Here is a 54,732-nt window from a genome sequence, read left to right as displayed (position 1 = left end):
TACATTATTATTAGACAATAAGATACCAACTTCCATAAGTTGGAATGGTTTTATCAGCTCATTCATTGCATATTCATTACAACATCCATCATCCTGAAGACGGACAGTCAACCTGTCCGAAACGTCGAGTCTCTCTACTACTCATCATCTCTACTCGCCGACTCAAGCCAGCATCTCCTCATTAGCTCTACTACTCAAGCTGTTCTCAACTCATCAATCTTTCCTGGTTTACAGTCCTTTTCAGGACTACTTTCAAGAAAGAATACTCTACTCTCAAATCTCCACTTTCTCGCCTATCCATTTCTTCTCTTCTTCTATCCACTGTTTCTATAACACTTCACATGGTGTACCGTAAACCACATCAGCGATTTAACATCCATCATGTCCATGCAACAGTCTCTTTGCCTATCTCATCTATTTTAAAAATCCTGGAGCCACCACTGTTTAACAATACATAACCTCCGTTATTCCGTTTTTCATCAAATTTCTTTAAATTATTATCTTAATGATTTGCTTCTTATTTGTTATTAGAGTTTAAGGCCGAACTAACCAAGGCTTTTAGGCCTTATTTTATATATCGAACCTGATGGCTTATCAAGTAAGCCCTAAACATAAGTGGTTATTATACGACTCTCCTGTCACTTTCGTGGAAATGACATTCGCGGTGCAATACAGAAACATTCCAAGTGCAATACATACATGTATCCACTTGTTGTTGTTTTTTACCTTATTTGGTGTAAAAAGAGAAGACTTCATTTGGAAAATAGAAACATACCTTCACCCACACCCACTCCAAGAAGATTAAATTGATCGTCTGCTGGAAAGGAGTTAGTCAGTTTCGTCATCACGGTGGTGTCAAAGTAGTTGGAAACTTCTTGAAGAACGACATCTTTCTTAGCAATTTTAGAAAAACCATTGAGGTAAACATCTCTATAACGGTCGAAATCAGCATCTAAAATCTTCAGACCAGACATAATTACTTTCCAAGTTTTGACGTATTTGAAGACTGATCGTGTTACAGCTTTTGGTGCTGGTCGCAGACTTTGGGCGTGAATATGATATCATTTAGATAGCCTATATAGGCGAAACAGACAAAAACATGTCTAAGAATGTGCTTTTATGCTGAATGCTCCACCGACTTTTATTCTACCATAACAAGGACGATTAGGTGCGTGGAACTTATTCTACCAACACCTCACCTGGACTGATCTTATACTGGGGACAAATCAATGGGGCCCTATGGCCATTGGTGGTGACGAAGGTGATGGGACTTGCCCCCCCCCCCCCCCCGCCTGATTTTCAAATTGTGTACAAGTGCGTAGATGTGAGAAGGTAGTCTCCCCCCCCCCACATGATCAAAATTGCAAAAATTCACGAAATCGCCACCTATGCCAAGTGCACATGGGTAGGGGAGTAAAACTCAAGCCCAAATACCCCTTCGCCAAAAAAAAAGAAAAAGAAAGACAGCATAATAATTACAAAGAGCAAATGCCCCTTTTTGTTTCGTGGTCAGCAATATTGTGGAAATTTTCCTGCGCTGTCACGTAACCTATGGACGAATGGATGGACAATGTGGAGTGAGAGAGACTATCGTCTTGGTTGGCCAATTGTCCGTAAAAGAAGAGGTGATATCATGCATAAAATTAGTGACTAACTTATAGCACGTAAAAAAAGATGACACTACGTATGGCCGTTGAAGAGGGCCGCATTTGTGACATAACAGTGTGAGATCCTCGGCGAGGAGCTAAGCGACGGAGTGGATCAAGGTGTGGATCCAGAGTTCGCCCGAGGGGGTGGGTAAATATATTTTCATGCACATTTTCCCCCATTGGCCGCTAAAAGCTGACTTTTTGGTGTTGTGGTTTTTTTTAAGCCTTTGAGGAGCAGTTGCTCCCCCCCATCCCACCCCAGCCGCGTATCCAGCATCAAATTTCATGGGCCAATTGTCTGGGGACAATAGTGACTCTATTATTCTTGTGCATGGGCCCATACATATCTTTGTCATAGTTGGTGCTAGATACGCTAGTACCCCCCCCCCCCCCCCCCCGAAATTTAGAAAATGGAAAATATGTACAGTAAATGTTATCATCAGGATTCTACCCAAGCTGTAAAGTGCTCAAAAACAGCATTTTTACTCTTCAATTTTTTAAAATTTTCTCATACAGTCATTAGCTCCCATCAATATTAGTCACTAAAGCCTGGGCCTGGGTTACACCAAAACCGAATTCCGCCGAATAAATTCGTACTGATTCTGCCCTAATAGGGCTTGATTCTGATGAAATCGGTGTATTCGGAACCTATTCGTCTCTTATCCCCGAATCAAATAAGGAGGATTCGGGAGTATTCTGTTCAGTGGTGTAAATCCAGCCCGAGCAGTCGGGGATGATAGCAATATATTGACCTGAAAATTCAAAATTTTTGGGACATCGCCATACTAAGGGCTACATGTATTTATACTGAGGTATATAATAACCATGTACATAATACTACCATCTTTTAGTGTTTTTTTTTTCATTTTTACCGTTGGCTACAAAGTAATAAATTGCAGTCAATATCAATATGCGAGCTAGCAAATTTACAAAAGATGGGAGACAAAAAGGTGTCCAAAATCCTCTTTCAAGTGGTGTGTAATTATGACATCACGGACAATGTATACGAAGGCATATACTGTAAATATCTATGTTCAGTTAAAAGCCTGTAATGAATTACAGTTTATTTTAATATGCGAGTGAGCGAAGCGAGCGAGCAAATTTTCAGTAGTTGGAAGACAAAATGATGTCCAAAACCTCAATCAAGAGTGGTGTGTACACATTACAGGCAATGTATACGTATGTATATACTGTAAATGTGTACATTATTCTACCATCTTTCAGTTCAAGGCCTATCATTATTTTTTTTCCGATTACTATTTTGTAATGGATTTGTTGGGATATAAAGCAATGAATTACAGTAAATATCAATATGCGAGCGAGTGAAGAGAGCGAGAAAAATGTCAATAGTTGGAAGACAGAATGCTGACCTTGAAAAAAGTCGCTTCACTGTCGTTTAAAATGATGTGCATATAATTACAGAGGATGATAAAAATAGACTTTAGAAGAAAGGGAAAACGAAATATGAGTAGTAGATGATTATTAAACAGTCCATATTTTGTTCAAATAAAAGAAACCCAATTGTTCATTGGTTAAAGGTGAGATGACAATGAAAACAATAATCATTATTATCGGGATTAGGTGTGCTTTATGAAATGATTATAGGTCATCACATGCAACAATATGAACTTGCGAAAAAGCGGATATAGCATACATGCACAATGATGCAAATAAAAAGAAAAATATTGCAGAAAAGAAAGATTTTGAATAATCTTTAAGATTATACACTCTATATTGGGAGATGATGCAACATTCAAAATTTTGAATAAAAGTCATATTTGAAAATTTTCATTAGATTGTTATGGAATTAATGTGATTCAAAGTCTCCTATAAACGAAAAAAATTGTAAAATATGTGGGAAATATTTCTGTCCTAACTTGTCTCTGTGTTTCATTAACAGCCTTGATCTGGTCAATGGTCAATGTTATTAGTAACTCATCGTATACTTAAAGGAGAATGAAACTCTTGGAGCAAGTTAGCTTTTTTGAAAGCAGAAAAATAAAAGAATAAGATCAACAAAAGTTTGAGTAAAATAGGACTAGCAATAGAAGAGTTATGAGCATTTGAATGTCGAGATCACTAATGCTATGGCGATCCTCCAATTGGCAATGCGACCAAGATCTATGGTGTCACAGATGAACAACTCTCCCCTTTTGGACACTGAAAATATACCCCAAAACATCTCTTTTTGCTCATTCTAATCATATGACAAACGATTCATCAATGATATAATATTGTGAAACCTCTGTACTTGTCCTCTGCATAAAGAGAACACCTCACCTTGTGATAGACTCTATAAAAGTGAGAATATAAGTGAAATAAGTACTAAAGTAATGAGGGAGTTGTACGTGTGTGACATCACAGATCTTGGTTGCATTGCCAATGGGAGGATTTACATGGCATTAGTGATCTCAATATTCAAATGCTCATAACTTTCTTATTATTCATTCAATCTTCCTCAAACTTTCAACAATATGTTTCTTTGATTTGTCTCTTTGATATGGATTCAGCTGGTTTCAAGGGTTTCATTCTCCTTTAACTTGAAGTATAGATAATGCCTATATTTTTGTACAAAATAATTATTCCCAGCTTCCACAAAGATGCTAGGATAGTTTTCCCACCCCCCCCCCCCCCCCACATACACGCCAGTGTACTTAAAGGTTGTTTTGATTAGTTTATGATCAAATTAGTTAACCATATTCAAAAGTCATTGGACGTATAATAACCATACTTTCATGATGCAGGGGATATATGTGCAATATGCCAAACAAATTAGTCATGGCCAAAATCTTGTAAGATTAGATTGAGCGCGGGAGCGGAGTGACCGCGCTAGAAATTTTGCATTTTAAGAATGCAAAAATGGCACTTTGACCGCATTTCAACATGAATTCATGCATTAATAGTAGTATTGATCATTTGATGATTAAAAAATATCGTTTCTGTCTTTAAAGGTGTGGGCGATGATTATACATGCTGTCCCCCCTCTCCAAAAAGTGTGTGGGGGGGATATATCCCCCACTCCCCCGGGATTTACGCTCGTGATTATGTTCTTCCTCGCCGAATGCGAGAAAAAGGGGGGGGGGGTTAGGGAACATTCGTGGAGGGATTCGGCTCGTTTTGAAATGTTAAAAAAGCGAAGCAACAGTGCTGAATTTAGCCATATAGTTCTGGTTATTCTGCCTGCAAAATTTAGGATTTTATTTCATTTTGTTTAATTCTATTTCCAAGCGAAAGGAACTCGCGTGAACCGATCGCTTTGTCATTCATATTACTAACATAATCAAAGAATACTTCGATCGTAGTTCAATAGGAAAGAAACATCCGTGAAAACACGTGATTTTACATTCAATCAGGTTTAAAAAAAACATGGACCTATCCTTGAAAAAACTATATTATAACTGTTGGCCAGGGGTGGTGCCAGTGTACTTTGATTGATAGGGATCGAGGGGTGGGGCCAGACCACTGAACTAGAGATGCGTGGAATACGTGTCCCTATTCCCAACGTACACAAAGCCGTGCGGCAACGAAGAGCATCGGACTTCACGCTCGACTGAGCGCGCCGCCATTTTGCTAGGTCAATACTGGCTAGTCGACAAATGCTGCGTGAAGGCAGATGGGAGAAAGGACCGCAAAGAAAGTGTTCCTTGTGCTGTTTAAAGTTTTAGTTTGCTTTGTTACATCATGAAATATATGTTATTGAATACTTTCATAACTGAAAATGTTGATTCAGTCACATTTTTGTATTAAAGGGGAGTAAATATGTGACAGACATGAAATCATAAAAACTCGACCTTTTTCACGCGCACACTATGACAAAGAAAGGCCCAACAACAACTCTCTCTTATTTCTCCCCTTTATATCATCTCGATCTCCCTCTTTATTATTTTTCCTTTCTCTTTGGCTTCTTTCTCTCTGATTTTCCTCTTCTTTCTCATCTTTCTCTCTCTTAACTTCCCTTTCTATATATCCCCCTTATATCTCTCTTTTATTTCCCAATCTCCCTTATATCAAGCCCTCTTATCTCCCTCTCGTCTCGCCTTTCTCTCCTCACCTCTTTCTCATTCCTCGTCATTTCCCCCTTTCTCTCCCTCTCTCTCTTTGATCTTCCTCTTCTTTCCATCTCTTCTCGTTGATCGTCTGTTTCTTTTTTTCTCTCCAGCTGCATCTTTACCATTTTGCCTTTCTCATTTCAACTTTCTCTATGTAAATTTTGAGTAAATATTCCCTTCGACCTCCCTCTCATACTGTTCAATCACACATTTAGGGTGAAAAATTTGATAGAAGTTTGAGGACAAGAAGGTTGTTACTTTTAATGAGCCTTCAAAGTTGGACCTTCGTGTGCTCAGCCATGAAATATCTACTAAGTACAGTGTATATAAAAATGGGCACAATATAATTTGAATTCTTATGAACTTTAATTTGGAAGAGCATGGATGTTGCACGACATGTGCTTATACATCAATACACCTTTACATAAAGGAAGGGGTGATGGATAAACAAATTCAACTCTAACAAGTTTACTAATTAGAGCACAGATCAGAAAAACATCGCAATGGTAATTCCATTTAAAAAGTTGTGGCACTAAATTTCGCTTATTTTCACATACCAGATAATTATATGCATATCCTGGTCAGTATTTATGAAATATTCCACATGTCAAAAATTGCACAAAAAGGCCACTACCTCTTGTCAAATATTTCCAGGGTGACCAGACGTCCCGTATTTCCCGGGATCGTCCCGTATTTTGCTCCTTTGTCCCGGCGTCCCGACAAACCCTTTCCGGGACACCTATCTGTCCCGTATTTTTAGAATATTTAACAAAATGTAGTTGATACATTTAAAAGTGACGAATTTTCATCAAATAACCTAACAGAATGACGAAGCAGAGACAACAATAAATCGATAACTAAACTTTTGCAAAGTTTTGCGGGTGATTTTTATCCTAACCCAATAGGCCTACATTGCAAACGAGCTGGCTTCCTGCCTGTGTTTGGCAGGCTCTATGCATGTAGGATCGGAGCAGATTCTCAATGGTGCAAACAATCTCACATGATAAACAGTTTTTCCACCAAAATAATCGCAAAATCGGCGGGAAATTTTTATGATCATATATTATAGATTCTCAGATTACTGATTTAATAGGAGGAACAAGTTTTTTAATTTTCATAACTGGATCTACATGTAGTTGTTTTAGCTTTCGTTTTGAGTCTTGTTGTGTAGGATGCCGGCGCTGTTTCCTCTAATTTGTAAGTTGACAATGTTTCACTTTGAAATTTTATTCATTTCTAAACCACTTAGTTTTTCAAAATTTTAAAGATAAAAAACACCAAATATATCATTGTTATTTCTGTTGGATGATTGGATTGCTTTTGTTTGTTTGAAGTTTGAACTTTTTCCTCTTTCATTTTTATTCTTCATCCTTCTATCCTTCCTGCTTGCTTTTTTTGTTCCACCTATCTTTTAATATTTCCTACCTTTCTTTCCTGATCCAGTCTGTGTGTTAATTTTCTTTCTTTCCTTCTTTCTCTTATCTGCCCTTTTTATCTACTTCCTTCTCCCTTCCTCACCTTTAATTTCTTTTCGTTTTTTCTCTCCTTCCATTATTTTTTTTTCATTCTCTCATCCCTCCAATCTTTCCTCCCTCTCTTTCATTCTTTCTTTCATTCTTTATTCTATTTTTCCTTCTAATTCTTTCTTTCTTTCTTTCCCTCCCTCCCTTCCTTCCTTCCCCCTTCATGTTTTCTTCTTTCTTCGTTTCTTTCTTTCAAAGAATGAAAACATTTTTCTTTCCGGCATTCTTTGTTTTCCTTCTTTTTCTTACTTTTTCTTTCTCACCTTTATTTTGTCTGTCACACATCTTCCCTTTCTTTCTTTTTCTTTCTTTCTATATTCAATGAATTCAACGAATGACGGAAACCTTTTTTTCTCTTTTATTCTTTCTTTCATCGTCTTTTTAATTATTCTAACTTTCTTTCATGTTTTCCCCTTCATTTTTTCTTTCTTCTTTCTCATTTCATTTCTTTTCTTTCTCTCCTTCATTCTTTCGTTCACCCTCCCTTCCAATTCTTTATATTTTTTTTCACAAGTATAATACTGTGTAGCCTTCTTTGATTATCTTTTGTTTATGGATTGTCCCGCACGTATTTCATTTTTTGAAATCTGGTCACCCTGATTTAAACCCTTTTTTTAAACTACATGAATTACCAGGTCCCAGTACATTGTGCATATAGAAATATGTTTGTACATGATTGGCTTAATGACATTAAAATACACTTTGCCACACTAAGTAGTACATCAGTATTAATCTTATATTTATAGAGAAAACATATTGCATCTTGCACATACTTTCAATTGCCTTCTACGGCGCGTTCTCGAACAATTGACCTAGCAAAATGGCGGCGGTCACGTGACTTATCGAGTTTGCCGGCGATGTTTTGCTTGGGTGAACACGACTTCCACGTATCTCTAGTTCAGTGGGCCAGACGTACTTATGTAAAGAGGTTTCTCTTCTTATTTTTCATCTTTTATCTCTTCGTTTTAACCACTTTAAAATCATATAGGGGTGACCCTCCCACCTGTGTCCCTGTTGTCGACCAAATCATTGAATCAAGTTCTATCGGGGATTGATTGGAAAATATTTGAATTATTCCCTTATGAGCTAATGCTAATGAATGGACTGCAACATTCGGAATCTAATTGATTTAAAAGTACATGTCTGGCGAGTCTTCGGCAATCTCCCAGAATAATGTGTATATGGAATTAAGCAGGGGCGGCAACATGTTTTTATGATAGGGAGGAAGATGGCTTTTTTTCTCTTTATCTAATTAAGGAGTGATGTAGCGTTACAAGACCGATATCTCTTTAGTTGTTAGCTCTTCTTTCTTCTCTCATCCATTGTCTTCCTCTTTTCGTCCTTCTTTTCTCCCTTTTTTCGCCACTTCTTGACAAATCACAGGGTTCCACTCCTTACCGTCCTGTAGCGCCGCCCGTGTTGCATTCCTAATTAACGTATATTGTGTGACCATTACTTGGTGATGCATGCATGGTACCCTGATACTATAGGCACGCATCGTTTCTCTCTCATTCACTCATTTCCCTGTGCAATAGCTTGATCAACTTCATTTACCCTAGTGAACATCTTTCTTATACGAGCTTGCTTTCAACCTCAATCTTGTACCAGTGATACCATACGATACTTGATTATATTGGACGATTTTGGCGGGAATTCCAACGATGGCACGTACCAAGCAGACGGCACGAAAATCAACTGGCGGGAAAGCACCAAGAAAACAACTTGCAACGAAAGCGGCTAGAAAGAGTGCTCCCGCAACGGGTGGAGTGAAGAAGCCTCATCGATTTAGACCAGGTTAGAACACCAATAATTAAATCAAGTGATTTATTATTGTTCATTGAAATAGATTTAAAGTTATCAAATGAATTTATTCGTTCATGGTCGGTTTTGGTTTTTCTGCAAAATTATGTCTTTCTATTGAAATTTGCGATGATTTTACTAAACTTCGAGTCACCCTTTTCTTCACTTTTTTCCAGTATGTGTATTCCATGTCACTTAATTAATTTTGATATGTAATAAAAACTCATCCGTACCCTCTATAAACGAAAATTTGGATGATCGTCTAACTTCATACTAATAGACAAAAATAAAGGCATATAAAATTTTGGGAAGAGTTGCGTGTTGCTTTTTGCGACAGCCACCATTTTGACCAAACAAGTGAGTTTCATAATTTCGTGAAACATATTCAAACATTCCACCAACTTCCAACAGTTAATGCCTTTTGACAACAAAAAAGAACTTGAACAACAAATTATGGAATCTTGAAAGTGCTACCCAGATGTTCATATGTCTCTACATCTTTGAGTAAAAATGATCAAATGACGAGATCTCTGATCTCGTCATGTCGGCATCCTCTAAAATGGATGATCAGATGATGAGATCCCAGATCTCGTCATGTCGACATCCTTTGGCAGAAATGATATGCCATGATCTTGGATCTCACAATCATGCTTGTATTGTGATTTCTGGCGTTTGTGGCCAGGGCCCCCGGAACGATTTTATTCCGGGGGGGGGGGGTGCTGATGTAAATTTGAAAAGAGAAGAAAAAAAATCTCTACAAAATGGAGGTCAATTTGGTAACGACAGATTTGAAAAGCAAAAAAAAATCGAAATATATATAATTATCTAAATATATATATATATATATGTATAAACATACACACATATTATATATAATGTATGTGTGTGTGTGTGTGTATATATATATATATGAGGGTGTGTATGTATGTGTGTGTGTATATATATATGTGTATATATATATATGTATGTATATGTATATATATATATTCAGTCTGTGGGAGAGATGAGATAGCAAGATCTTGGATCCATGATCTTGTAATATCATCTTTTTTAAAAGATGAAAACCTTGCGAAATCCAAGATCGTGTCATCTGATCAGTTAAATGTAGACATGACAAGATCAAAGATGGTAGGTCTATCTGATCGTCTCTTTTAAAAGATGTGCACATGACTATATCTGAGATCAGGGTCCCGTTTCACAAAGAGTTACAACCAGTGGCGTACCTAGGATTTTCCACAGGGGGTAAATTCGTCCGGCAAAAAATTCGACAAGCAAAAAAAAGTCTTCAAACACAAATAAAGGATCTCGTCCGCCAAAATAAATTGACAAGCAAAAAAAAGTCTTCAAGACTCGTCAGGGGGACAGGGATATGTCCCTTGCATGGTTTGTGACTCGTCAGGGGGCAGTCTGCCCCCTCTGCTCCCCCCCCCCCGTAGGTACGCTAGTGGTTACAACTGATGTAACTTTGCCATTATGGCAACTACCATGGTAACCTTGATTTTGATTGGCTGCCGAGTCCTGTTGCCATGGTAGTTGTTATAATGGCAAAGTTATGAAACGGGGCCCTGGCCATCTCACCTCTCCCATGGGATGTCAACATGACGAGATTAAAGATCACATCATCTGGTCATCCCTTTTACAGCTAGATGCAGACATGACGAGATAAGGAGATCTCGTTATCTGATCATTGTTCCAAATCGATGTAGACATAGAGATGATTATCTGAACACCTGGGTGGCACTTTAAGCTTCCATATTATTACCATTGTTTTATATGCTACAGGAACCGTTGCCTTACGAGAGATCCGTCGCTATCAGAAGAGCACAGAACTGCTCATCCGTAAGCTCCCATTCCAGCGACTCATCCGTGAGATCGCTCAAGACTTCAAGACCGAGCTCCGCTTTCAGAGTTCTGCCGTTCTGGCGCTTCAAGAAGCCAGCGAAGCCTACCTCGTCGGTCTCTTCGAGGACACCAACCTGTGCGCCATCCACGCAAAGCGTGTCACCATCATGCCCAAGGACATCCAGCTTGCCCGACGTATCCGTGGCGAGAGAGCATAGCTGCTATGTAGTTTCTAGAATGCCCAGGGTTGTACATAGTTTTATAAGAACTTCTCTGATAATTATTGTAATTTGATTTAATGTCTGTATTTGGGCCGCCAGTTTCCAATCCAAATCTTGATTGAGCCTCTTGTGAATGTGTTTGAAACCCTCTATTTGGCTTCATTCTTTATTGTGTAGGCTTTTGTTTTGATAAGATTTTATGTACTTTTAAATAGATCATCATTTGGATTCTTTTCTCCAGTCTTCATTGTGTATCTTTATTGTTCTAAAAAGATTTCATATAATTTTGAAGCAATTGCTTGTTGAAGAAAAAAATAACTCTAGTATATTACAATTTCGAAAAAGGAAATACATGTAAGCAATTTTCAATTTCAAAGACCATCATGAAGATTATAGCCAAGTTGTGGGGGCAGTAGGTTTATGTGACCCTGTGAGAAATTAATTCTTTGCCTCTAGAATCTTGAAATGATAATTAACCCTTGGAAATTTATGTCATTTATTTGATATAAATAATATACCATTGCCATGTAGGTAAGGAATAAAAGAAATTTGAGCAGACTGGGATGATTTGTGTCCATGAGGCTCTCAAAACTTTATGAAGACTCCCAAGTTTTTGTGCTGACTGAGAAAAAAAAATCGATGTTCAGTATATTAATACATATCAATGAGGTGCCAAAAAAGATGGTAATGCTGGATCAATCACATCAATGGATTAGGAAACTTGAAGGCATTTTCCCCTCTTGATTGATGGGTAGCATTGTGTGTTGTGGTTTTGTTTTATTTTTGTAACCAATAAAATTGTGATGATGAAAATGCAATTTTACCATTTTTATGTTTCTCATTAGTTTTCAAAACACTACTTGGAGAGGGCGAGAGAGCAGAAAAGGAGAGGGAGGGGGAGAAAAGAGAGGCAAAAGATGGAGGAAAGGAGAGGTAGGATGGAGTTAGGAAGGAGAGTAGGGTGGAGACAGGAAGGATTAAAGGATGGTGACAGAGAGGAGTCGAGTGGAGACGGGGGAGGTAGGAAGGAGGGTAGGTGGAGATAAAGGGTAAAAGAATAGAAGCATGGGGGCGGAGGAGAGAGGTACAAAGGAGACTCGGGAGGAATAGGGTGGGGAAAGAAAGAGAGTGGGGTGAAGATATAAAAAAAGAGAAGGATGGAGACAGACACAAAGGAGACTAGGGTGGAAAGGAGAGTGGGTTGGAGATCAAGAGTGAAAAAAATAAGGATGGAGGTGGTACAAAGGTAGGATAGTAGGGAGGAAATGGGAAGAATAGAAGAGGAGGGAGTTAGGAAGGAAGGAGGTAGGGCCAAGATGGGGAGGTAGGAAAGAGAAGTAGGGTGGAGACAGGGTGGTATATAAGGAGAGAATGGAGACTAAGAGGGAGAGAGGAATAAGTGTAGGGTGGAGACTGAGGGAGGTAGGAAGGAGAGGTATGTTGGAGACAGAAAAGAGTGTAGACATGGAAATATGAAGAAGGGGGAGTAGGAAGGGAACAGAGGTATTAATGAGGTTGAGTATGGGATGAAAAGGCACATCAACATTTAAGAAATGTCAAAATCACAAAATCTTTTACTTTTTTCTGTTTTATTCCTACTGAAACTGTACAAGACATGCATTCTTCAAAATGTTAGAATTATGTACATCACATTCTCTCTTTCAACATGAACTTCATCAACTTTGTCCAAAAACTCATGGTTTGCAAAATAACAAAATATCATATTACTCTGCGTAGGTATGAACAAGGAGTTTTCAAATTCCCCTAAATATTTGATCAACTTTGATGACCAATGTATGGAACTTTGTTGATATCATGGTTGCTTAAATAATTTGTTAGTTATACCATTCTTAGCCTATCTCAACAATTTGAATAAAACAAAGTTATACGAAGATTAGAAACCTGATTCCCCATTTCACAGATTTTAAACATGCATTATTCAGGAGAGCAGAGTATAGTATATCAATTATCAGTGCCCATTCTTAATCTTACCATATTTCCCAAGAAATTATACTACACACATTCACATTGTGCTCATAAATACATTAAAAAATATTTTCATGAACATTTTTGGACATCCCACTGCTTATTAATGTGAGATCATCATTAGTATATAAATATCTTGTGCTCCTTGGTGCTAAAACATGACTTAAACTCACACTTGTTTCGAATGAAACAGCCCTATGAATGTACATGTCCACTCAAAATGTTCTCTAAATAGATCAAACACTTGTCCACATGACAATGTTTTGACCAATTACGCGAGTGTTTCACCAAACAAATAGTGGTTTTCTCTGAAAAATATTACAAGCTCCTGGAATTCACTGCATCTGATTGGCTGAGAGCAGATTAATCAGAGAAATCACTGACAAAGCTCTTCATGGAATTCACCCTAGATTGCTTTGTTTTAAAAGGGAAAGTGTACACTTTTTAGATGATGGATTACGGTGGATTTTTTTGAAATGGGATTTTTTTTTGTCACAAAATGTTTAAACCATTCTTGCAGACAGATATGCTTCCAGTGTAATTTTCTCAGAGTAATCTACGTACACTGTAATTTCAACCTACATTTAAGTACACTCTAAAATTCCTCTTTGAACAATTTCTGACCAATGGTCATAGAGTCACAGCACTTTCTTTTAAATAAATATATGTGCATAAAAACTGTCAACACTGGAAATAATGAATGGAATGGTTAAAATTAAAAGTATGGTTGAGAGTAATACGTGAATAACTGACAGGGTACCAAGTTAGAAGGTATAGATAAATCTGACTTTCACACTATAACTTTTGGTGGCCATAACTGGGGCACTTCCAAAGAAGAACAAAAATCACTTCCAATTGATTATGCAATGAGTTGGGGTGCACTGGCATGTTAGTGCATAAATGATCTTTGGTTAGGCATACTTGAAGCCCCCCAGTTAGGAATTACCATAAAAACAGCACACGACAACACTTTTTTAAGGTACAGGGAACTCTGCCATGTCAAATCTCCTGTGAACACAGAAAGTTGTTCAACTCAGAAGGCTAATAACATGTCTAGCATAATCTGGTTTAAAATATTGCGTTCGACTTCAGAAATCATTTGACTTACAGAAGGTCGACTTGGGTAGAGTTGACTGTACTACAGTACTTATCTGACTGATTGATGTCAGCTATCCTGCTTAAAGGGGAATCCAACACAAATAAATATTTGTTTTTAGAGGGAAAAAAAAAATCAGACAGGTAGAAAGTTTGAACATACCTGATATATTTTTCTCCTCTCTCACACAACAATTTACGGCCAAGTTTGGATTCCCCTTTAATTGACAGAAATATTTAACTTCAAGTAAGTAATCACTTATACATGCATTTATATGTGAAGGAAGAGTGACAATGACAGAAGAAGTCGGGAAAAGGGAGTTTCCCAAGTTCATGTACTTACTGTTGATTCATGTAAAGGCAAAACAGATGAAGAAATATTGAATAAAACAAGTATAAAAAAGACAATTTACCTAATTATGTGCAAATATTTTATTGCATGTTGTGGTTTGAATCCTGTTTTGGGTTGGGTTTATTTTTGGGGGGAGGGGTGTGAGGGGTGATGAAACAGATGTTTTAAAACATGTTTTTTTTTTTATTATTGTGACAACCCTTCACTGAAACAATTTAAAATCATTCAACTCTTCATGAAAGTTATTGTAATGGTAACTTTGCTTTACATGGTAACAATGCTCAATGACCATTCGTATTCAAGCACTCCTTGAAAGTTAGTAAAAAACAAAATAAGTAACGGGGGCCAGGGTAGATAATTGTACGTATTTCATCGAGCTGAGCAAGAGTCAGTCAGCGATCATGTCTGTCATGATGATATTGCTAATTCCACTAATAAATCAAACTTCATTTTTAATGGATTTGCAGTGAATTCAGTTTGTTACAAAAATATACCTTTCATAATCATTTTTATCAATTTTCACAAGAAATAAACATTGTGTGACTTTAAAAAATTTCACTGATTTTCCCAGAGTTCTCCGACTCTGACGAACCATGTGAGATATGTGCTTATACAAGAAATAGCATCATGCATTGAAAAATAGATATGCTCAACCTTTCCATGTACACTTGTTGTAAAAAGACGGTGCAGGAAATGTTATGAGGCAAAATTTTAATATCAACACACTATGCTACCTCTAAAGGCGACCGCACACCTTACGACTGGTCTGCGACCAGATTTCAGAATAAAATGTAGTAGAATTTGATGCTAATATTAAGAATTGGAATATCTTACTGTGTAATGTTCTAAATCATCGTACGAATACCTATGATCAAATTTGTCAATATGCTATCATCCTTCTTAGAATAAAAGCGTATTTAATATCTAGTCGTAATGACGTCACAGCAGTCGTACGATTGGCTACGATTTGAAACTAATTTGGCCTTTACTCCAAAATAAGGGATGCAAATCTTTCAAAATAGTTATAATATTATTATTTCAATTAATTTTAACCTCAAATAAAATTATATGTTCCATTCACATCTTCAGAAAATGAGCAAAATGCGATTTGTTCCAAAATCGGATCGCGAACAGTCATAAGGTGTGCGGTGGCCTTTAGAAGTACAAATGAAAAGGGATTTGGCAATTAATATTAACCCATAAGTTTTACTATTAGACTCCAATGTTGATTTAGTTTCAACATCAAACAGATATCCTTGTTCACCCCTCAGGCCAGGCCTTTGTGTTACAATATAGTGGAAGGGCAGTTTCCGCCCACCCCCCCCCCCCCTCCCCCATACTGGCGATATTTCAGCTTGCACAGTACATTGCAAGTCTTTAGATTTTAACCAGTAATTTCATATTTAAAAAAATTAAATCAAATCTTGCTGGTCAATACAACCAAAGAAAATGAGACCATCTTAATGTAAATGTTCATATTTATGGCAAGTTCCAAATAATATTTCTTCATAATTCAGCATTTCATCACTTCTTGACAGAATCGCTTATCAAAGGACCATGTTTTAGGGGCGAATCGAGTTGTAGCACCATGATATTATCTCAGTCATCTAGAACAACAATGTCTTCATCTTGCTCCAGTTCCTGACTGGTTGTTTTAGCTTTCTTTATAACAGGCGTTTCCTCTCCAGTGGTAGACACAATATCTTCTGACAACTTACGTTTCCTGGAGTCGCCATCGTCACTAACCTCCATCTTCTTCTCCTCAACAACTTCTTCTACTTCCTCCTCATCATCCAGTATCATGAAATCATCATCATCATCTACATCGTTTGGACCCTCTGAGAAATGAATGAATAATGACCCAGAGTGAGAGTTAAAATTCATCTTTATGATTAATGATAAACTTGAGTAAAGGAAACTACCACCATGAGCGTACCTGCCTGGACAGTGTGTGATCTATATTACCGTCTTTATCAATAATTCAAACTAAATTTAAAGCATCCTAAAGCATGAACTACAACTAAATTATACCAAACATATTCATGATTATTTCCTGTACAAGGCATTTTAGCAACTTAATAAAAGTCATATAAAAATCATAATTTGATGCTAATATTAAGAATTGGAATATCTTACTGTGTAATGTTCTAAATCATCGTACGAATACCTATGATCAAATTTGTCAATATGCTATCATCCTTCTTAGAATAAAAGCGTATTTAATATCTAGTCGTAATGACGTCACAGCAGTCGTACGATTGGCTACGATTTGAAACTAATTTGGCCTTTACTCCAAAATAAGGGATGCAAATCTTTCAAAATAGTTATAATATTATTATTTCAATTAATTTTAACCTCAAATAAAATTATATGTTCCATTCACATCTTCAGAAAATGAGCAAAATGCGATTTGTTCCAAAATCGGATCGCGAACAGTCATAAGGTGTGCGGTGGCCTTTAGAAGTACAAATGAAAAGGGATTTGGCAATTAATATTAACCCATAAGTTTTACTATTAGACTCCAATGTTGATTTAGTTTCAACATCAAACAGATATCCTTGTTCACCCCTCAGGCCAGGCCTTTGTGTTACAATATAGTGGAAGGGCAGTTTCCGCCCACCCCCCCCCCCCTCCCCCATACTGGCGATATTTCAGCTTGCACAGTACATTGCAAGTCTTTAGATTTTAACCAGTAATTTCATATTTAAAAAAATTAAATCAAATCTTGCTGGTCAATACAACCAAAGAAAATGAGACCATCTTAATGTAAATGTTCATATTTATGGCAAGTTCCAAATAATATTTCTTCATAATTCAGCATTTCATCACTTCTTGACAGAATCGCTTATCAAAGGACCATGTTTTAGGGGCGAATCGAGTTGTAGCACCATGATATTATCTCAGTCATCTAGAACAACAATGTCTTCATCTTGCTCCAGTTCCTGACTGGTTGTTTTAGCTTTCTTTATAACAGGCGTTTCCTCTCCAGTGGTAGACACAATATCTTCTGACAACTTACGTTTCCTGGAGTCGCCATCGTCACTAACCTCCATCTTCTTCTCCTCAACAACTTCTTCTACTTCCTCCTCATCATCCAGTATCATGAAATCATCATCATCATCTACATCGTTTGGACCCTCTGAGAAATGAATGAGTAATGACCCAGAGTGAGAGTTAAAATTCATCTTTATGATTAATGATAAACTTGAGTAAAGGAAACTACCACCATGAGCGTACCTGCCTGGACAGTGTGTGATCTATATTACCGTCTTTATCAATAATTCAAACTAAATTTAAAGCATCCTAAAGCATGAACTACAACTAAATTATACCAAACATATTCATGATTATTTCCTGTACAAGGCATTTTAGCAACTTAATAAAAGTCATATTTTGCACGCTAGTTTCAATCCGAGACCAAAGTGGTAAACATTTGCTACGTTGCCCTCTTCCGGATTTTTGCCCATTGGAATATTGTACAATTTTTTTTTTTTTTTTTGGGGGGGGGGGGGAACATTTGCTATATTTCTGCTGGTGTGCTTGCGCAGAAGGAGCCTATATTTAATTGCTAATTTCAGTATTTGCAAAATCTGGTTGAAACCAGTTTGTGAACCTATGCATTGATAATGCGCAGCGCAGCCAGTGCATACACATTCCCAGCTGATCAACCCAAGCGCAAGATTTTTAGGCGTTCAGTGTATGTGCGCGCCATGCATGATGCGTGATTGCTTGGTAACAATTTACGTCAAAATAGCTTAGCAGGGATTACTTCGCCAAAATCATGAATAACCTGGCATCAGAAGTAGTGATAAGCAAACAGGCATAAAATTGTTCCAAATAATACCTTGAATTAAACATTATACAGCTGTAGGTAATGATAATATTGATTGGCTCTTCTTTTGGTAAACATCAAATATACTGCCCTTAAAAGAATCATATTGCTCTCGTCTGAAGTCTCGGGCCAATATGATTCTGTTGCACGAAACATATATGATTTTCCTGTCAAGGCCAGTCAATATTATATAAATATGAAGTCATAAAAAACAGCTTACAAAATAACCACTCAAATCTGCAGTAGGTTAACTGTACTATTATTCATCAAATATGAAAAAGAGTGTATACAATAGTTTACAATACATCATCAAAAACTACATTTCAGTAGCTTTCCAATTTCCTGTTCTTTGTAAGTGGCTCTTCATGAAAAACGTAAAGAAATGGGATGGCATTCACCTTGGGAGGGGCCAGCCACATCTCCATTCCCATTGGTTGATGAGACCTGGTCATGTGACTCAGCCTGTGTTGTTGATTGGTTATCCTTCTGATCTGACTTAGCTTCAGCCTCCTTGTGGACGACTGGTAGTTTGCCAACAACCTCAAACTCAGCCTCCTCCTCAAGGGTTTCTCTGTGCAGATAGATAGGAAAGAAATCAGGTACAGTATATGTGAGGACAAGCTTTTGTTACCTTTGCCCCATTCAAGGTCAAGTTAGTCTGCAGACACAGACTCTATGCGACACTTAAATTCACTAATTGGTGTTGAGCATAGTCTAACTTGATTGGCCAGAAAATAATTAAAACAGGTGGAAAGCCTCTGGCAGTCTCGCCTGTATTATGTCTTTCAATATAGCAGCAATGCTGACTTTGAAAACAACTATCAAATAATTATTCACATCCAACACCATTCATATGATAATAAAATACTATGTTCATTGATCCTAAATTACCTTTGACCTTGATCATGTGATTAAGACTCGTGCAAAACGATCAGTGATACTTGATAACCCTAATGTCCACGTCTCATGAAACTTCCATAAACTTTCAAAGTTATGATGGCAATTCACCAAATACCCCCAACATGGCCAGAGTTCATTGACATTAAATTACCTTTCACCTCAGTCATGTGACCTGAAACCGAAGCAAAATCTTCAATTATACTTGATTACTCTCATGTCTTAGTTTCAAGAACTAGATCCATAACCTTTCAAAGTTATGATGGAATTTCAACAAATACCCCCAACATGGCCAGAATTCATTGACATTAAATGACCTTTCACCTCAGTCATGTGACCTGAAACCCAAGCAAAATCTTCAATCATACTTATACTTCAAATTTGCACAGCATATTCAGTGATACTTGATTGCTCTTATGTCCAATTTTCATGAAGTAGATCCATAAAATTTTTAAGTTAAGACCTCATTTCAAATTTTGATGTTGATTCCCCAAACATTGTATAAGTTCATTGACCCAAAATGACCTTTGACCTTGGTCATGTGACCTGAACCTCCGGCAGGATGCTCAGTAATTCTTGATTACTCTTGAGTCCAAGTAAGTCCATATACTTTCTAAGTTATGATAAAATTTCAAAATCTCAACCTCAGTTAAGATTTAAATGTTGACGCCGCCGTCGGAAAACTTGCGCCTTTAGTCTCGCTCTGCTATGCAGGCAAGACAGACAAAAACAATCAGTGATTTGTGATGGGCAGTCTGACTCGATCTTATGGAGTTGCGCTTAAAGCATTGCTGGCAAATTTCATGTACAATTTTCTTTGGTTAAAATACAAAATATTAAGTAATCACAGGTGTAAACATTTACAAATTAATGTCCAAAGCCTTTTTGGTGCCCTCTTTTCTTTTTATTCACTGGTGCATTAGGCATCCACACACTATAAAGTTGCACCAAACTCAAAGGAGTATCTAAGCTCTACAATTGTGGATCACTAATCAATCAAATTTGGATTGAGGTGATAGAATGATGATAATTCTCTTTAAAAAATCTGGGATCCACTGTATAATGGAAAAAAAACTCACTCGTATTGGATGTTGATGACGAGCTCAAAATTCTGAAGAAAATCATCTGCTTTCAGACGGCTTCCACCAATTATGTTGAATTCACTTAGCATTCTAGGCATGTTTTCTGTCAGACAAAAATAGAGATCAACATACATTATAAACAATATATATAAAGTTTCCCCACTAATCATTTGTACACTACACAGTAACAAAACTATAGGAGGAGATGAATTGTGCTGGAAATGTAGAATTCCTGAAATGGCTTTCATAATATCGAATGAATTGCATACAATATAAAAAAGGAAAGTGTAGCCTGTTTTTTTCACCATGTGGACATTTATTGTGATCAGCCGGTCATGCATGTCTGATTATGAATCACTAAATGAGACAAAGCAGATTTTCAGACTCTTCTGTGATTGCTGAAGCATAACACACAATTCTACAATGATTAAGATTTTTTCTGAGATATGAGATGGCATCCTCTTTGATATAAAATTCAGATACTTTTCCTTGGTTTATTCATTTTAAAAAGTAAAACAATAATATTTATTCTTAGATAGGTCTTCTTTGAGTTTTGGATTGGGAATATGTATCAAAGTCTATAACATTCACTTGATGAAAGCATATGACAATATAAGATGTTTCTTGTTGGCTTTCACACCTCACTATTTAGAAAAGCAGTTGTAAATAGCTTTACTTACCTAATGTTTCTTCTTCATCACTAGAAATAAGAATGGTTCCTGAAAAATAAAAATAAGAGTTATTTACTTTTCTTAATACCATGGATATGGTATTAAGATATGGACAAGAAAGAAAAACAGAATTCAGGAACACAGTTACCTCGCAGAAAACTTTACAAAATTGTATTCATGGATAGTAAAGCAACAAAATCATGAAAATCAAAGCAAAGTCCCTTAAAAAAACACTGTGCATTAATGGAAATCTTACAATCAGCATGTTTTCAGCAAAAGAAAATTGATGTTTTACTAAGATATTCACTTTCTACAACTGCATTATCACAAGTCACTGAAAAAGATCATGGTATTTGATGTTTAGAACAGCAAAACACAGAATTATTTTTTTTGGAAAACAAAAAAGTGGGGACTTTCAATACTCTTCTGCTATTTGATGAAAAACATTTTTATCAACTACACTATTCTGTTTCAGATGCCTCTCTCTGCTGCTATACAATTGAAAAATCAGTTAAAACATTCTAACATATTAGATTAAAAATAATGAAAGAAAAAAGGATGCTTTTCATGTACAAAATTAAATAGACCAAACTCACAGCGATAGTCCATAACCCCTTGTCCACTTTGTACAATTCAGTGCATCCTTGATCCTCAACCCAATCTTCTCCCCCCCAACCCACCACCTGCATCTTCTATGTCTTACAGGGCATAGCAAGAAACTTTATACGTTCAATTGCATATCAAGTGTAAGTCTCAAAATGAAGTGTAATGACGGTATTGTAAGAAAGTCAAGTTACAATTGACCGAATCCAACAAATTTTATTTTAATAATTTTTCATTTTTTCCTTTTATTTTATTTCCACATCAAGATAAAACATTTCATACATATAATCTACAATCAAGTTAATACATATACCTCTGGTGGGAGGATCATGAAAAGCACTTAGATGGCTTGTAAGAAATGATCCTCAAAGGATTTTGGGACTTGTGCTTCATTTGAGATCGAACTTAAGTTTCATGCAACAAACCATATATACATATATTACATATAAATGTTGAACTTCTTTTTTTAACCCGCTGTTATTTCATACCTTTGCCATCTTGAATTTCAACATCAGGGGCAATCATTCCTAAGGCAGATTTCAATATCTGGATGAAGAAACGCAAAAACAAAGATATTCACTTCATAATCTAAAATTTATACAGACAGTTTATCATGATTCAAAGCCCACCCAGTTTTAAAAGTATGAATAGGAACGAAACCCAAACCATTTGTAAATTTATGTATGTTCATTGAGTAAAACAAAATATTTTAAAACAAGATCCAAAACATTGTTTAGGATAAATTTCCTTTGTTAATTCAAGCCATGAAGCTTGTGCACTTCATAATGATCTTCAAAAAGTACACGGATTTCAATTATAGATGAAAATTGTTATCAATCTTTCAATAAGATATGATCAAAAAGCGGTATTTGAAAGCCCTTCTTTAGTTTGGTAGATTTCCTGGAAGTTTTATGTTATTATTCTGATTCATTGATAAGTATAACCCAAGCTGTTAAATGAATGAAAAACAAAATTGCACCTGGAAATCTTTATTCAATGCTTCAAAAAAGCAAAAATGTACAAGTGACCAGAAACAAATATCCCATATACTATGTGTATTACAATCATTCTTCCAAACAGAAAAATTCAGTGATTATTTTTTAGTTACAGATATTTTGAAAAAAAAAGTATGCATGAATTTTTTTTTCTTCCTGTTTTTTTTTATTCTACTACATACAGACATAGCAAAGTTCATGATTATTTTCAACATGATTTCTGTTATGTTTTATAAACAATGTTTTTAACTATGAATAATTGAGATAAAGAGAATCACTTACCTTATCCTGTAACATTCTGATGGATGTCGTATTTGTGTTCAGCTTAATAGTCACCTGATAAAGACAATCGTAAAATATCAGTGAAAATAGACACTAGAGTATCATGAGAAATTCTATAAAACAACAGATTACATCTCACTTTACATATAAAAACATGTCACACTACGAACTTAAACTCTCATTGCATTTCCCATCCACCCCATGGGTTAACCCTAACTACATAGGGCAGGGATGGCGGGGGGATCCTGCGGAAACCACCCCCTCCCACACACACAGACTATGTGTATGTTATTGATATGGTATGACTGATGTAAAAATGGCAACATCTTGAATATATTCTGATCAACCATCACTATATTTGATGGCCAATGTAATCCTACAAGTAGATTAAAATAGGAGAAAATCAAATACTAGTATGCATTACACTAAAAATAAAAAATAACAAATCTTATAAATCTGTTTCAAAATAAATCAGAATAGGGTAGGTGTCACTGTTCACAGTGAATGCAAAAGTTCTTTTCAACTCGCCATGTGTAATATTTCAATCTGTATTTTCAAACAAGTTCTCACAATCAACAATTCATGGGTGAATAAATACTGAAGCGAACTGAAAATGAATGGATATACCTACAATGCACTTAATGATGCATATCATCAGAATCTACCTCATGGGCCATTCCTTGTCACGTGTGTGACCAAAATTATGACAAATCTTAGAGATTTAGTAATTCAAAGGTTAAATAACTTTAATTTCATTTTGAATTTCACAGGAATTTCAAAATAAAATTAAACTTTCAAAATCATGCTTCTGTTTGTAATGACGCACGTGACCCACTTCGTATGACCTCTGGGGTCCGTTGCAGAAAGAGTTGCGTTTAAACGCAAGTCAAAAAATCAATTGCAAGTCCCAAATGCGCGCTGTTGATTGGTTGAAAATCAAGATGCACATGATTTTTAGAGTTGCGATTGATTGCAACTCTTTCTGCAACAGGCCCCTGACCTTGAACCTGCACATTGGAGACAGCAAAAAAAATTCCAAATGATAGCTGACTGAACATGTTAATATCATGTAACCTTTGAATTACTAAATCTCTAGAATTGTTATTTTATAACTAATTAAAGTCAAGATTTGTCATAATTTCGGTCACACACGTGACCAAGAATGGCCCCTCAGATCCTACTGACTGGAGACTAGGAGTTCCAAGTCATTAAGTCAGTGATATCATATCTCCAGAAGGAAGTAAATTATTAATCAGTCTACACCTGCTATGACTACTTTCTATTAGGTTTCATCCCATGTGGTCCAATCCCAGTTGGTCTACAATCAGTTTGTCTACCCCATATCTGCAATCTAGTCCATTACACATTTTGTCTAGAATTCAATGTAGTTTATATCCATTTCACTTAATATCCACTTGTTCAAACACCATCTCGTCTACATGGTTAGATGAGCTGTTCATGACTCAAATAAACAAAATGAGAATAGATCTTGGGTGGTTGTGTAGTGTAGACCAAACAGCAATAAGACCAAATGGGTTTAGCCCATGTGGTATCAAAGCAATATTAACTGGCCTTGGGGCGATACGACATATATCGCCAATACTCTATTTATATCACCCGAGTCGTAGACAAGGATAATATCAATATAGTGAGGGCGATATATGTCCTTTTTCCCCCAGGCCAGTCAATATTGCTATTATTAACCAAATCAGACATCTAGAGCAAAAATCATGTGAATATTTAGATATTTTACAGTTTAAGAATGGAAATCTATGTTGTCATGTTAAGCAGACTGGGCCACTGAACTTCACCATTGTGACGTAATTGACACGATGCGTCCCTGGCCTGGGGACGCAGTATCCAGCATTGTCTCAACTTGACGTACAGCACTGTGCGGTTCAAGGACGCGTACAAAAGCGCGTAGAATACCTGGATGTTAGCTCTGCCTTTATATTGCCCGCTACATTTCCACACATTTTCTCATAGACTTTCCTGAGCAGGCAATAAATTTGTCCGTGGTTAAACAAATGCAAACTCATGACCGACCACATGATCCCAGTCTTAAGCAGGCAATAATGTATTAAAGTTGCCCTGCTCAGATGTCCGATACGGTTAATAATATACTATGCGAGAGGTAGACCAACTGCTTGTTGGCGAAGTGAATATGAATTTCTCAAGGCATACTTAGTACACATGATATTGGGAGTAATCTTACCTCCGGTCTGTCAGCACATACATAGCAGTTGGGATTCGGTGGTATCAGTACACATGGGACTAACAGCTTCTTCCTAGAATTAGGAAACCGTGTCATGTACACCTAACAGTGGAAAATCATATGAATAATAATTATAACAGTGTGACTTATAACATGTTGAATCTACTCTATAGCTTCCTCAGTGTGCATAAAGGGCATAAAAATCAAGTAAAAAGGTTTTGAGAAAAAGCCTTGGCATGGAAACCTATAAGCCCAAATTCACACAGGTGGATTAGAATCTGTGACCTAAACCATAGTTTATGCAGATTTCACGTACTAATAGTCATTAATTTACTGTACATATTGAGAGAGAGTCCAGTAATTGTTTCATGCTTTTGTCACAGCACACTAAAGTCACACATGTTACCAAGGATACAACATTAAAGAGCGCACTGCATATAAATAATTCGCATTCACAGAGGGCTTATTAAAGTGGTTTCAAACCACATTTCTTTACATCATTCAACCACTTTTAAATACAGTAGATTCTGTATAAGTTGAATAATCACCTAACTGCAGACCACAGACCAGAATATATAAAATAGTTATTTACATTTAATATGTCGAATTACACTTATAAAGTTGAATAAATTTCTGTGGCCCTAAGAGATTGGGCCTATGCAGAATAACCTGCACATGTATAAAATGTTGATACATGCATTAAATCTGGATTAACCATTACAGCTATCTTCATGAAATTTATAAAAAGAAAAGAGGAATTTGAAAGAAATAAAATAATACTTCATGGCAACAAAAAACCTCTTCAATTACATGACATCCAAAATACATCATTGATAGATTATGGTTCGTTTTATACTTTATTCAGAGGTTATTGGCCACTTACCGTTTTACATTTTTCCATGTTGTTTGCAAGAACTTTAAGTGCTTCGATGACAATAAGGCCTGCGATGACGGCATTGGTTGTAGCTATAGCTGGAATGATGTTACCTGCCATTGCTGTAGAATTAATATATGAAAGACTAATAAAAAATGTGATCTCCGGCTATCCTAAAACTTGCAAATGTATAGTTTCAATATATGACAGTAATCCAAGAGGGAAATATTGTATAATACAAATGCAAATGTCACCATCATTATCATCACCTTCATCATCATCATTCCCTTTACCTCAATCACCATCAATCATAATCAGCAAACCACCATCAAAATCCATATCTTCATCATCATCATCACCATTACCATGAACATCAACAATTATCATTATCATCATCATCTTATAAACCTCAAACACCATCAATCATCATCGGGAAAATCAACATCATCATCATAACCATAGCCATGTACATTGTCATCATTATTATCATGACCATCAACAATCATCATCATCATCAATGGTGACACGAAATATGCTCCTGCAACATTTGCTCTGGTATTAATATCTCAGACGGCATAGGGTTAGAGTTAGAATTTGGTTCAAAATAATGTAAAGATTAGGATTAGGGTTTAAGTTTAGGGAGCCTAAGTTTTATGTTTGGCTTAACATGAAGATTTTTCATCAGAGCAATCGTCGCCGGAGCAAATGTCATGGAACCTCATTATCATCGTCAGCAGTTTTTTTTTATCATAATATCAACAGTATCAATGAAATCAAAATGGGATCGCATGAAAAAAGAATCATCATCAACATTACCACTGTCATTTTTTCCCAATCATCACCTTAAAAATGTTCAACAGCACTTAATCAACTATGAGTGCAAAATGACTTACATTTGATATCAAATCTTGTTTTCATAGGAATACCAAATATATGTGACCTGATGTTAGCAGTACAGGCTACAAAGTCCATCGCTGCTTGGTCATCCTATGAAAAAAATGCAAAGTTGTCATCGATGTGTACATGCAATCAAAAGAGAATGAAACCCTGGGGCTATTAAACATGGCTCATGTGAAAACAGCAAAATTAAAGAAACAATTGAATGAAAGTCTAAGTTAAATAATGCGCGATGTATGTATCCACCTGTGTGCAGGATGTATGACTGCACGTATCAATGATTGTAACTGCACGCTAGCCAGACTTAATCCAGATAGGCGACTGACTTATATTCAAGCGAAATAGTTGGCAAATATATACAATTGAATACCAAAGTATTTTTATTATTATACAGCAGAATACCGAGCAAAATGATAATATACCAAGTAGATATTAGATGAAATGGGTATAGCCTAGCTGACCAATTAGACTGATGGTAGATGGGCTAAATGGCAAGTACAGTAAATGGGGAGACAAACTGGTTTTAGATGAAGGATTAGACCATGTGGGATGAAACATAATGGAAACCACTACTAGACAAAGCTGGTGTAAACCATGCAAAAAATTAGTTGTTTATTTTCGGGGACTACTTTTCCCAACCCTTTGCCAAATTTGCTCATTGGATAAGCTTCAACATTGCAGTAAATGGGGATTTTCCAGGGCTCTTGTTCAATTTCCAGGGATGTTTTGAGCATTTCGAAGGTGAAATAGTTGGAGCCCCCCGTGTAATTTCCCCCTGGTATAGACCAATCAGAAATACATCTATACATACCTTGTCCCATGCCAGTTCTCCTCTATCTTTACTTTGAATGTGTAGACTAGCAAGACTCTCATCAAATACCCTCACACAATCCTTGATATTCCACTGTCTTTGGTCCCTCAGTAAGTTACCCTTGTCGTTGCTCACTTCTACAACAGAAAAAAATAAAAGAACAGGATATGTTATAGCTGGCTTACACTTTGGGAAATCCAGCTATACACTGATATAGTTTAATTTCTTTACTAATTACTTTGCACTTTTGTAAAGAAATTTTCGGCATTACTCCTATGTGTTCTTTGCACTTACCTATGAGTGATTATTGGACACAGTACAATGAATTTTGATCTCAAATAGTACACAGTACACCTGTGTTTGATCAGTAAAACAACAATTTCATTATCTGGTTAACTTTTCACTATTAAAATCAACAGCAAATTTTTCAATATGGACCATAATGAATATCTTATTATTCCCCTGTGATTGGTTGAAAGGGCTTCACGTGATTATAGGTATTTTCAACTATTTCAGAATGTTGGTATGATTGACATTCCATGGTATACTATTTGGGAAATGATGTCACGGTAGATTAGTTATGAACAGTGACTCCATGAAAATGTTAGTACATTCAGCGGCCGTAAGAGAGCTAGAGTGCCTACCATGGGGAACTCTTGCAGAGTCACAGATACTGACTGGCTAAATACTGATCTTGATTGCTTTTGATATTGCTTTAGCTGAGCTGGTAAACAAATTCAGACGTCTGTGTGATAAAGATGTTGGCCTCCAGTAGTAAGTGACTTTGTAGGTATACCGATGAAGACTTAGATTTCATTACTTTAGTAGACAGTGTAAAATATAAAATGAAACAATCATTTGACTTTTCAAAACATTTTCCTGTTTACTGTTAAAACTTGGCTTCCATTTTGTATGGATATAAAAGAAGAGCACAAGACAGAGAAGGTAAAAGGCATTTATCTTTTTCCACCTCATTTAAGATAAATATTTGATCTCAAATATAAAACATATATACTCTGCCTAATTTTGAGTTTCTAATTAAAACTGTGAGCCTCAGTGCCTCCAATAGTACTATTCACTGAGGGGAGGCACCTCTGCCCATGGTTTTAACCAGAAACTCAAAGGCATCACTGTTACCAATGAACATTCCTTGGTTATAGTAAACAGTATATACCTGGTAATAGTGATCAGCATACCGGATAATAGTAATTAGCTTACTGAGTAATAGTACTCAGCATACCAAGTAATAGTAATCATAGCTTACCTTCAGTATCCGGTAAATTATTCCAGTCTAGCGGGGTTGGAGGTCTCCTCTTCTTCCATAATTTCTCCATTGATAGAAGATACTTGATGTCCTCATGGAAGAACTTCATATTACAAAACACACATTTAGAAATCATACATATATAATCATGGTCACGACTGATAAGTATGATATCACATGAAAAATACACATCATCAAGGGCATTAATAAGAACTACACACAGGATGGCAGGAGGTGCCTCTGAAACAGTTTTAAAGCCCAGTGCATAATATGTGATCCAATACGATAGTGACTTTCAAATAAATTGCACTTTTAATTGAATATGAAAGTTCCAACTCCAAGAATAAAAATTACTTTATTTGAAGTTCCTAATGTAATTGTAAGGAATAATAAAATCATAAATTTGCTTTGCAGCAAGCCCTGTTGTCGGAGTAAAATTCAAATCGGCTTTAAGTCGCAGCCGATGATGACATCATTAAAATTTGGAATTGAGTTTGCCTTTATTCCTACAGGGAGGCTTGAACTAGAATGAATTTAGCATTCGACCATTTAACTAGGTTTTTATGGGTATTTATTTTACCAATGTTCTAATAATCAATTTTGTCCTGATTTTAACACATTCAATTATTCACTGTGCTTTAATAAAAATTGAAAAGGGAAAGCTCATGAAACTTGGTGTATTTCCTGATTGTGGTGAGCTTTCCAATAATTCAAATATTCCAATCCCAATGCTATTGTGGATCGCTTTCATGTATAAATAATATTCAGCAATAGGTATAAATGTTGCAACTTACAAATATGCTGTGAACAAGGGGAGATTTCACAAATACCAACATCAAGTCAACTTCTCCTTTATATCTGCCTCAAATGCAGAGTCTCACCTCATTGCCTGCTCTATGCCTTCACATCAGGGAAACATTTCATAAAACAATAATCAGTGGTTGTCAATAGTGCTGTTATAAGCTACTGAAATTTTTGCATCTGGCTAGAGCAACTTTTTCAGCGAAAATCCCTGACAAGATGATCAACTTGTCTGCATTCCTTTACATGACCAAACATTTAAGACAGACCACTCTCTCTCATCTTTCAATTGATCTCCTGTACTTCACCACAGGTCTACTAAGCAAGGTATAACAAAGATATAGAAGATTACGGTAGAATCTCATTCCTACCTTCCTGAAAAGTTTCTCAGCATTGAATCCTGAGTCCTGAGCCCACTTTTTGGTTGATTCCCTTATGACATTACCATCCATGGTTGGTATATGATCTACAGCTTGTTGACCTGCATCACCCGCTGCCTCAGGATCAGCTGTGTCCGGTGATACATCTTGATCAGGGTCATCTTCACCAAACAGCTGACTGAGAAATATATCATACTGTAACATTTAACAGACTGAACACACTCAGTTCATAGTTGGTATAAGATCTATTGCTTGATGACATGCATCACTCACTGCCCCAAGATCAGCTGTTTAAATGGCTTCATTAGGGTCTTCTTCAGCTTAGACAACCTTTCATGAACAGTTGATAAAAGCTGGCGAATTTGTCTCAAGTTATCGTGGTAATTCAAAGCGTGACAGGCAAATGTGAAGAAATATTCCCATCACTGTAATTGGTGGAGAAGGGAGGGGGTGGGTCAGAAATGACCTTCAACTTGATAAAAAAAATTACAAAGATATAATTCCTAATTCTTACTTGAATAAATGTTTTCCCCAAACAATGCAGTGTATAGGTTCCGACGGTGTGTTTCGAATGGTGCATCCTGGGAAGGACTTCTGGGGTGGAGCTGGCTGGCATTCATAGCATTCTGTCAGACCCTATTAAATACAATCAAAATACAGTCAAATATTAAGTTACCAACTTTCTGTAAAGACCACCTGTTTATACATGGCTTTTATGGTTCTCAATCGCAATACATGGTGTGACTCAATTCTAAAATTCCCAATTTTTATCAAAATTTATTACCTGAATAACCTTTGCCATTGATCAATTGAAGTGAGAAAAATGATGGCTGATACTTGAAACTCCTTTATGCTTCTTAGTATATATGTTTGTTTATTATTAATACTTTCTTAAGCAATAAATCAGCTTAACATTTTTCTGATATGTTGTTATGAATTCTCAAAGCAACCCTTTAAAAAAATAATTGTTACCAAGAGATGGTGCTCAATAGCAAAAATTCAAATTTTCATAATAATGAATTTTTAATTATAAAAATTTAATAGCGACTTCACTTTTGGAAGATTGGAATGTTATATGATACTTTAATTCACATCACCTGCATCAAATCTTTAGATTGGTTTTTAACTTTCATAGTAAACTTGCTATTATGACAAGGTTTAACCCTTTGGGGACTGAATGATTTTGCAATAACACATGTTTTCCATAGACTCCAGCCTACATGTATGTTGGCTCAGCCTCCAACAGGTTAAGAAATGGGAGTTTGGTGTTCAAACTCATGACAGGAACTTACCTTTCTTATGACAGTGACCTGGCCAAGGTAACCTGCACTCCCACTTTCCACCAGTGGAACATCAGCAGCAAGACACATCCGATTCACATGATTTCTAGCCGCTGAAAACAAATCAATTCAAATCATCAATTTTTCCCTTTTTTTTCTTGGGGGTGAAAGTGCGAGGCTCAAAATTTGTTTTTAAAGGGCACTTAAAGGAAAGAGAAGGTGGTGCTCGCTTTAGGGGGCATCAAAGGCCATTAAAAAGGGGCATCGATAGTACAGAGTACTTTTTAATGGGGCACTGGATTAATGCAGGGCACCTGGGCCACAGGCAAAAAGGGCATACACTTTTGGCCTTTTTAGAAGCATATTAAGGTCATTTCTAGGGGCATAGAATCCATGGCCGCCTTGGATTAATTTGAGCCCTGAAATTGGATTACACCATGTGGCAATGCAATGTCTAAGTTACCTCTCCACCCCCCCCCCCTTCACCTTCCCGACAGACCTAAGCTCCTGATCCTCGACAATTGGTCTCATCTCTATTTCTCGAAAGACAAAGAGATAGGTTAGGGTTATGATAGGATTTGTGGTAAGCTAATTTGGGGCTTTTAATAGAACATGCATTAGGGATACCTGAGGGTTTAACGTGAGGTTGCCATAGGATCATACTTTTGGCTCAATCCTAATAGAAATGGGTTATTTGAAAGCCTGACAAGATAACACAGGCAAAGACACGATCTTCTGAGTCAGCCATCCCCCAGGAGCCACCTTTAGCTCATCATGAATTGTACAGATCATTGAGGATCACCCGGCTTGGGTTATGCTGCTAGGTTCAGTCAGCCCTGACTGGGACTGTACATTCAATTTTGTTTGCTTGCTAATCCTTTGGCCTCCTCTTGAAACACATCTTAAGCAACAACTAAGCATTTATTGGGCCACATTATAATATTCATTATTATTATTTATATAATCTCATTTTTATGACAACTTAATTCTTCAGAGATCTTTACTTTACTCCATATACTAGAAAACTAACATTCAAATAAAACTAATTATTGAAATTATATGAAATTATTTTAATAAACTCTACTTCTAGATGATAAATATTTCATTACAGTAAAAAAATAAATAATATAAAAATCTTATATACCCTAATTATTTTTACTGAGTGTATTAACACAACATCAGACTACTTCTTACCTCTGTTATCTAAAGCATTGAGCACCATGGTGAACTGTTTGAAGAAATCACGGTTGTATTCTGGACTGAAAACGGGGGTGAAAGAAAGGTTACGGTAATAAGAGTAAAAGGTGAGAGGTGTCATGGTCTAGTGGTATGTTTCCAGACTACACATATATTACAAGGTTTGGGGTTTTATTCCAACCTCAGCATCTCTTGGCATGAAGTTGATCTTCATTTGCCACACTTGACCCAGGTGAGGTATATGGACACCCAACAGGAATTCTGAGATGCTAAAAATACCCTATAGGCTACTTTGCTAAAGCCGTAGTATAACGTGCAGTGCCTAGAGTAGTCATTTGAATAAAGTGCTATACAAATTTTGCATATAATTATTATCATTATAAAAATAAACAGCTTTCTCCTACTCAGGAACTTCATTGTCTTGGTGTACACCCCCAGGCCCAAAAGAATTTGGTTACAAATGCTCAAGGGTGATTTTGAATACTTCTGAGCCCATGTGTCTAGAGTCAAGTGTCAGATGTCTCCAACCATCCCTGAGAATGCTTTACATCTAATCAAAAGAGGTCAGTGGCCTGACAGAGACCTGACAGCGAATGTGAGTTTACTCAAATTTGAGTTACCTCAGATGAATTTGCTGGGGTTTCTTCTACCCGAGTCCCTACTCTTTTGGACCTCAGTTATGAAAAGAAATTAGATGTAAAAAGGGCTCAAAATAACAATATTTTCACTGACACAAAATCAAGCCCTGCAAATTTGATGTAGATGTATTATCTGGGTGTTGTTTAATTCAATAACTCTTAATTGCACATACTTAACAATGATATTCTACACTTCCTTTACCAATTTTCATTATAATGGTAATTGATATTCACTGCTAAGGGAAGATAATACTAAAATCATTAAATTTGCAATGAAGTGAAAATGTAGAAATCATTCTTTCCTTCCAAACTGGCAAATCTTTAGTACACATTCTTATTTCATTTCTATTCATCTCAACCGCATCAACCTGTGTGGTCTGACTCTATGCAACACTTACATGAAGCCATAAATGGAAAGCCATATGAGGGAAATAAAGCTTGAATATTTGGCTAATAGCTGGAAAAGGGCTAAACTTACTTCATTATACTGTCATGCCTTGCTTCAATTGAGACATCTGGGTTGAATGTCAACACGCTCTCTTTTGCAACCTTGTGTGAGAAACAAATTTGTGTTATGGGTGTGCAGCATGCATATATCAAATATGTCTAAGACGAAATGTTGAAAGACTTACAGTTTCTCAGGAAATTAAAGTTCAGAATGTATTGCTATAGTGACATACTTGACATATTATTCCACATTACTACCAATCTACATTTTGCAACATTGCATATAAAATCAGCTGCCACAGTTTCAACATTAGGAAAGAAAACTGAATGTCCGTGAAAAGATATTTGTTGTTAATTTCCCAGTTCCATTTTTTTCTCAATTACACGCACAAGGGGGAATAACATTTTAAATGTTTTTATAAAAGACAAAAGGAAGGCTTGAGTGTTCTTTGAGTGCTAAGTTAGTTTGGAGATAACAATGATTTTTTTTTTCCATTTTGGTTGTATTCAAATTACATTTGTAAAAATTTAGAATTCCTCACAGGCAAAGAGTTGGGCAAGTTAAAAGATACCCTTTTTTTTTCATTATACTTGCATATCCAGTCGTCTGAATATGTCTATAATGGTGGGTTAGATCAGCCTCCCCTTATTTTTTTTTTTTTTTAAAGGGATACTTACTTGTGCTTTTGATTTGCCAACATGCTTTTTCTGAAAGAGAAACTGTCGGTTGAGATTGCTGACATCAATAGTATCTAAATCAATCTGAAAATACAGAACAATACAGAAAATAAAAGGATTGTCTTCATCCTTTAAGAACATATTTACTATGAATTCTATTTACAATTGTACATCGAACATCTATTTGACAAGAACCTGCCTGCTCTGAGTTATCAAATTTTGTGGATCACAGCCAGAAGATTTTCCACTAGAAGTTTAACAAGTCATCTGTATGTTTAAGAATTCACTTCCAGGTTTTTATGTAGAATGGCAAGGGTGTTATTAGCCTAAGTAAATCCCCCAGTTTTCGCTAAAAATGTAAATACTATGCTCTTTGGTGGCATGTACAAATTAAATGTGAATAAAATTTAAATCAATTTTCTCAAACTTGTTTGATGAAATTACTCTTGTGCATGCGTATGCATGCTTGTTTGATTTTCTTCTTTCAACAGTAGAGGTGCTGGTCCAGAATTTGGGATTGTCTAATACCCCTTTCATAAACCCAATAAAACACAATTATGCGGCTAATATCAGCATAATTTGGTCGTAAAATCAGAGGAGGACAAGAGTTATCCGCATTATTCTGATGCTGCTATTATCCGCATAATAGCGGCATCGGGACAAGATTTTGAGTTTATGAACGTATTTCCAAATAATGCGGATAATTGCCATGGTGCGGTCACAAGGTCACCCTTTTCCAACACAACCGCATTGGAGGGGGCGTGTCCAGTTGTCATGACGATTATCCGCCTTTTTCAGGACGGGCGCTCGTAAAAATAATTTATGGAGTTTGTGAACGCAATTTTTATTGAATTATCCGCATTACTCTTAGGCGGTTTATTGGAGTTTTTTTTTATTGGGTTTATGAAAGGGGTACTAGAAAATCAAGACAAATCGTGTCTCAAGTGATAAATTAGGATTGTCCTTGTTCATGGGGATAGTTTTTTTTCACTTAGCCCAGCAGGGGAGAAAACAACTATGTGGATTGAGAGTGCTAAAAATAGAATCAGTGACCTTGGTTCCTCCCCCCCCCCCCCCGTTCACCATCTATTTTTCATGACTTGCCGTCTTCCAACAATCTTGTTGTGAAACCTGATATGTTTCCATTTACTAGCACAGTTTCCTAGATTTCTTGTATGGAGAAATGCATTTTTGAAAACTGAGACAGTCCCTGTAGACTAAGACGATCCCAATTTTCTGACCAGCACCTCGACTGTTCAAATGACAAATCAAACACACTGTTTGTTGATGCATGGACTGCTCCTGATATCTTCTTGGTATCCCCCCCCCCCTTTTTTTTGACAAATAGGTGACTGCAAGTGAATTATTTCATAACCATGCGGTGTATGGCGGAGTGACCTTAATTCGCATGTTAACTAATTTTACGCACGGTTGAATAACTCAATATCTTCTAATTAATATCTTAAAAAATGATATCACCAACAGAAGGTAAGGTCTCAATTTGTGAAAATATTGGCAAAACAACGGAAAATTTTGTTGCCTTTTGCGTCCGCTCCGAGAAAATCATAACTTCTTAACAAGCATCAATCAAGAAATCGCCAGTTTGCTAGCAGAGGTCTCAAAATGAGTAGATCTAAGTAAAATTTGAATTGTGATACCAACCGAGCGCGCTAGTGTAAATCGCAATGGAATTTTGAGATCGCGATACCAACAAAACCCTTGACCTACTTATAATTACGTCACGCATTCCATTCCGTGCATTCCAAGAGCCGTGGTGTAGTGGTTCTGACTCTCGCCTTGTAAACAGAGGGTCGTGTGTTCGAATCCCACCGCGGTCTAGCGTCCTTTGGCAAGGCGTTAATCCACACTTTGCCACTCTCGACCCAGGTGCTAAATGGGTACCCGGTAGGATGCGAAAGATATTGTATGTTTGATTTTGCCAGCGCCATAATGAGGCTGCGAAGAATGCAAGGAATGCTCCCCAGGGAGTGGAAATTGTGCACTTTTCGTGCGGGATTGAAATGAATCCAATGACCGGGCCAATAATATGCTGTAACGCGCTTTGAGCCATTCTGGGAAAAGCGCTTTATAAAAATTGGCTATTATTATTATTATTATTATTTGTTATTTATGATTTCAATTAATTTTGTGTGAGCTGTCAACTGTATGCATTCATACCAATTGGTCTACACAGGGTGACCAGACGTCCCGTATTTCCCGGGATCATCCCGTATTTTGCTCCTTTGTCCCGGCGTCCCAACAAACCCTTCCCGTCCTGTATTTCAGAATATAACAAAATATAGTTAATACATTTAAAAGTGAAGAATTTTCATTGAATAACGAAGCAGAAACAATAAAATCGATAGCTGTAAACTTTTGCAGATTCTGCATTGATTTTCTTGCTAACTCAATACATTGCAAACGAACTGGCCTCCTGCCTGTGTGGCAGGCTACAAGCTCGGCAGGTAGGATTGGAGCAGATTCTCAATGGTGCAAACCATCTAACATGATAAACAGTTTTTCCACCAAAATAATCACAAAATCAGCTGGAAATTTTGATAATTATATCATGGATTCTCAGATTACTGATTTGGTGATGTAATCGGAGGAACAAGTTATTGAGTTTTCATAACTAGATCTAGCTGTTTCAGTTTTTATTTTGAGTCTTGTTGTGACCGGTGCGAACTTGTATGTGATGAGATGCCTATGTGTAATGCTGCGTTGTTTCATCTAATTCTATAAAGTTTGACAATGTTTCACTTTGAAATTTTATTCATTTCTAAAACATTTTAGTTTTTTTTACATTTAAAACCCCAAATCCCAAATGCTTGCCCTTTTTTGTTCCACCTATCTTTCTTTCCTGATCCTTTCTCTTTCTGTTCATTTTTCTTTCTTCTTTTTTAAATTTCCTTTTTCCCCTTCATTCTTTCTTTCCTTAAACTTTTCTTTGCTTCCTTCTCCCTTCCTCTCCTTTTCTTTTAGTTCTTTCTCTCCTTCCATTATTTCATTTTTTTTCATTCTCTCCTTTCTTCATTCTTTCCTCCCTCTCTTTCCTCCTTTCTTTCTTTCATTCTTTATTTATTTTTTTTCCTTTTAAACCTTTTGCCTTATTCTTGCTTTCCCTCCCTTCCTTCCTCCCTTCCTGTTTTTCTTCTTTCTTTCTTTGTTTCTTTTTCTTTTTCTGAAGAAAACATTTTTCTTTCATTCATTCTTTTTTTCTTCCCCCTTTTTTCTTATTTTTTCCTTTCTCTCCTTTATTTTTTCTTTCACTCATTTGTTCATCTTCCCTTCCTTTTTTTCTTTCTTTATTCTTTTCAAAGAATGGCGGAAACCTTTTTTCTCTCTTTCAATTTTTCTTTCATCCTTTTATTTAGACAGGAATAACCGTCGTTTCTGGGGATTTATTCAACAATTTCTGACATTTTACTATCATCCTTATTTACCGACGGAAGTGTGTTAGTGCGAGCCTGCATGTGTAATAATTTCTTCCAATTTGGGCGACCAGGTTTATAGATTTTTATTTATTTTTTATTCTAAATGACATTATATTATCTTGAACGAATGCCCACTATTTTCGTTAGACTCTAATCTTTCTTTTGATACTATAAAAATGCAATAAAATATCGAAAATATAAGTTACCGATGATTTATTCCTTATTTTTTAAATTCTTTTGCCGGAGATGAAAAAATGGCAGCCGTGTGTTGCTGCCCTCTACGTTCAATGAGTTGTGCTTTTATCAAGGCTTTCCAATTAGAATTTTCGATATCCTGGCGAATCAATGCGAGCGACAAGTTCCAAACGCACGCACGTAGATTACAAGCGCAAAGCAGCGGCACAAATCGCGATAAAAAGCAACTGGTAAATATGTCTGTAAGGATGATGACGTCATCCAAGATGGCAACTTACGTTGACCAACGAAAGGATCGAAGATAACGATGTTTCGATCATCATTTGAAAGGAATTAGCGGTAACTGCGGTCTAAGGTACGATATTTCTTAATTTTATACATTTTTCGTAAATATGGATGTAATTTCTTTTTCATAATGTGACATTTTATGTATGGTAGGGGGTCCTAAAGCTGCGCGGGTCCTAAAGCTACGCACCACTCATCGCGCATACAGTTTTTATGGCAAATGCGCACTCTGTGTGTGGAACTGTGACTGCAGAGTGACGAACGATTCCTATTCAATTTTTTCTACAGAGGCTGCAGTAAATCTCTAAATGCAGAGAAACCAACAACTGTTTGGAATTTTGGAGTTACATTCGCTTAAATTTCATTTTATCCTATAATAATATGAATATATTTTAGAAATTGAGGCACAGGAAATACTATTTTTTGCATGATAAATCAAGTGCGTAGCTTTAAGACCCCTTCTACATCGGGTGGCAAAATCAAGAGGTGTTCGGAAAACACGGCGGGATTTTCGTACAGTGAGTTTTGCGATAGTTTCTTCTTGGTTAGTGATCTTTAGAATGTTTGCCACAAATTAGTGAAAGATATTTGTTGAAATATCAAAATTGGGATAGTTTTTATTGTTTGAAAACAAAGTGCGTAGCTTTAGGTCCCCCCCACCCAAGGGTTCATTACATGCCGCCGCGCACAGAAAATTCAAGCAATAGAAGTCGTGTGTTGTGGACCCAAGAAGTGAGATCCCAGCACGTGCGACCCACTAGTTAGAAATCCACTGCCAAACGCGGTTCGTGGTGCGAGGTTAGTATACTAATACTAACCTCGCAATACGTGTGAGTGGGTCCCCCCATCATACACAAAAACGATCGGAAAATCGGGTTTCCGCCAAATGTTAGATCTAACGTTACTGCTAATAATACGTTGTCTGTACGTACACACTCACACAACATGCGAGGTTAGTATACTAACCTCGCACAACACATGTGATTTCATAGTGCATTTTGACGTTTTCATTCATCACACGAATGTGAGGGACTAAACTACGCCAAACCTTTCAATATTTGTCCACTATGTTAATCTTGATCGTATGGTTTTTAGTTTATTTGAAAAAGAAATTATAAATTATTTATTAAAGTGTTTTTATCGCTTACCTCCAAATCTCAACCAGGATACTTCGCTCGGTCCGTCCTTAGTCATCCTTCGTACTGCGGTGGAAATTACGCAAACAACAATCGAAATGCGAAATTTTCCTATCGAACATTCTCGATTCAAGTCGTCGGCGCATAATAGGAAATTGTACCAAAAATCAACATAGTTCTCTATTTAGTCAAACAATTTTTTCTGGGGTGCACTTGACCTTTAAGAGATTTTCCAATGAAAATATTACATGGAACTTGGAAATACAAATCATAATTTGGTTGAACAAAATGTTTTCTGTTAAAGTATAAAACAGAAGAGGAACATATCCTTCACGTATTTTTATATCCAAAATATGTTGCCTTAGTATGAAATAATCACAATGACATAAAATGAAAATGGGTAAAGTACCTTCCTAATGATCATTGAGATTTCGCCTATGGAATGATTGTTTAATAATTTTCAAAGCTTTAAATAGATGAAAATGTTCATTGAGAAAATATACATATATATATATATGAATAAAATGATAATGTCCCGATTGTTTCGCATTACGTGTGTTAGATTGCGGGCGTTTGTGTGTGTGTGTAGGAAGCAAGATATTCGTGTTAATGTTTGCACAAAAAAGGAGAGGGAAAGGGAAAGGAAAAGGGGAGGGGGAAAGGTAGAGGAGAGAGAGGGAAAAGGAGACCATAAAATAGAAAGAAAACAAAGGAAAGGAAGAGGGGAAGGGAGAGAGAAAGAAAAATGGAAAGAGCGAGAAAAGAGTAGGGGAGGGAGAAAGGAAAGAAAAGAAGGGAAAGGAAAAAGGGAGAAAGGGAATGGAGGGGGCGGGAAAGGAAAGGAGAGACAATAAAAGACAGATCAGGGGAGGGGGAAAAGTAGAGGAGAGAGAGGGAAAAGGAGGCCATAAAATATATATAGGTCTCCTCATCATGGTTATAAAAAGTGCTCAGAATGTTTTATTTTCAAGTCCTTGTATCAGAATTTTCAGCTCGGGCAGCTCTATCGCATTTTGATTACTATCCTGTTGATTTATTTACTTGAACAAAATATTTAAAATGTCCAGCTTTTAGAACAGATATCAAAAAAAGGTATTCACCTTTGATCATAGATGAGGAAGAAGAAAAAAGTGCAAAAAAATAGGAAACAAACTAACGAATTAATGTGACATAATTTTTCTTCATTTCAAGGCGACTCTTTACATTTCATCATCGCTGATGGCGCTACAATAGAAAATACCGCTTGATAGCAAAAAAAAAAACAGAAAGAGGAAAATAATGCTGAGCGTCTAAAATGCAGCTAGCAGTACAAGCTGCAGAACCGTAAACAAACATCTTGTGAAGAATATCGCGCGCCCTCTTTAAGCAAAAGTTTACAACCACGACGACCCTGCGGTATCTACGTGAAGATCACGAGAAAATGCTTTTTTTTTCTTAAAAACACACCAAAGAGAAGACAAGAAACAATCCATATGGTTCGGTAAGTGTCATAGCACAATTAGAAACATTATTTTAAAAGGAATGGCATAGTTATTTTAGTAAAAAGGGTGTGAGAAATTCGCGTGCACCATGTGCATTAGACCAAAAGCTTCGGTCTCTGTTATGTTGGTTGTTCAGTTGAACTCCGTTGGCTTCACTCACCAAATACAGAGACCGAAGTTCTAGCGCGATCTGTACAGGGGACTCAATGGCCATATGTTTATGTACTTAAGATCGGATAAAACGGGGAAGTGAATTTGCACGACAGCCGAGGTAAGTCACTGTTTTTGTTCCTTTTAACTTGATTTTTCTCTGTTTTTTGGCAATTAATGCCAAGAGGGAATATTAATTTGCATTTTGGTCGCGTTAATTTTCAAAATTTTTATTCATTAAAGACAAAAATTGAAGAGCCCCGACGGGGGGATTTTGCATTGCAAGTCCCCTAATGGTGGCTGCACGCTAGCGAGCCGTCTGTGTATGAGGAGAAATAAAAAAAAAAAAAAGTTAAAAAACTCCTCGAAACAGACGGCTGCCAGCTGTCTACATGTGCATATGAATCCTTCGCACGCGAGATGCATTGATCCCATGAGTGGTACGTACTACAGGCCTCCAAGGCAAGCTCTTCACTTTCAGTCTATGTATTGGTGAGTGAGCCAATGCAGTTCAGCGGAACAACCAAAATACAGAGACTGAAGCTTTTGGTCTAGGCCCTACCTTTTAATTTTTTTATTATATTATTAATATTATTATTAGGGCCTAGGCTAGGCCTAAATTAGGTTCCTATTTATTTTCCTTCATTTTTTTTTCTTTCTTCTCAATCAATCATGTCAATTCATCTCTTTTCTTTCCTCTTTTCTTTTTCTCCTTCATTCTTTTGTTCATCCTCCCTTCCAATTCTTTACAATTTTTTTTTTACAAGTCTAACACTGTGCAGCCTTCTTGACTTTGACTTTGTCGATTGTCCGTGTCCCACATTTCGATCAGACCCGACACAATTATGAACAGGTGGGATCGGGTAAAACTATTACGCTGAACAAAGATCCATATCAATCTAAAATTACGTACAAACTTACCACTACAATGGTCCTAAAGCCCGTAAGAACCAAATTCTTTAGAAGCTCACATCCTATTCCACCAGCCCCTACCACCAAAAGTTTGGAGTTCAATACAGAACTTGCTAGTTTGCCAGGCAGAATTCCATCGATGGACGCCGCCATTTTCCTCACTTGCATGCACAACGGTTGCACAACCATACCATTAGCTGCGCGCATGATGAGCATGTAGGCGCCAACGAACGTAGAGGGCAGCAACACACAAGCGTGTTGCTCTAAGGAAGGTCAACTCACTGAACTAGAGATACGTATCTCTAGTTCAGTGGGTCAACTCCGCTCGAATTTTGTGACCACTTTAAAAAATAAGGTGGGGTTTTGGGAAATTTGTCGAGTTGATTTTTTTCATTTGTTAATTTCAAATATTTTTTAATGAACAATTATTAGATCGGTTATTCTGGGTATAAATATTTAAAATATTACTTTCATTTTTAAAGAAAATATTTAGCTTAAATAATCATGATTTTGACATTTTTCCTCATTTTGGAATATTAAGCCTGTGACGAGGATACCTCATATCTCTTATTTTCTTCTGCTGAATTTCGCTGCACCACTAATAAATGCATAGACAACCACCGTAATAATCGAGGTCATTTTCTGGCCTGGGTGCGCCGAGTCTGGGCCGGTCGCGCAGCTAGCTAGTGACGTTGATGATGCTCTGGGGCTTCAGGCGACTCGTCATAGATCTAGCAACTTAGACAATGACGTCTAATTTGCCTGGCCTGATTTGAAGTGTAATGTCTTCAGGGCTGATGTTTATCAACGATGATTGTTCAAGGTTAGATTTCAAATTTTAAATGTCATTTGACTTTTAAGTCTATAAATCTGAAATAAAGGCGCTGTATCCCCGAAATCCGGGTCTAAATTTCAACTCTGAGTCCGAGACCATGGCATGGACGGCGAAAAAACAACCCATGCATCTGGGGAGCGTTTCATGAAAGGACTTGTCAGACGTTTTATCCGACAAGTCCTATTTTAACCGACAGTTACCGCATAGTAACATTACTTATCAGCCAATCAAAATCAAGGAAAGTTGTCAGATCTGACAACATGTCGGACAAAAATGTTGATGAAACGCTCCCCGGATGCATTGCATTGGCTGCGCGCTGCGCTGCAGCTGCACTGTGATGATGGGTTCAGCCAACGAACGTAGAGGGCAGCAACACACAAGCGTGTTGCTATTAGGAAGGTCCACTCGATACGCGCATACAAATGAAGTGCGCGAACAATTTGGTAGTCATGCCAACGAAACCATGATCCGATACAATACACCCACGGAGTGACAGCAAAATAGAGGTAAACTAATAGATTATGACAATAGTAGATTAAAACAATGAAAACAAAAAAAACATTAAAAATTGAATAATAATGTACCACATTCTTAAAATAATATATCACTAAATTATTGTCACAATTTTTTTGTACATCTTCAGTAAAACAGGAATAAATTCTGTCATAAATAAACCAGTCTGCTAATTTCACCCGGATTTAGCCAAGTCATTTTGTGACCACCGAAAACCTCTCAGAGCACTTTTTTAGTAAATTGTAGAGTTGATTTATTTTCATTTCCTCTTTATCATTATTTTTGCTTGAAATGTTTTTACATCAAATATCATGCTTAAAAATATGAAATACTTGTTCCTGTATTTTTCATAAAAATATTACATGGTGGTGACAACAGTTTTATGACTTTGCATATCAATATGATAACAAGTATACGTGAGGTTGATACGTCTTCATCTAAATTTCGCTGCACCATAATGCGCCTACACAATCCAGCACCGCCTCTTGAGTATACAAGCGCCATGGCTGGCATGACCTCGCCGGCGCCCCGGGCCGGTCGGTGCTGAGGTAGGGTACGGTGGGCTGCATGCATATGCTAACACAAATTTTTGTAAAATTATAGAATTAAAATAGTAGATGTGACATAGACCTTCGCCCCTTGATAGTTCGTCTCAAGTCAAGAACCGTCGGAATATACATAGCTCGATACTGAACCAGATAATTTCTGTCTAATATTATGTCTAACGTTAGACTGGGACTTGGCTTTGCTGTTTAGTGGTCGTATTCGATCCTGCCTGATGGATTGCAAAATGTGGGTTGGATTTGTGGATATAGCATAATTATTTTAGATTTTCAGACTACAAACTACACTGTAAGTGAAAATTTAAATTCTAACCTCGAATATTTATCGTTACTCATCCGCCATAGTGCCACATCAATGACAGACCAAGTCTATATCTTTCAAGCCCATATCTAGCTAAGTCGAGTCGCGTCGAGATTATTATGCCAGTGCAGTGAGCATTATCATTCACACAGCGCAGTACGCGCACCGAGGTACAGGTGACCGGGGAAGTTTCGGCGCGGCCAGACCGGTACATCACGGTCTTGGCTCTGGCGTTAGCTTGTGTAGATTTGGTAGGGGCAGCGAAATGAAGCAGAAGAACGGTAACACAAATGTCATCAGTTTTTGTATTTTCATTGCTATGTAAACTACAAGAATCATGATTACCTTTTGTCTTACAATTTTTAAAAAATAAAAATATACTAAAATAATATTATTTAACATATTTTCTTGGAGATTTTATTATCAATAAAAAATGGTAAAATTGAACAAACGAAAAAAAATCAACTCTACAATCTTCCAAAAAAGTGCTCTGGGAGAAAATGGTCACAAAATCTGAGCGGAGTGGACCTTCCTAAAAGCAATACTGCAAACAGAGTTATCAATAGACAGAGTGGCGAAACCGGAAGTGTGCTCTGATTGGTCCGATATTTCATGGAGCCCCAATTAGTTCCCTCTGGCATATTTTCTGCGCTTGTGATCTTCTGCTTAGTGCATGCCTCCGGAAATTTCAATAAACTACACGTTTTCTCACATTTAGTGATTAAATACCTCGACACTTTCAACTCATGGATATATTTTCTAGACGCCAATGTGAGTATTTTAACATATAAAGTTAACTTTTTGTAGATACATCTGGTTTTATTTTGCGTAAATCGGCTTCCAAAATAATGTCCAAAAAAGTGTTTGGTAAGAGAGAAAAATTGCATTTTTTCAAGTTGTGTGTAATCATGTTTTGCACAAATTACCTCAACGTGTTGAAAATAGTGTTTTACAATGACTGTCAAGGTTGAATGATCTTTTAACAAGTTGTTTCATGTTATTTTTGGGGAAATCCATTTATTTTCTACCAAAAACAGTTCATAAAATTTAGCATATGGGACTACCCTTCTTAAGACCCTAGCCAAAGATAAGGAGCTGCGCCGCCGGAGCTTTCGGCGGCGGAAACCTTAGCCCACTCTATAGGCCGTAGGCGGTTAATTGCAGGGATGGCGCCACCAACTCAACGGGTGAAGGCACTTTTCAACTTTAGTCTAAGACTAAGTTATATTAGACAGGAATAACTGTCGTTTCTGGGATTTTATTCAACAATTCCTGACATTTTACTATAATCCCCATTTATGTATTGGTGAGTGAGCCAACACAGTTCAGCGAAACAACCAAAATACAGAGACTGAATAAAGCTTTTGGTCTAAAGTTAGATCTACTAGTCTTAATCTTAATTTTACTAATATATAGATGGAAATATCCCATTAGAGAGGAAAGTATCCCTATATATATTTAGACTATTTTGTTATTGAGGCCAAAGTGTTAAAACTCCTGATTTTAGAAAACCCGTATGCCTAGGTCTAATTTAATGTTAGACCCTAACTTAGAGTCAGACTAGAGTTAATATTAAGACCGATGGCAGCACTGCATGCAGTGCAGTTGAGTTGTTGCATTAAAATGTTTAATCTAACAAAGGAACTGCAGTGCTCGAGTAAATTTACTCTGGACTAGGGTCTAGTGAAGATCTATAGTAGATGTAGACCTAGTCTAGTCCTAGTAGATAAAAAAAATCCAAGTCCAAGACCAGAGCTTACCTATCAAGACAGCCAGTGATTCAATTAAGATTACTTTATTAATGCAAACAGAAGAAATAATGATTCAAAGTGCTTTGACCTGTGTCCTCACAAATGGATCTACATCTACATGTACAAATATCAGATTTGCTGCATGCATGGACCTAGTAGGTCCATGCTGCATGTAACCCATCTGTGTTTGGTGTGTGGTGATTGCCATGAGTTCATCTAGCTATTACTATGTTAGTACAAGTTCAGGGCCTATACTGACAGTACTCACTACCGTACCTTTATTCACTCATAGAGTACGTTAGCTTTGTGTGATTAATTCAATATGTGTTAACGTATGTATATGCTTTGACCTTATAACTGTGACAACAACACTTGCTTGGACTGATGAGGAAAATGGCACAGGTCTAATAGTCACATTATGGATTATCTGCTGGTTATTGTACTTGCTCACTAATTTTGTTATCATAATGGCATGTGCTTTCAAAGGTCATGCAATTAAGGTAATGACTTCAGTGACTACAAGTTTTAAGCATCAACTTTGGAAACAACTAGCTGAACAGAGTCCCTGGAACAGAGTTTATTCATTTAAAGGTGGTTTCTGATAAGTCATAGACTGTAATCAATAATTATCATTGTTTTCTGGGGTTGCCACTCAGTCAAGCTTAGCTTAAAGTGGCAACCCCTGCAACCTTTTAAAAATCATATTTGGTTTATTTGAAGATTTATGTCATTTGTATTTTCTGATATGTTTTATTTATTGTAATTATTGTATTATAATTTTTTTGGAAAAATGAATAAATAAATAAATGAAATGAAAAATATCAATATGTATTAATATAAAATGCAATTTGTTCAATGTTTTGCTTGTCAGTTATTTGTATATTATTATTGTATTTTCTTTGTTAATGTGTTTATGAAAAAGGGTTGCTGAAACCAATAAATAAAATGAAATGAAATATCTTAGCAGATAATGTTTTAAAACAATTTATCAAGGAATGAATGTTAACACAATCAGAACCTAATGCAATATCGAACTTAAGTAAAATATATGTTCATTCCCCTTTGTAATAATTGTGCAATTTTGATAGAATGAACAACTTTATATTGATATCAATTTTATGTATAATTGTTTTTTATTTTCATAAATTTGTCGTTATGGTATTTTCCTTTTTTCCACAAATGCATCATGTCATTGGGACTACTGTATTACATTTTCAATAAAATTTCCTTGTCATCACCTGATGTTGCAGGATGTACATTTTTATTTCCATATACCCATCTTTTTTAGGTTATATCAAAATGCATTTCCATATAGTGTCTGTTATTCAAATTTTAAATTCATTAATAAAAAATCTAGTTTATTTAAAATCGATTCAACAGCCTGAATGTAAATGGGAAAATTGAAAAAATAAATTGTTCACCCTTATTCTTTTCACCAAGATGTAATTTTCCAATTGAAATTTATTTTCATTTTTATTGTCATTCTAAATAGTTTATAGGCTTATATATAGGATGTGCACGCGCAAATCAAAGTTATTTATGTTTATAGTCAGTTAACCTTTAGTGGATGTGAAGGAGGGAGTGGCATAACAGAATATTACAAAGTATTGTTTGGATCCACCTTGGGAATAGAGAAATGTATTTCTTACATGGAAATCACTTATGATATCTTATTGTTTTCTCTTTCAGATAAATCCTATCAGGTTATGCAGTCTAGTTATTTTGTCTCTAATTTTCAATATTCGTCCTTGATCCTGTTAAAGCTATAAGCTTTCCATTTTAAATATGCATTACAAGCGTTTAATTAGTTGAGACTCTGTTTTTTTTTTTTTTTTTTTTTTTTTTTTTTTCATTACACAGTGTTACACCACACAATAGAAAGGAAGAGGGAAATCGGAGAACAGAAGAGAGAGAAAGAGAGAGACCCAGAGATGAGAGGGGCAAAGAGAGTGATAGATAAAGGGAGGGGTATATTCACAACTAAAAGATAATTGACAGTTTCCACCATTTGCCAGAATTGTCAGATTAAATCAATCAGAGGAAATGGAAAGAACATTTTTGTTATGTGACAACTATTGCCAATCAGCAAATTCATAATCAAGTGAAATCAAGATTACTATAGGAAAATAAAAAAGTGCAGAAAATACACTGTAAAAAATAATGAGTAAAATTTTACCACCATGATGGTAATTATGTGTCCAACCTATTTTGGAAAGTATTTTACCATGTTTACCCAATGCGGGAAGCATATTGTCCAGTGAGGTTAAAAAATAATCAGCAATTACTTTAGAATGGGCAAAAAAATCATCACACTGGATAAATAAAAATGCCCCAAAGAAATGCCAGATGTTAGATGGACACATAATTACCCTCCCACATGGCTTACTTTTCACCAAATTTTTCTATAGAGTGTTAGAGTCTAAGAGTTTATTATATAGATAATCATTTCAGAATGAGCCAAGATGATTTCACTAGAATAAAAACATGGCAGCCGCTGGTGAAAGTTAGGATATGAATAACTATAGATTACATTTCTTCAGATATTTACAAGATATTATGATAATGATGATAGGGCGCCAGTGGTTGATCGCCCCTACTTTTTATTAAAATAGTTCAAACAAAGAAGAGAAATTAAGTAATTATACCCCTTATTTTTCGATTGATAAAAAGTTGACATAATGCTTGGGTCCTTTGTCCCCTATTAAAAAGAGGATATAGTTTCAAGTTTCAAAATTTATTGATAAGAATCCACACATATTGGATCATTCTCAATATTACAAATAATACTTTTGATAGTGATGATTAGGGGGGGGGGCAACAACTGCCTCATCTTTTTTTAGTTAAAAAAGAAGAGAGAGAAAGAAAGCAGGATATTCGCCGCCCTGATGATGATGGTAATTATAACGATGACAATGCTAATAACAAAAAATATTGATTTCAATGATAATAATTAATAGTGACAATATTGATCGTCATATTAATAGTAATAGTAATGAAAACAACAATAAAACAAAAAAATAATTTACCATTAACATTCCCCTTTTCGTTATACAAAACATCAAGATAAATGGTTAATTTTAATGTGACATAAAAAAGGGTAAGGTTGGTTATATTTTGCATAAAAATATTCGGATTGTTGAAATTATTCGAGATCATGAAATTCGATCTGAGTACAATGTTCCTATTTCCATTATTGATTGACAGTCAGTGCAGTGAAAATAGTGTAAGCTAGGAGTTGTCACCTGGGCCCGTCCCCCTAAATCACGACAGATCAATAGCCCATTTTGTCAGGGGACTATATTAAATTATGCTCTAACTTTTAATAAAATATATCATTTGAAAAGTCAAAATATATGCTTTTCCTTTATATTTTGTGATCACTGTACTTTTTTTTGCTCCTTAATTGTTTATTTTCCACGTACGATACTTGTGGTGTGATTACAAAATTTCAATGCAGTGATTCAGAAGAAGAAAACTGCCCCCAGGCCGGGTGACCAGACGTCCCGTATTTCCCGGGATGGTCCCATATTTTGCTCTTTTGTCCGGCCCACCGCTCCTGGGACGTCTATTTGTCCCGTATTTCAGTATATTGAACAAAATGTAGTTAATACATTTAAAAGTGACGAATGCATCATCAAATAACCAACAGATAATCGATTACTAAACTTTTGCAAGTTTTTTTTTTTTAGTTTTTAAATTATATTAAAAACACACCATATATAATTATTATTTTTGTCAGATGGTTGTTTTTGTTTGCTGGAAGTTTGAATTTTTTCCCTTTTCTTTCTTTTATATCCTTCTTTCTTCATTATTCTATCCTTCGCGCTGCTGACACTTTTTTGTTCCATCTATCCATATTTGTTCATTTTTCTTTCGTTCCTTCTTTCTCTTATTTGCATTCTTTATCAAATTTCCTTTTTATTATTTCCTTCTTTCTTTCTTTAAACTGTTCTTTGCTTCCTTCTCCATTTCTCTCCTTTTTTCTTTTCGTTCTTTTTCTCCTTCCATTATTTTCTATTTTTTTATTCTTTCATCCCTTCATTCTTTCCTCCCTCTCTTTTCTCCCTAATTCTTTCATTCTTTATTTTTTCCCTTCTAATTCCTTTCCCTTATTCTTTCTTTCCCTTCCATCCTTCTTCCTTCCTTCCCTAGCTTCCCGATCCCTTCCTGTTTTTCTTCTTTTATTGTTTCTTTCAAAGAATGAAGGAAACATTTATCTTTCCTTCATTCTTTCTCTCCGCTCCTTTTTCTTACTTTTTTTTTTCTTTCTCTCCTTTATTTCGTCTTTCACACATTTGTTCATCTTCCCTCCCTCCCTTTCTTTTTCTTTCTTTCTACATGTATATTCATTTCAAAGAATGACGGAAACCTTTTTCTCTCTTTTATTCTTTTTTATCCTTAATTTATTCTAACTTTTTTTATTTTTTCCTTCATTTTCCCCTTCATTTTTTTATTTCTTATTCTCAATTAATATATTTTCCTTCTTTCGTATTTTCTTTCTCTCCTTCATTCTTTCGTTCACCCTTCTTTCCCATTCTTTATATTTTTTCACAAGTGTATAACACTGTGTAGCCTTCTATGTTGATTTTTTTGTCGATTGTCCCGTATTTCATTTTGTGAAATCTGGTCACCCTGCTGCCCCCTTCCCCCGAGTTTTCCCATATTCCTTAATTTGCATATTTTCCTCTTTATTTCAATTTTTCATTCATCGAGTAAATCAAGTCTCTATAATTCATCACATTAATTTTCAATAAAAAAGTGGAATTCATCTTGAATAATGTTAATGATAATGCCAGACAAACCGAAATGGGGGATCTATCATGAAGCTCTAAACCAAAGAGAAAAAATTACATTATATTCATTATCATTTCTTCCGGACCTAGGCTAGTTTGTCGAAAATCAATTATGATAATAGCGATGATTGCCAAATCATTGCATGTGCGCGCAGAGGGAACTAATCAGCCCCCCATGGCTGACCTTTGACCGCGCGTATCCTGTTTTCAGTGCGCGTGTCGCCACTCTGTCTATTGATAACTCTGACTGCAAAGTGTTGCTGCCCTCTACGTTCGTTGGGTTCAGCGAAGAGCTCAGAGAAAATAAGGTGGTTATATTCAATCCCGAAATGCTTTGCGAGTGGTCACAAAATCGTCTCGACGCAAATCACCTAATACAGCTAGCCGTCTGGTGAAATCGCTGATAACAACAATCACCGATTTGGTAATGATTTTAGTTTCCTGAAACTTATATTTGTAAAGTTTTAAATATCAAAGTATGTTTTTAGATGTATGTATATTCCTCAACATATTTTTTAAGTTATCTTTGATATTGTTGTAGTCATTTTCTTTCATATTCGTTTTTTGATCGCTACTAATTTGTTGTTGTATTGGATCGGCATTTGATTTCGTTGGCATGAACAATAAAATACGCGCGCAGCTCAGCTGCATGCGCGTATCGAGTTGACCTTCCTTATAGCAACACGCTTGCTGACGCTTGTGTGTTGCTGCCCTCTACGTTCGTTGGCGCCTACCGTATGCCATTAAAAGCTGCGCTATCGTTGTATGATATATGTGCGTGTACGTGTGCATTGCCATCGGTGGCGGAAGCCAAAAAATTTAGGGGGGTCCACCTGAAATTTTTGGATGGACACAGGTAAAAAAAATTGAGATGCAAAAAAAAAAAAAAAAAGTTTATCAACAAAAATTTAGGGGGGGGGGAACGTCCCCCCACCTCAAATTTAGGGGGGACAGGATCCCCCGTACCCCACCCGCTTCCGCAGCCTATGTGCGTGTGTATTTTTTTTTGGGGGGGAGCTTTGAGGGTGGCTGAGGGGCATTCGGATTCAGATGGAGGTTCAGTGGCCGAGGGGTCTAATTAAGGCGCCTGACTATACATGGAAAGTCCGGGATTCGAACCCCGGCCGTAGCCAGTGAGCAATTATAATAGGCATTTAATCGGCAATGCTCTTTTATTATCGATTCAAATAAATAAAAATATGATATACGAGATGTAAATGATTTTATTTGAAAACATATATATCGATATACTGAACTAAGAAAAATAATACAACGTTTATGAATATCCATATACCGTTTCAATACAAAAATCTAATTATTTGATAGACTTTGACATATTCTAAAATATATAGCATCACCCGTTTCTTTTCGGTTTCTTTCTTTTCTCCTTTCTTGGTCGTGAAACTATTTTAGAGGGTCCCATGGTCCAAAGTCCCAACCTAGATCAACAAGACTAGGTACTTCACATAAGGACTGTTGCGGTGCAGAAAAGGTTTAACAATTTCAATAAGTCGAAATAGACATTCCAATAATAATATGATTTTACATCTTAATATAAAAAATGATATTTTAGCCATGATCAGCAGGGGTGTAGTGGTCCATGGCCAGGGGGGGGGGGGGGTTCCCGGGGGGGGGTTGCAAGAGCCAAAAATTTCCCGATCATAATGATGAACAGCCGGCATTTTCTTTTTTAGATGCTTGAGCATTAAAACGAAGCTGAGTGGGCTTATAGCATGGCGCGTGTGAATCCATGTCATTTCGCCAAATTTTGCACAGAGTTACTTATCACCTAAACATTCCAAATATGCAAAAATTAAAATAAGTTCATGTGCTTGAGTTTTTGTCATCGATCTTTGAAGTTCACCTATTTGAATTATAGGTCTCGAGAAATACGTATTAGAAATAATTTTCATTATAGACCCCACGATCGACTGGAGATCACAACTTTAAGTGAGTTTAAACCTTATACGCAGTCAAAATACATTTTTATTTCACCAATGATAGTTCAAAATTATATACTTTAATTGCTATTCGTTCAATTGCTCTTTATTAGGTGACGATTTTGAAGAGAAAAAAGTGTGAAAGGCTTTAAAAACATATTTAAAAAAATGAAATTTAAATAACAAAATCTAAGTAAGCGTCTGTAAGCCTACAATGAATTCTGCGCTTTATTTAAAACCCATGTCATTTTCACCAAATTCTGCATAGTTGTGAGAAAAGGAATCACTAAAGAGGTGTGAACATAAAAAAATGGGAGTTCATGTGCTTGTTTTCAAAATATCAGCATTTGTGTTGGAGCAAATGCTTTTAAAAACACACACACAAAGAAAGCGGGTCAAAAGGCTTGTACCTGCCACTGGCGGATCCATGGGGGGCACATCCGATCCGTGACCCCCCCCCCCCCCCTCCCCCTTGAGAGGCATAATCAAAATTTGTAATGTAAATATGCCATTTTAACACAAGTGTGTCCCCCACCCTTGAAAGCGAGGCATTTTTTTTTTGCTTGTCAAATTTTCCTCGGGGAAAATGTGCCCCCCCCCCCCTTGTAAAAATCTGGGGTGGTATTCTGGAACACTGTCATAAATTTTGTCATTTCTCACCGAGATATGACACCGCTATGATACAAATCGATATTCTGAACATTGTCTTTTCCCTGTCATATCTCTCTAAGTTCCCGCCCATCTTTTCGGAAGCAACCATTCAAAATAATTGTTAGTTTCCAGTGGGGGCCCTTCTAACCAATAGGAAGGCCCTGTGGCAATGACAATGACATTTATTCCCATGTCACCCATAGAGTGGGTATTGGAGAGAGGGTGCCAGGTAAAAATGGCAGAGGTAAAAATGGCAGAGGTAATAATGGCAGAGGTAATAATGGCAAAGGTAAAAATGGCAGAGGTAAAAATGGCAGAGGTAAAAATGGCGGAGTTAAAACTGGCAGAGGAAAAGATGGCAGAGGCAAAAATGACAGAGGTATATAGATTAGGACATGCTACATCAACAATCAGGGAATCAGGGATTTAAATTTATAGGCGTTTCTTAGGTACCATTCTATCGGACGTATTTTGAAGGGGAAGTTCACCCTGAAAATGGTTTACTGTAAATAAAAAAAAAAGCAGAGAAATGAAGTGAAGGTTTGCGGAAACCCCATCGAAGATTAAGAAATTTATTACAAGTTTGAGCTTTTGATCTGTGATGTCATATGCGAGCAGCTGCCCCGTATTTTATGCACCAAAATGTAAACTTTTCAATTTTTTAATCAGTGGTTCATGATTGCTAAAAAAAATCTTTCAGGAGCGGATGTGAAATTATTTGTATGTTGACATACTTAAGGTAGGATAAAACCATTTTCATTTAAAGAAAGTTATATTTTTATTACACCATATATGGGAAAAACTGCTCGCAAATGACGTCACCATTAAAATATAAAATTCTAATAGCTTTTTAAATCTTTGATGGATTCCCTAAAACCCTCACCAATATCATTTTTATTATTTTCTGCTATTTTTACAATAAACTTTATGTCAGGGCGAATTTCCCATTTAATAAATTAAGTACAATACTTGGGATCCAAAGTGTGCTTCAAATTTAATTGAATATTCGAAGAGCGATTTGACATAAGAAGGCCGTGCATGTAAGTCCAGGAAAAATAATAAATACCGACTCAAGTGTTATCAATTTGGTGCAGAAGATTTAAAGTATGATTTAAAAATGTTACCCTTTACATTAGTCCAACATTATAATTCTTATTTTCTTCTCAGAACCTTTCTTATTTAATCTACTCTACATGGAGGGGCTATTGGAATTTTTGACATGGGGGTTTAAGACTGGCAATTTATACCTCTGTCATTTTAACCTCAGCCATTTTTCCCTCTGGCATTTTTACCGCTGCCATTTATACCTCTGCCTTTTTTACCTTTGCCATTTTTACCTCTGCCATTTTTACCTCTGCCATTTTTACCTTTGCCATTTTTACCTTTGCAATTGTTACCGTTGCCATTTTTACCTCTGCCATTTTTACCTTT

The 54,732-nt window shown here is 36.4% G+C and overlaps 2 protein-coding genes across 3 annotated transcripts; one reads left to right on the top strand and one right to left on the bottom strand.

The window, feature by feature from the left end:
* Positions 1 to 8,399: 8,399 nt before the first annotated feature.
* On the top strand, positions 8,400 to 11,902 carry LOC135153172 (histone H3, embryonic-like). The gene is made up of 2 exons (XM_064095374.1): positions 8,400 to 9,015; positions 10,804 to 11,902. The coding sequence occupies exons 1-2, from the start codon at positions 8,883 to 8,885 to the stop codon at positions 11,079 to 11,081; spliced, it is 411 nt and encodes a 136-aa protein (XP_063951444.1). The 5' UTR covers positions 8,400 to 8,882; the 3' UTR covers positions 11,082 to 11,902.
* A 754-nt stretch (positions 11,903 to 12,656) lies between these two features.
* On the bottom strand, positions 12,657 to 42,176 carry LOC129253818 (SUMO-activating enzyme subunit 2-like). Of its 2 annotated transcripts, XM_054892244.2 has the most exons (20): positions 41,964 to 42,176; positions 34,362 to 34,445; positions 33,715 to 33,785; positions 32,596 to 32,660; positions 31,414 to 31,514; positions 30,636 to 30,757; positions 30,113 to 30,299; positions 28,941 to 29,043; positions 27,677 to 27,813; positions 26,862 to 26,955; positions 25,978 to 26,090; positions 25,095 to 25,196; positions 22,880 to 22,933; positions 22,091 to 22,148; positions 21,009 to 21,047; positions 20,326 to 20,431; positions 18,748 to 18,920; positions 17,537 to 17,656; positions 16,236 to 16,355; positions 12,657 to 14,507 (listed from the first exon to the last, which is right to left on the bottom strand). In XM_054892244.2, the coding sequence occupies exons 1-20, from the start codon at positions 42,168 to 42,170 to the stop codon at positions 14,497 to 14,499; spliced, it is 2,067 nt and encodes a 688-aa protein (XP_054748219.2). In that variant the 5' UTR covers positions 42,171 to 42,176; the 3' UTR covers positions 12,657 to 14,496. The 2 variants fall into 2 exon arrangements, with proteins under 2 accessions (XP_054748219.2, XP_054748218.2); XM_054892243.2 differs by lacking the exon at positions 12,657 to 14,507 and having other exon boundaries at positions 14,659 to 16,355.
* Between the last annotated feature and the right edge of the window lie 12,556 nt (positions 42,177 to 54,732).

This window comes from Lytechinus pictus, chromosome 2 (assembly GCF_037042905.1).
Source record: "Lytechinus pictus isolate F3 Inbred chromosome 2, Lp3.0, whole genome shotgun sequence".
Taxonomy (NCBI): Eukaryota; Metazoa; Echinodermata; class Echinoidea; order Temnopleuroida; family Toxopneustidae; genus Lytechinus; species Lytechinus pictus.
The sequence above is the reverse complement of the archived record's forward strand: the minus strand, read 5'-3'. Positions and strand labels throughout refer to the sequence as shown.

Coding starts and splice junctions, on each gene's coding strand:
- LOC129253818 (XM_054892243.2), bottom strand. CDS start 42,170: ATGCTCATCATGCGCGCAGCTAATGGTATGGTTGTGCAACCGTTGTGC. Junction 30,300..30,635: donor TGGGGAAAACATTTATTCAA/GTAAGAATTAGG, acceptor TATATTTCTCAG/TCAGCTGTTTGGTGAAGATG. Junction 18,921..20,325: donor GTCATCAACATCCAATACGA/GTGAGTTTTTTT, acceptor CTATCTGCACAG/AGAAACCCTTGAGGAGGAGG.
- LOC135153172 (XM_064095374.1), top strand. CDS start 8,883: ATGGCACGTACCAAGCAGACGGCACGAAAATCAACTGGCGGGAAAGCA. Junction 9,016..10,803: donor GCCTCATCGATTTAGACCAG/GTTAGAACACCA, acceptor TATATGCTACAG/GAACCGTTGCCTTACGAGAG.